This window comes from Hemicordylus capensis, chromosome 1 (assembly GCF_027244095.1).
Source record: "Hemicordylus capensis ecotype Gifberg chromosome 1, rHemCap1.1.pri, whole genome shotgun sequence".
NCBI classification, from domain to species: Eukaryota; Metazoa; Chordata; class Lepidosauria; order Squamata; family Cordylidae; genus Hemicordylus; species Hemicordylus capensis.
The window spans coordinates 418,944,397-419,016,485 of record NC_069657.1 but is presented as its reverse complement, the minus strand read 5'-3'; the positions used below and the strand labels follow the sequence as shown (position 1 = coordinate 419,016,485).

Below are 72,089 nucleotides of genomic sequence, written 5' to 3'. Positions count from 1 at the left end.
ACAAGATCAGCTCTCTTCTCCACATGTCTAACTTAGTTCGAATGCCATTACGGTTAGTAGCTGAAATACTGTGCAACATAATGTACATGGTGGCATGTTGGTGCAGTTACACAAGAGCGCTGTTGCACAAGCACAAAAATACACAAATGGAGTTGCACGACAGTGCAGCCATTATATATAATGCCCTCACTGTTGTGCAACTCTGCTTGTGCAATTTTTGTGCTTGCACAACAGTACTCTTCTGCAACTGTGTGAATGTTATGTTCCTCTGTGTGCGTAATGTTGTGCCATTTGTCAGACACTGGCTGTAACACAGAGTCCTGCATACACAGGGGCTTTGCAGTCTTCTCTGCAAAGGATCTGTTTCCATTTGGTGTGCTAAATGTTTTCATTTTCATACAAGAGAGTGGGAAGCTTTTGCATATATGGTACAGTACATACATCGTTGTTGTTGGAATGCAGCCATTAATGACTGTCAGTTGTACGCAAGGAAACACCACGGCCATTACCAACCATAATCACTCCAGGAGTAGGAGTCAGCAGCAGTCATATACTACTGATGGTATGCTTTTAGCATTACTTTTTAACATGCTTGGGGAAGTTTATATTCATTTAGCTACCACTGACTATATTATTCCACTGGTGGCACTATCTCCTACAGTGACAGCTTTTGCAGGCAGAAAAGAACTTCTGTGGCTGTGCACAATAGTATGTCAGTCTAGTAACTTTGCATGCATGCAAGTTGCACAAATGATTTTACACAAGAGTACACCCATTATTTCCAATAGGCTTACTCTTACATGAGGTCATGTATGCAATATTACTAGGCTGACATACCATATGCAGTATGTTGGCCACTGTGTTCATATTATGACCAAGAAGTAGAAGTCATAGATGCAATCCCTTTACTACTAATGGGTTGGGCAAAATATTACAGTGGTCTTACTTGTGCCTTCCCACTCTTGATCCGAAAGCTCCTGCTTTTAGTACCTTCCACCCCTAATTTTATTCGACCTTGTGACTTCTCATACTCCGATCAGTCTTTCTTCATCCTCTAACTTGATCTGCTTTGTACACATAAAGGTCTCTCTCCACAGCCCTTTGAAGATGTTCGCTGCCATTCCTCCATATGTTCAATGAATGCATCTGTTATGTGCAAGGGAACATCATGGCAGCATGCATGCATTTCCTCCAATTAATGTACATTCATTGCAGATCAGAGCAGGGCATATGCAGCTGTATCCACAGAAAGCTCTGCCCGTGTAATTGTGAACTGAGGGATCCTGATGTGTGGACAGAACCTTCTGAATGCACAGCTGTATGCTCTGCGGCTTTGCTCAGCTGTCAGGATGTGGAGAAATCTTCTCAAAAACCTCCAAAATTTCTCCTTGGGAGAAAACACTAAAATTGGGAGAGAAATTCTGTTTCTCCTTGGAAGGAAACCCTAGCCTCTCCAGGAAAGGTTGGGAGAAACCTCTGTCTGGAACCTTGGAGAGTTGCTGCCAATTAGTGTAGATCAGTGCTTCTCAACTACTGGTCTGTGGACCGGTGCCAGTCCGTGAGGAGTTGAGTGCCAGTCTGTGCTGGTCCATGAGGAATTAATCCCCCCACAAAACAATTTCGAGCCAGTGGGGGCCACCGCTGCTGGATCTGCCGAGATATAGCAGTGGGCACTGAAAAACATTCTCGAACCCCCAGGCTTGGCTTCTAGTCCAAAGACACCAGGCTTTGGCCTTGATCCAACTGTATGCACATGAACAGCCAGGCTTCATGTTGGCTACCTCCTTAGGGAATCCGTAATTTGTTACCTACTTGTTTTATAAAGAGGAGGAAAATGGGGGTAGGAAACTAATTCTAGCCCCTCCCTCTCCAAACACAGCCCTGCCAACACCACATGCAGGTCACCATTCCCAATGCTTACCTCCATGCAGTGATGAGCTGCTTCCTGTGCTGCTGAAGCCCCTTAAAGAGAAACAGAGCCCTGCCGAACCCTAGTGAAGTCTAGGAAGGTGTTCAGTGAGCACTGGGAAGTGGCGTTTTAGGAACACAAGAACATAAGATGCTACCTTATACTGAGTCAGATCCATCTAGCTCAGTATTGTCCAGCTAGCTCAGTACTGCCTACACCAGGGGTTCCCAGGCAGTGCTACTCTAGATATTGCTGGACTACAACTCCCATCATCCCCAGCTACAATTTATTGTGGTTGGGGATGATGGGAGTTGTAGTTCATCAGCATCTGGAGTACCACAAGTTGAGAAACCCTAGTCTTCACTGACTGGAAGGGTCTTTCCAAGGTTTCAGGCAGAAGCCTCTCACAGCCGTAACTGGAGGTGCGGGAAATTGAACCTGAGACCTCCTGTATGCAAAGAAGATGCTCTGCCACTGAGCTATTGCCCCCTTTCCAGTGCTTCCCCCATGGGCAGACCCACTGGCATGGGAAACAGCCCAACACTGCGTGAAGGTGAGCAATGGGAATGGTTGCCTCCACGTGATGTCATTGGAGCTGTGTGGATTATACAATTTTGGTTATTCAGAGAATCCTAGACTGGTATTCTAATCCCTACATCTTGCCCTGTACTTCAATTTAAAAGGTACAATTAAACCAGGAAAAAGACAGTATGTTTTGTAGTGTAATCCCTAACATTGTCTTTTGAACTATAAAATCAATCATTTAATTAGTACCATCAAATTCCTTGTAGCTGAACCAAAAACCAAGCCTAACATTAAAAAAATGAAAGATCTCAAATGTTAGAGTGAGTTTCCTCTTGTGCAGTTTCTGCATTCTTTGAAGGAACAGTATCTTTGTTCTAGAAAATAAAGCCATACAATCCATATACAACTACTGAAGTCTTGTATGCTCAGTGAGTAAACCTTGGAGAACAAAGCATAAACCCTTCATCTTTCATCTGTCATGGGTCCTCAGGGAAACCAATAGTTGTGTGTATTATTTTTTAAAAAATTAATTAAAGGCAGCATTTCTAAAGGGTTGCTTCGAGTACATGCCAAGCAAAATTGGGGTCATTAGAAGAAAATATAATCTCAATGAAAGCAATACGTAACTAACCTTTCCCCCCAAAATCTGCCTCATGCATGGTAAAGGTAAGTATAAGAAGATGATTGTTGGGGTAAGATGAAGATTTCATTGTAGGATAGTAGAAGGTTCATTCTTTACAGAGGGAATTGCAACACAATGGGATGGTGGTACAAGATTTCCTTGTGGTTGGAACCTGATCTGGATATTGCTGGATGCAAATTATAATATAACTAAGTATAAATAAATAATATCAAGAAAGCAACAGAATGTGATGGGAATCAACTATAAAGTTGTAATGTGCAGATCTGGAGATAGCATTTCCTTTCTATTTTCTGGTATATTTGATGCATGTCTTATATAAAATATTCATCTCTTAAGGGAGGAGGACTAGCCTGGATTTATGGAGATCCTTCGCTACTAGTTTTGTGTCTTTGATTTCGGGTTTGCCCAGCTTTACCTTAGACCATTCTTCCACAAAGTATAGACACCCTGATCCAGTGGGGGCAATGCATGCAGAGGTGCACTAACCCCTGGAACTTAGGGACCCAGTCTGGTCCTCCAAGGTCTGAGAGAGCCTCTGACAGCTAAGCCACCCCGTGCCCGCCCCACCAAAGCTCCACTTTTTTAAAAAAAGTCATATCACGGCCGAGGCGTGGCTCTGGGGGAGAGGGAGCGGAGCAGCCATTTTCCTTTCTCCCCGCTCCCTTCGGTGGTGCTGGGGTGGGAGCAGGAGAGAAACTGGCCCCATCCGTTTGGGCCAGTGTCTTTAAGCAACTGCGAGGCATGCCTGCACAGTTTTGATCATCGAAGCCTGTGATGTCACAGGCTTGTAATGATCTCTAAACTCTACAGGCACACTTCGCAGTTGCTTAAAGATACTGGCCTGAACAGATGGGGCCAGTTTCTCTCCTGCTCCCACCCCAGCACCACCGAAGGGAGCGGGGAGAAGGGAAAATGGCTGCTCTGCTCCCTCCCCCCCAGAGCCACGCCTCGGCCGTGATATGACTTTTTTTTAAAAAGTGGAGCTTTGGTGGGGCAGGCACGGGGTGGCTCAGCATCTTTCATCTGGGGTCAGTATCTTTCCTGTTCCCATCCCACCACTTCCGGGGGAGGGGGGAGAAGAGAAAAAGGCTGTTCCACTCCCCACTCCCCATGCAGCCACCCCTCAGCCATGGGAAGACTTTAAAAAAGTGGAGCTTTGGCGGGGCAGGCCCTTCAAAGGAGGTTGGGGGGGCCCTTTGTGTGTGGGTGTGGGGCTCGCGGTTGGGCAGTCTGGACACCCAAATTACTTTGGTGTGCCCCTGAATGCATGCTCAGACATGTATCCCTTTCGGTACTGGGAACTGTGTGCACAACTCAGGGCTGTTGCAGGGGTGGAGCTATAATTGAGCGGACGGGTTCAAAGAACCCAGGCCGTGCCCAATCAGGAGCTGCCATTCACAGCCCTGACATGCCCCCCACATCTGATGTCAGATGCGGGGGCGGTAGTTTAGCTCCCGAGCGGGGGCCGCATGGCCCCTTCAGGAGCTAAGGCTGGTGCTGCGTTTGCAACGCAGCCCAGAAGTGGCTCTTCCCTGCAGGGAAGAGCTGCTCCTGGGCTGTGCTGCAAATGCAGCACCAGCCTCCGTCTAACTGCCGAAGGGGCTGCGCGGCCCCTTCAGCAGTTAAGCTGCTTCTCCCGAATGGAGCCTCAAGGCTCCGTTCGGGAGCCAGACCATGCTCCCCGCGTCTGATGTCAGATGCAGGGGCGTGGCTATCCCCTGCGTCTGATGACAGACGCAGGGGGTGGGGCTATCGGGGCGCCCGCTGCAGCCGCACACAAGCCGCTGGCGGGCTAGCTACGCTCCTGGGCTGTTGTGTGCTTGTTTTATGTGTGTTTGTGTTATAGCCCAGGCCTGTTCAACTTAGGCCCCTCTAGCTATTTTTGGACTACGACTCCCATAATCTTCATCCACAGTGGCCAATAGCCAGGGATTATGGGAGCTGTAGGCCAACATCTTCAGGAGGGCCAAAGTTGAGCAACCCTACCAAGTGCTGCATGGGTGGTCCTCATTGCTAGACTGGGAAGTGTGCTCACAGGTGTGATCGGAGCCTTTGTTCAAGTAGTGGCGGTGTCTGAATCCGGTCGTGTGATCAATCTGCTACCCAAAACTGGTAGGCGAATTGTGCAAATGAAGCCAACTTGCATATCCATTTGCATGTGTAATCTTAGTGTGCATAAGTGGCAGAGGGAGGGGCTGCTTCTATTGGCTTCTTCCCAATCTTCTTTGGTAACATTTGGATCAAGCAACCAGAATTAGACCAAGGCAATGAATGTTGTTACTTACGGCTTATAGTCTCTATCCAGATGTTGTTGTTGTTGTTTATTTACGATCTTAGATCAAACATCAATATATGCAGAATATACACAGTAAAAAGAAAATAATGGAAACAAAGTCTAAAATGTCATCAAATATATAAAATCAGGAATCTTTGACAGTAACCAATTGCTGTGCTCTAGCTTCTCTATCCAGATGTTGCTACTTAACTGGTTTATTAACAGGGTTTTATAAAACTGTCTGGAAGGGCTCTTAATGTAGGCCGGCAGCAGGTTTCTCCAAAGCCATGAGAAGAGGACCTATATACATTATGCAGGAACCTAGAAGTTGGGTTGTGCTTAAGGGGACAGTGCAGTTCACTAGGCTTGTTCATACAACCAGGATTAGGGTAGGAGTCTTCTTCTACCCTAAATCGGGAGCTGAGTACTCCTGTTTGCTGATAGTCCAGACCTTAAAACAAAGGTCAGAGAGGGAGGAAGTGACCGTGTGGGAAGCAGCAGCTGGGCAGTCGAGGTTCATCCTACCCAGGAGCTGTACCCAGCTGCTAATTGACAGAAGACTAAAACTTCCAATGTCCTGGTCATGCAAACAAGCCTACTGTATCCTAAATACTGCACATTTATGTCATGACTGTCATCTAGCCAGGAGGGGAGCAGCATCTTTGCAGGGTGTGTGTGTGTGTATGTGTGTGAAGAACCATGTCACTGACCTCACCATGCTCAGAGGAACAGCATGGGAAGAAGCCACAAGGAAACAGGTCCCTGACTGCTGTTCCTAGTCACCTCCCTGATAACTAGGCAAAGAGGCACCTTTTTAACGTGGTGATTCTCTTTATTTAGCAGGGGGAGAGTAACTGGCCCTATCCACCCCCAGCACAGTACCTCCAGTGACTGTTGCTGGTGTCTGTCTTACGTTTCTGTTTAGATTGTGAGTACTTTGGGGACAGACAGCTTTCTTTCTTCTCTCTCTCTCTCTCTGTAAACCACTTTGGAAACTTTTGTTGAAAAGTGGTATATAAATATTTGTTGTTGTTGTTGTTGTTGTTCCTAATGCCTGCATTGGCTCTTACTCCTGGGCAGCGACCAGCAAGCTATTTCCTCTGCAAGTAACTTATTACAACTCCCTCTGCTTGTGTAACACTGTGGGTATCCTGTAGGGGGCAGACGTATGGATGGTAATGCTGCCTTGAGGAGGAGAGGTTAATTTGACCACCTTTTTTATCACTTTCAACTCTATGATCCTTCTGCATGAGAACAGTACTGAATGAGCTTGCCTGTAAGCTCTTTGGTTCTTACCTAATTCTATTTGCATACATGTTTTAAAGTGGAGGCGAGGCGGCGGCGGAGGGGGGCGGTTAGAAAACTTTGTGTTCAGATGAAATATACACAAGGCCGGGGCCCCACCCAGTTTTCTTATCTCTCCCTCTCTTAGGAGCTTGCTCTTTGTTATTACAAAACGTACCTAATCCTTGTGTTTGCAGAGGTACAATGAAAACAGAAAGCCAGCTGTAACTTTCTTGAATGAAGAGGCTTGGCACACTACCACAGCTTCAGAGCACACTGGGAAACTGTTGATATTAACAACCCACATGACTGTGAAAATAGTTTTGTTTCCCTGTGTGCATACTTCAGTTTAATCAGACGTTCGTAGCTGTTGAGAGGCTGCCTCTGGTTTTTCTTAGGCTGAAAATGTTAACACCCTCCCTCCTCTAAATGGAATTTATCGGTGAAATGTACTTGTAGCATATATAAATCTGATCCTCGTGTACTCTGTTCCTTAAGAACGCCTCACTTCCAATTTTGCAAATGTTGTTAACCCCCCCTTCCTTCCTGCGGTTTGGCAAATCCAAGTGACCTTGGCATGTCTTACAACTCTCAGTATCAGGAAGCTTTATAAAACTCATATCTCAGAAGTGTCTGACATTACATTACAAGAGGATCTGTAAACCTCAGCAAGATGACAAATGTCTTTTTTAAACAACAGACCAAGACTTCATTTAAATTAGTAACATGGAGATTAGAGGAGCTCTCTCGGGCTGAGCGGCAGCCACGCCGGGACTTGAGGAATATCAGTCACATGAAAGCTGTTAAATCTGAGATGGAAAATAAATCAGGGAGCCTGTAAAAACTGTCAGCGGGTCAGGGAAGTTTATGAACTCTTGCTGTATCTCGTCGTAAATCATAAGAATAAGCTAAAACTGAGAAGAAAAATGTTCTCTTTTGTAATCTAATGCTGTCTGTTAAGGCAATAAAACTCAAATGAAATGCATGCATTGCAATTTTGAGTTGATACTTTACATTATTACCAAAGTGAAGGGAAGAGTCTCAAAGTTATAAAAGTGAGACGGATGAGAGGTGGGCCTCCATCTTTCCAAGTTGCTAGACCTGAATCTCCATTAGCATATGCCTGGCAAAAGCCACATTACTAAGCATGTACTTCTGCCTTCAGGGGGGCCTGTGAGGTTTAATGCCTTTCCAAGACCACCACCACAGCCTCATCTACTGTGTGGGGTTTGTAACAGTTTAATGCTCTTTTACCCCTCCCCCATTTTTGTCTGAACTAGCATATACATTTTGCTTCCTTAGGAGGAATATCAGCGTGACTTCACTATGCCTTTCCCTGGTTCATAACCTGGAGCCTCTGGGCTTGGGGCCCTCGTCTTCACAAATCTCAGCAACCCTCTTTTATACCCTCCAGTTCTATCCTCTGGCACACCTCTTTCCCTCCCAGAGAATAATCTGAAGGCAAGCTGTATTTTTCTGTTGCTGAAGTAAATTGGTCTGGCTGGGATCATTGGCTGGATGGGAGGCCACCTGGAAACCATTTGTAAGCTGCTCTGAGCTCTTTGGAAGAAGAGTAGAGAACTAGTGTAAAAAATAAATGCATCTTGTCTGTTGAAGTAGCAAAAGTTTACTCTTCCTAAGCAGCCATGTAGTGGTGAGGACTACTTTGTAGGGATGTGCACAAAACAAATTTTGCATTTTGTTTCTAGCTCAAAACAAAATGCAGATGGCTGAAAGATTTGGTTGAAACAGCAGTTGAACTAGCTGTTTTGATGGAACAAAACTCAAAAGGTTTCAAGTGTTTTGGCCATAGGGAACAATGGGGAAACTTGAAACACCCCATTGTCCCACATGGGTAGATCCTAGGGATACCAAAGGGGGTTGGGTGGTAGGTCATGTTGGGTGCTACATGCCACCCAAGCCACAAAAGAAATAGGCAAGCAGGTGACTTTTAACAAATTTATAACCTTTTCTCCCAAAGCCTATAGGATCATATGGGGGTTTGGGGGGAAAGGTTAAAAAATTGTTTAAAATGGCCTGCTTGTCCATTGCAGTGGTTCCACTCCATTCTCGAGGCCCCTTTCCAAAAGATGGTTTTACTGTTCAAGCCCCTTGGCATTTATGCTTTGGGGTTCTACAAGGTTCCATTCTTTAAGTTTGTAAATTGTTTAAAAACAAGTTTTAAAATTGTTTTGTACTGTATTTTGTAATGTGTGTGTGTGTTTGTGCGTGTGTTGTGATCTGATGCATTTTATGTGTTTTTATTGGATATTTTAATATTGTGTTGTGAGCTGTCCAGATAATTTGTTATGGGGTGGCTAACAAATAAAGTTGTTTATCATCATCATCATCATCATCACCACCACCATCACTCTATCATCATCATCATCATCATCATCATCATCATCATGATGCCATACCACCAACTCACTTTGGTGTCCCTAGGAACTGCCCATGGGGAACAATGGGATGTTTCAAGTTTCCCTATTGCTCCCTGTGGCTGGAACAAACTGCACTCGCAGATTGCGCTACATACAAGTTTTGCATTGCAATTTACAATGCATTTTGCAACACTGCCTTGAAAAACGCTGCAGAAACACACAGTAAAAGGGAATCTATCCCTACCAGTGCGGTGTAGTGGTTAGAGTGCTAGACTAGGACCGGGGAGACCCGAGTTCAAATCCCCATTCAGCCATGATACTTGTTGGATGACTCTGGGCCACTCACTTCTCTCTCAGCCTAACCTACTTTACAGGGTTGTTGTGAGGAGAAACTTAAGTATGTAGTACACTGCTCTGGGCTTCTTGGAAGAAGAGTGGGATATAAAATGTAAAAAATAAAATAAATAAATAAATACCCACACAGAACACTCAATTCAAACTCAGTCCAAAAATGGCTAAAAAAGAATCACTGACCCAGAATCCACAGCTAAGGTGCCTCTGCTACAGTAACATCATTGGCACAATTATGACTCCTTGCTTCCTAGCACTGCGATAGTTGCCACAGCAGTACCCTTAGCAGCAAGCATAGCCATAAGCTCAATTAGAGCAGCAACATTTTGATTCAGTCAGTACACCTTGAAATGCTGATTGCAGAGCAGACTAGGGATGTGCGGAACGGTCTGGTGTTCCGGTGCGGGGGTTCGAGGTCGAAATGAACCACCACCCCTGGTTCCGTTGGACTGGAACCAGACCGCTGGGTCTGGTCTGGCCGGTCTGCGAATTTTTTTTTAAAAATCAAATTAGAAGATAAGTACCTTTAGCCCCTTCGAGGGGCTTGCTGAAGCCCTGGGGAGGGGGTCTGCGCGGGTTCCCTCTCCCCCCGTCGGCCTTCCTCATCACCACTGCGGCCGGGTAACTTGAGCATTTTCGGCCCTTTCGGGCCTCTGTAAGAGCACGCGGCCGCCATTTTGGCGGCTGCCGTGCATGCACAAATGCCCTCTGCGAGGCAGTCTTCTCTTACGAAGACCCGAAAGGGCTGAAAATGCTCAAGTTGCCCAGCCGTGGCGGGCCATGGTGGTGATGAGGAAGGCCGGCGGGGGGAGAGGGAACCCGCATGGACACCCCCCCGTGGCTTCAGCAAGCCCCCCGAAGGGGCTAAAGGTACTTATCATCTAATTTAATTTTTTTTAAAAAAAATTGCGGACTGGTCTGGGATCGGACCGGGGTGGGGGTGTTCGATGGGGGGCCGGACCGAACTGGCCCGGTTCCGTTCAAGGCCAGTCCGGCCTCAAACTGAACCAGGCCAGATGGTTCTGTGCACACTCCTAGAGCAGACCAGAGCAGTGAGTGAAGCACAAGTTAGTCTCAAGGCCAGACATAGAGCTCATCATAGCAATCACCAAGAAATAGTCCGTGCGTGTGCACGCACACACACACACACACACACACACACACACACACACACACAGAGCTGTCACTGTCCATTTCTCGCCACAACACTGTCTCACAAACAAACCAAACTGCAACTCAAGGCAGACACCCAAGTTCTACCTTTGTCAATCTGAGATCCAGCAAAACCAGATAGCTATAGCACGCGTAGTAGCACAGCAGATAATACTCAGTGCTGAGAAAAGAATACCACAAAATCAAACCTTACTTCCTCCCCTCCTGATGTATCCTCTTCAAGAAAGGCACAGTATAAGGACCCTCTCTGCCTCCCAGTCCCTTTGATACATTTTGAAATTCCACCCTCCATCTTCCTTCTCCCCAGCCAATGGGGGCACAATTGCCCATGACAACATTTGATTTGCATAACAAGCCAACCAAGAAGCAAGGAGTGTGCAGCCAATATGAAACCAGTGACAGAAAACCAATCAGCAAGGAAAAAACAGACCTCCAAAATGGCGCTTGAAACAGCGAAACGTTTTGATCGAAATGGGTTGTTTTGTTCCGAGCTTGAAACAGGATCTTTATTTAAAGGGTGTTTTGTTTCGAGCTCAAAACTCTCTAAATGGCCCATTTGGAGTCGAAACATTTCAATGTCAACATGTTTTGCACATCCCTACTACTTTGATTACTGAGACCTATTTTGATTACTACAATCAAAGCCTGTCCCCAACCTTAATCTCTGTAATTTCTACATTTGTAACTGGTGGCTGCATGTAGTCATCATGGCTTGTAGCCATTGATAGACCTATCATCCATAAATTTGTCTAAGCCCCTTTTCTAAGCAGGTGTGGCCATCACCACAGTGTGGTAGTGGATTCCATAAATAATTTATATGTTGTACTTCCCCGGTTTTGTTTCATCAAGTTATTGTTTAGCATATTTATTTTGGTTGTCCACTGCTTTGGGGTTCCCATATGTGGACAGAAAAGTGAAGTAGGTCCTCAGTGCTGGATTGTGAGCCAAAGTGAAGTGCCAGATAGCTTTGTTCAGGGAGCAAGGCTTCAGGAATTCCCATTTCAACCCTAACCAAAAGATAATTGAAGCTACCTTGTACCCAGTCAAACCATTGGTCCATCTGTCTCAGCCATGTTGACACTGACTGGCAGCAGCGCTCCAGGTTTCAGGCATGAGTCTTTCCCATCCATTACCTGGAGATGCCAGGGATGGAACCTGGGACCTTCTGTATGCTAAGCAGATGCTCCACCACCGAGCTATGGCCCTCCCCCAAACAGTATACTGTTAAAGCTGTTAGTACTTGACACCTAATTGCAGGCGCATAACTATAATAGGGCAAGGGGAGTCAGTTGTCTGGGGGCCCACTGCCTTGGGGGCCCCCCAGAGGCAATTCACATGACTGACTCCCCCAGCTGTGCCGCGCACCCACCCGGGCTTCCTTCAGTTGTATTCATCCTCCAAAATTGATGTGAGTGAGACCATGAGCTGAGCTTCGGCGGGGGGCGGGGTGCATTTTAAAATCTTGTCCCTGGGCCCACTCCAACCTTGCTATGCCCCTGCCTAACTGGTGTGTGGTCAGCCGTTCACACAAATTTCTGATTCTGATGAGCACTTCCAAATATTGCATAGAGACCCCGCAAATGCATTTCTCAGTCAATGCTCGATTCAGAAGCAACTGTTTCTATCCCGTTGGAATAAGATCACATCAGTAAATAAACAGTCCACTCATTTTAATTGTTTACATGTTTGATATTCTGAGATTTGTATATTATGAGTCACCTTGGGTCACTGAGGAAGGTGGACTAGCAATTTTGATAGTAATAAATGTGGGTTCCCCCTCCCCCCACACCCCCGAGGGAGGTCTTGATCAGAGCTGAAAAACTCCAAAATATTTACCAATTTGACTCTTTCAATACACACATGATAATAAAAATGTCAAGTTGCTAAATACTTTTGCCTATTATCTTTGCTTTTCTTACCATGGAGGTCCACAGATTTCCCCGCCTCCCACTACTCTTTTGATTATGCTAACCTTCGCCCACTTGCAAGAAATGTTCAATTTCTGAAACATTAATGCTCTTCACTTCAAAACCAGTTTCATGCCTGATTAATCTTGTATGTGAGTTGTCTGGAGAGTACTAATTACTTAGGCTTCCTTCTGCAAGTTGGAAAAACATGTTTTATACTTGCCCTCTAGACACAGACAGGACATCAGGATTGGGAAAGGCTATAAAACAGCTCTTCATCAGCTTCTCCTCATTGTTACCACAACATGACCCTAATGACATCACTTCCTTGTTGAGGCGGCCTAGGCAGGCAGGTGCATAGGTGCCCACGCTGTCCATTTCCTCTCAACTGCTCATCACAAACTCTTCCATTATGAGCCAAAACTGTTTTCAGAAACCATGCACTTCAGCTTTATTTTTATTTTTTTGACACAAGCCCTCTTGTTAAAACATTTAGCAGCCTGAAGCCTACTACACTCATGGTTCTGTAGCTTTTTCATTCAATGGACGGAAATACTTTAACCAAGTTGTCATGATATTAAAGATGAATGAAGACCATACAATATTTAAATCTCTTGTCTGTGATCCTTGTTACAGAACAGTGTGATCGCAACACATTCTTTGCTGATGAGACCGAAGCAGGAATTTTAACATTTCTAAACAGAAAAAGTCCAAAGGGCTGGTCTTATCTGGGGGGCTTGTGGGGTGCAAGGTGAAAAATGGGGCTCACAATATGTTAGTGAAAGGAAGGAAGGCTAACACTTAACGTTGCCCCTCCTCAATCTTTAATTCCTCCTTAAAAGGCTCCAAATGTGTCTAATTGCATTTGCTCATGTCCTTTAGTTGTTAGCCTTTTATCTTCCACCCTTTCATCATCCATTCCAACCTACCCTCTCTTATCTCCTCCCTCTTTAAGGGCCAAAGTAGTTGTGGTGTTCAATGCATCTCTGGCCCTGATGTGCATTAATTTTCCTTGGTAAACAGCAGGACTTCTCTGTGGATTCGTAAGAGGGGGATACGGAAGGCTTTAACCCCAACCCCTACCACAGTCCCGATCTGGTGCCTGTGGAAGCTTTCCCCCCTTGGAAAACAGTGTGAGAGTGATGATCAAAATCAGGAGTGTGGCAGGGATCTGGGTCGAATTCCTAGCCTCCCTCTTCCCCAGCACAGTGACAATCTACATGGAGGGCAAGTGGAATCATGGTTGGCCATTCCATGATGCCCCCCCCCCATGCCATTGGAGCAGCTCTTGGGAGCTCTCCGGCCCATGCAAGTTTTGGAATGAGTGCCTCTCCTCATACTGCTTGCAAAGCTTGAAAGAAGCATGAGGGGAGAAGAAGAGGCTGCTGGCAGTCTCTTTTCTGTCCCTGGTGCCACTTCCAAAGCTTGCATGGGTCTGTTTTGAAAGGAAGCTAGCCCCACCTGGGTCCTGTGGCAAAGGCAGCAGTAGGTGCTTTGCCTCAGGTGTCACCATATCCTGGGCCATCGCTGTCTGGAATGCTGTGAATACAGATTGAGTATCCCTTATCCAAACTGCTTGGGACCAGAAGTGTTCTGAATTTTGGACTTTTCTGGGTTTTGGAATATTTACATACTATAATGAGATATCTTGGGCATGAGATCCAAGTGTCTGCAGGCCTTTTTGATACTTTTGACAATACACTGTACTGTACCTTTACAAAACAGAGCAGGTGCCAAACTGAGCAGGGAGTGGAGGAGGGGGGCTTTCCCCTATCATCCAACCCTCCCTCATCCCGCTCTGTCCCTTTCCCTTCCAGTTCTCGATTTACACTTTGGCAGTGGCTGCTATTCCAGCTGCCGGCCTTGTTCTCCCCCGCTCGCCTTCGTCTCTAGCACCAAAGTGAGCTTAAGCGTATTGTTTTTTGTTTTGTTATGAGGCGCTCAGCCGCAACGGGTTGGTGCTGTGGGCGCACGCCGTGGTGGTTTCTGGATTTTGGAGCATTCAGGATTTTGGATGTCTGGATTAGGGATACTCAACCTGTACCAAAGTAAGTTAAAGCATATCAGGGCCAGTGTGACACATTTAAAATCCTAATTTCAGGGTCAAACTAGACATGAAGTCAAGTACATCTTTGCTTTATTCTTGAGAAGAGTAGCCACAAAGTCCCCCAGTTTCCTGTCTGTCTGTCCCTATGCTGCAGTTTCAATGAAAATCCCCCCTGCAAGGCTGCTGCTATTTATGCCAGCAGAGAAGCTGCCCTTTGAGCCTTTAGCAGGTTCCCTTCTGGGCATTACAGCAGCTTTGGGAGGGGGTATTTTGGTCAGGACTGCAGAGCAGTATGAAAGGGCTGAACCCCGCCTGCTCCTGCCTGGCCACGGTCTTCTTCTGTAGTAGGATGCCTCTGGCCTGTGATTAAAAAATAAAGACAAATGGAAAGATAAGGCAAGGATTCCCCTTTACAAGTAAAGAGAGGCATTCCTTATAGAAAGGCTGGGGCGGGGAGAGATAAAGGGTACTTCTTACCTTATTGGACGTGGCAGAGACATTGGAGGCAGCGGGGGTGGCTGTGGCTCTTCCAAACCCCCTACTGGCCTCTTGAAGGTCAGCCCGGACCAGCTGTGGCCTCGTTTGTGCCTCCACGGACACACAGAGGCCATTTTCATGACTTCTGTGTATTTTCGGAGGCCATTTGCCTCCGGACACAAATTGCCTCAGTGCACATGCACCTGCCCAACTCCAATGCCTCCCGATATGGTTCAAAGAACCCTTTCTCTCACCCCTCGACCTTACAATAGGTAATGCCCCTCTTTACTTGGAAAAGGGAATGCTCTCCGGATTCCCCTTTACAAATATACCCCTGAACCAGTTCAGACCGATTTGTTTAGAATCAGGGCTGGTCTGGTCCAAACTCGGATTGGCTAAACTGGGCCAGTTCGATTCAAACAATGGTTTGAATCGAGCTGGCTCACACATCCCTCGTGGAAAAGGCCTCCAACACATCCCATGCTTGATGGAGGTGGCATGCCTCTGAACAACAGGTGCTAGGGAGCACCAAGGGAGGAGGCGGCGGCCCTTCCCCCACCCCCACCCGTGGGCTTCCCAAATGCACCTGCTTGGTTGCTGTGTGAGACAGGATGCTGGACTGGATGGGCCTTGGCCTGATCCAGCAGGGCTTTTCTTATGGTCTTATGTTCATTTTCTCCCATGTATACAGCTGAGGCCTTGGGCGCTCAGACATGGATCATTTCCAACATGTTTTTAAGCCTCTGATTTAGTCTATTTAAAATATGTGCATGCCACTTTTCTATTAAACACATTCAATGCAGGGGTGTAACTATAATAGGGCAAGGGGAGACAGTTGTCTGGGGGCCCACTGCCTTGGGGGCCCCCCCAGAGGCAAGTCACATGACTGACTCCCCCAGCTGCGCACCACCCGGGCTTCCTTCAGTTGTATTCATCCTCCAAAATTGATGTGGGTGTTAAGACCTGGAGCTACCAGAACAGCATGTCTTTCTCTAGTACCATTAAATGACTTGCATAGTTCACAATTTATAAAACCTTAGACCCCATGTTAAAATCTTGTCTCTGGGCCCACTCCAACCTTGCTATGCCCCTGATTCAATGTAGTCATTTTGAAGAGTAATTCAGCAAGGGAGGAGCCATAGCTCAGTGGTTATGAGCTCCAGTCTCTGCATGATGAAGGTCTCAGGTCCAATCCCTAGCATCTCCAGGTAAGGCTAGGAAAGACTCCTGTTTGAAGTCTTAGAGACCTGTTGCCGGTCAGTGTTGACAATACTGAGCTAAATAGACCAATGGTCTGACTCAGTATAAGACAGCTTTCTATGTTCAATAGCTTTCAGCAAGTGTAAGTCAGGAGTGGAGGGTGATCAGGCAGTTATCCTTTGTGCTGGAATAGGAGTGTCCCTATTATCATCATCTATGAAATGTTGGAGGGTATGTATGCCCAGTGTTTTTTCTGCCAGTCTGAGATTCAAAGTGTTGTCAGTGATACTTTCATTATATTGATTTTAGCTGCCGTGAAAGGTTTGACCAAAAAAAATAAAAATAATCCCTATTTTTGGGATCTATCCAGGCCTCTTTTGTGATGTGTAAAAATGATTCTTTAAGATATCTCTAGTATGGATGTGCAGAACTCCAATGTGAGGAAGGATTATAATTGTTTTGAGTCTTCATGCTTCAGGGCGTAATAATGTGATCACCAGATGTGCCCAGAAGAAATTTGTCTCTTGGGAATAATAGTGCAAAATTAGGTGCTTTGTAGTGGTCTGTTTATGGCTTTCTGTGATTCGTCCAACATTGGATGGCACTGAAAGCAAAATAACGTGACAGTTTAAGAGATGGTTTGCATTTGTATCAGGAGCTGCTAAAGAGGAGATGGATTGTGGTCACTGGCCAAGGCAACAATCTAGTGCACAATTGCACAGACAGAGATCCCTTCAGTTTCTAAAATTAAAAGAGTAAAAATTGATCTAAAATTAGAGGAAAATGTAAGATAAATAAAAATGATTAAATGTACAATGAACACAAATGAGAGCTACTCTTCATCTATTTTAGTTTATAATGTCCACTGAATGTCAAATGTTCAGAGCAGGTGATATTATTTATCCCAGGGACCGCCTTGTCTCTTATGAAAGTCCCTGAAATTTGATATCATGTAATGAAGTCCTTCTGCAAGTACCAACTACTTCTCTTCAAAAAGCAGGAGCTTATTTTTAGGTCCCAGAACTCTGGAATATCCTCTGGTAGGATGTTTGCTTGCCTTCTTTTGGTCAGAGTTTTGCTAAGAGGCAAAGATGTTTTTATTTCACTACACAGAGCTAAGACTCTTTCTGCCCAGACATGAAAAACAAAGGGGATGCTGGCAGTGCACCTGGCAGTTGCACCTCAGTGCAAATGTGCAGAGAAGGATCACCCTCCCCACACGGCAATTTATGGCATTAGTCTAAAGAGGCAAATGCTGTAAGTGTGATGGGGCACCCCATCCTTCTGATCAGGCACACCCCATCCTTCTGATCAGGCACACCCCATCCTTCTGACCAGGGAAGCAATCACCATCATGATTACGGCATTTGCCTCCAAATACCATAAGCATGGAAAGTGCGGCTGTAGGAATGGGCAAGTCGGTTCACTTCGAGCTGAGCTTGACATCGAGCTGGTCCAGTTTGGGCGGTCTGAGTTTGAACTGGATTAGCCTGCAAAGCAGGGAGTACCAGTCCGAGTTCGAACTGGACCAATCTCCAGTTTGAAGAGCCAGCTTTGGCCAGCTCGGGGATTATACTTGTGAAGTGGACTACAGCGAGGATTTCCCTTTACAAGTATAGACCATCTCCTATGGTAAATGGGTGTGTGTGAGAAAAAACGTAGTATTTACCTTAAGAACATAAGAAAATCCCTGCTGAATCAGGCCCAAGGCCCATTAAGCATCCTGTTTAACACAGTGGCTCACCAGATGCTGCTGGAGGCCTACAGGCAGGAGTTGAGGGCATGCCCTCTCTCCTGCTGTTTACTCCCCTGCAACTGGTATTCAGAGGCAGCCTGCCTTTGAGGCTGGAGGTGGCCTATAACCCTCCGAGTAGTAGCCAATGACAGACCTCTCCTCCATGACATTATCCAAACCCCTCTTAAAGCCATCCAGGTTGTTGGCTGTCACCACACCTTGTGGCAGAGAATTCCACAAGTTGATGATGCGTTGTGTGAAAAAGTACTTCCGTTTCTTGGTCCTAGATTTCCTGGTAATCAATTTCATGGGATGACCCCTGGTTCTAGTGTTATGTGAGAGGGAGAAGAATTTCTCTCTATCTACTTTCTCCACACCATGCATAATTTTATAGTCCTCTAACATGTCTCCTGGCAGTCGTATTTTTTCTAAACTAAAAAGCTCCATGTGTTGTAGCCTTGCCTCATAAGGAAGGTGCTCTAGGCCCCCATCATCTGGTTGTCCTCTTCTGTACCTTTTCAACAATGTCCTTTTTTAGATGTGGTGACCAGAATTGTACGTAGTACTCCAGGTGTGGCCACACCATAGATTTGTATAAGGGCATGATAATATTAGCCGTTTTATTTTCAATCCCCTTCCTAATGATCCCTAGCATGGAATTGGCCTTTTTCACAGCTGACGCACATTGAGTTGACACTTTCAATGAACTGTCCACCACAACCTCAAGATCCTTCTCCTGGTCAGTCACTGACAACTCAGATCCCATCAGTGTATGTGTGAATCTGGGGTTTTTCGTCCCAATGTGCATCACTTTACACTTGCCAACATTGAACCACATTTGCCATTTTGTCGCCCACTCACCCAGTTTGGAGAGATCCTTTTGGAGCTCCTCACAAACCTTTTTGGATTTCACTACCCAAAAGAGTTTGGTATCATCTACAAATTTGGCCACATCGCTGCTTACCCCTCCTTCTAGATAATTTATGAATAAATTTAAAAGCACCTGTCCCAGTACAGATCCCTGGGGGACCCCACTTCTTACTTCCTTCCATTGTGAAAACTCTCCATTTATACCTACCCTCTGTTTCCTGTCCTTCAACCGGTTAGCAATCCACACATGTACTTGTTCCCTTTTCTCATGACCACTAGGTTTTCTCAGGAGTCTTTGATGAGGAACTTTGTCAAAAGCTTTTTGGAAGTCCAGGTATACTATTTCAACTGGATCACCTTGATCCACACACTTGTTGACACTCTCAAGGAACTCCAAAAGGTTTGTGAGGCAAGATTTAGCTTTGCAGAAGCCATTCTGATTCTTTCCCAGCAGGGCCTGTTCAATGTGCTTTACAATTTTGTCCTTGAGAATGCTTTCCATCAATTCCTGGAAATGACGTTAAGCTAACCAGACTGTAATTTCCCGGATTGCCCCTGGATCCCTTTTTGAAAATCGGTGTTACATTTACTACTTTCCAGTCCTCTGGTACAGAACCTGATTGCAGAAATAAGTTATATATTTTACCAAGGAGGTTGACAATTTCACATTTGAGTTCTTTGAGGACTCTTGGATGGATGCCATCTGGCCCTGTTGAACATAATCTCTTGTCACTTCTATCTGACTCAGTTCATTAGCCTCCATCCCTGAAGAGCCTGGTTCAGGAACAGGTATATGCTCAGTATCCTCTGCTGTGAAGACAAATGCAAAGAACTCATTTAGCTTCTCTGCAACCTCCATATCCTCCTTAATAATCCCTTTCACTCCCTCATTGTCTAATGGTCCAACCGTCTCCCTGGCAGGCTTCCCACTTCTGATGTATTTAAAGAAGTTTTTGTTATTCCCCTTGATGCTTTTAGCTTAACATTTCTCAAACTCTCTTTTCACCTCCCTTTGGTGAATTTAATTAATTAATTGATTAATCAATTAATTAAAAATTAAGGTGCTTGGGCGGCGGGAACAGCGAGGGCGATGGGGATGGTAGAGGCAGTGGCGGCAGCAGTGGAGACATCGGAGATAGCACCAGGGAGTAAGTCCCATGGGTCTGACTTGACCCAGGGGGAGGGCAAATGCCCCCTCTTGCCCTCCTCCATATGCCCCAACTTGCTGCTGTGCTCTCGGGATGCTGTCCATGAGTACAACATACCTTTTTAAAAATGTTTGAACAGGGCTAAGCTGGACACAGGATTTGAGAGCACAGGATGTATTATTATTATTATTATTATTATTATTATTATTATTATTATTATTATTATTATTACATTTATATCCCGCTCTTCCTCCAAGGAGCCCAGAGCAGTGTACTACATACTTAAGTTTCTCTTTCACAACAACTCTGTGAAGTAGGCTAGGCTGAGAGAGAAGTGACTGGCCCAGAGTCACCCAGCTAGTATCATGGCTGAATGGGGATTTGAACTCGGGTCTCCCCGTTTCTAGTCCAGCACTCTGACAAGTCTAACCTGGTCAGAATCACATGGATCCTCCAACCTCCCTGCTGGCCTCCCAAATGACAGCCCAGGCCAGCTATGGCCCAGTTCAGGAACCCCATGTATGCCACCTCGAGTTCTATAATGGAAGGAAGACAGGATATGGGTGTAATAAATAACTAAGCTTTCCAGAAGGTTTCCAGCTGAACGGAAGATTGGGGCTGAGAGAAAGGAGTCCCTTCCCCCTGTCACAACCCCCTGCTTTTCCCCCACTGCAGTATGAACGGCTGGCGTGGATGAACAAAGAGGAAAGGATGGAGCAAAGAGCAATTAAAGGACGCATGGCGTATAAAACATCAGGTAGACAGGGAAAGTGGACAGATTACAGAACTGAAGTTAGGTGCAATAAAATGATAAGGAAAGCAAAGGCAAAGGATGAACAGAAGATTGCACAGGCGGTGAGGGTAGATAATGGGCCAATGTTTGCAAGTACAGAAGGGGGCATGAGGTCACCGAAGACGACGGGAAGGTCTTTAAGACACAACAAAGGTAATGTGCTGACAGAAGAGGCTTCTCAAATATATTTGCAATGTATTCTGTGCCTTAGTATGATCACAAAAGGAAGACAGGGGACAGATGCCAGAGACAGACATAAATTTCCCAAGGGGTAAAGGAAAAATAATGCACGAGGGAAAGAAGTCAGGCTAGCACCAGACCACCTTTTGACCTCTTAGAACTGGCAAACAGTCTCAGAATGAGATATTAATTGAGGAAAACAATGTCTTATCATTATGCCAGCTGAACTGAAAGGCGAGGCTGGGAAAACATGTTCATTTCAGGCCATTATTAACCCAGCAAGCCGAGCATTATGCTGCCTTGCTGGCAGCTAATTGGTGCACAAACTAAGCGGTCTTTTGCCAAATTGATGTGAAAGAGAGACGCTAACTTCTGAAACTGCTGTGGGGTGTCAGTTCATATAATGCATTGCTTTCCTGCAATCCAGGAAAAGGAGAGACACTTTAACAACCACCACAGAGACACTAACAGTTACATCTGAAAATACGGGCCTAACTTAGCTTCAGGCCTGACTGTTTTCAGCCAGGAAATCTATTTTTTTTTAAATGCAAATGTATAGATCATCACAGGAGACCTTAACTGCAAATATACAACTCAGATCCATAAAACTCATTTAAAATGCTGGATAGAATCCAAAGAGCAGGGACTGGAGTTCCTCTGTTTACTCTGGGGCTTCTATTTTGTTTGTTTTGTCTCCATCCCACTCTTCCTCTGGGCAGCACTCAGGGTTCCCCCACATGGTTCTCTACAACACTGTGAGGTAGACTGAGAGAGCATGACTGTCCCAAAATCATCCAAATTTTATTTATTTCTCTTTCAATTTCTATCCTGCTCTTTCTCCAAGGAGCCCAGCGTGGGCTACATGGTTATGTTTGCCTCCAAAACAACCCTGTGAGGTAGGTTAGGTTGAGAGAGGAAGGTTAGGTTGACTGGCCCAGAGACACTCAGTGAGGCTATTCCCATGATCAGCCGAAATCGGGGTAGGGGAACCTAGCCCGATTTCGGATGATTGTGGGAGCCACTGGGCTCGCAGCCAAGCCTGGTTGCCTCCCGATGGTTAACCCACCTAAGTACCCCTCCCCTTAAACCAGGTCTGCAGAGAAAGCAAACCTGTTTTTTCTGATCGTGAGTAGCTGCGGTGAGGCTTAGCCCGCTCTCCCTGCTTCCCTTCCCAAACCTGGTCTCATTGATCATGAGACACGGCTCAGTGAATTTCATGGCCGAGTGGGGATTTGAACTTGGGTCTTCCTGGTCCTAGTCCTGCAATCTAACCACAAGACCACACTGGCTCTAATGCATGTCAAGGCTGAGTGGGGATTTGAACAAGTATCTCCTCAGTCCTAGGCCAACTAACACTGGGGTGTTAGTTCATTCCCAGTTGTAATAGTGCAGCTGGAAATGATGGAAGTTGTAGCCCAACAGCAGCTGGAAAGCCTCAGGTTGGCTCTCCCTGTTCTAACCAGTGTGGCAGCCATATTGATTGTCAAGATTGTGTGGTTGGTTCACCATCAGAAGAATCAGCCCCCAGATGGAGGGCTGGACTTAGCATGGGCCTAGCCATGTGATCTGGATGACTCACATGATTGCCTCCCCATGCATTACTGTTGTAACACAGGACTCCAGCTACATTAAAATGTTTTTTTGGTTAATATTTGGTAACATATGAAACAAGCCCAAAATTGGATTTAGTGAATCTCTGGGGGAGGAAATGGTCACTGAAAGGCAGTCACGGAGAACAACTCTCTTCATGCCCTTGTTCTAACACTATCCACAACCCTAAAGACCTAAAAGGCTTCAACCAAATAAGCAAGAAGTAGGGATGTACACATCAATTAGAATTCAAATCAAATCTGTGTGATTTGAATGATTCAATTTCAAATTGAATCATCCCATTAAAAGGGCAATTCAACTCAAAACTGAATCCAATTTTCAAGATTTGATTTGAATTCAATTTGAGAGGGGTTAGGCGCCCTTTTCAAACAATTCAGGCCCTCTGATTGGTTAAGAAAAAGGCACCAAAACAGAGTCAAATCAATTCAAATTTGATTTGAATTTGATTTGAATTTTTGAACCAGATTCAAATTCGAAATGAATTTTTAGAATTTGATCCGGATTCAAAATGAATTAAAATCTTCATTTCATGCACATCTCTATCAGGAAGGTGGGTTTCATTTCAGGGGAGGGTTCTTTCAGAACTTCCTGTCCTAACAGGATGCCAGGTTGCAAGCTTATAAGGATGCTGTTGACCAGTCTTGGAGACATTGGCTCACATACTGTGCAATGAGCCACCTGTCTGGCAGGTGAGCTTGCTGCTTCTCAGCCCCTCCAAACCTGCCAGTATGGCTTGTGAAGGTGGGGAGGCTCTGCCGCTACTAAGGAGTGTGCCCTCCCACTCTTGCTGTTACCCCCATTGGGAATAATAGGAGTAGCAGTGGGAGTGTGCGGACCCACACTCCTTAGTAGCCACAGAGCTTCTCTGGCTTTGTAAACCATGCCAGTGGGGTTTAGATGATGTGATTGCGCATGTTGCTTAAACAAGTAGCTTGTAAGCCACTGACAGCAAATGAGTGAATCCAATCAGGTGAAAGTGGCAATGTCACTGGCTGACATGATGCACAGTGTTACAACATTGTAACACAACAGCCCTGGGGTGTTACAGTGACGTAACACTGCACGTCATATCAACCTCTGAACCTCATATTTATGTAGTTTGGAGTAACCTGGAGTTAACTTAGCACACTAGAAATGTGTGCTAAATGCCTCCCTTTGTTCTTCTTGAGCTCTGATTATAGTCCAAGTTGGATAAGGACTATAGGGTGTATGGCTTGCTACTCCCTCCCTCTTCCACCCTCTTACCTGGCTCTGACAACTTTCTCTTTAGGAACATTGGAAAATGCCTTATACCGAGTCAGACCATTGGTCCATCTTGCTCAGTTTTGTCTGCACTGACTGCCCAGTGGCTCTCCAAAGATTCAGGAAAATGTCTTTCCCGCCCTGGAGAAACCTGGCACTTTCTGCATGAAAAGCACACTCTTCCACTGAGCTATGGCCCAGACCCATAAGGGGAATATCTTAAAGCAGACAGTGCTCACATGCACACAACCATTCAAATGCAAACCCAGGCAAACCCTGCTTAGAAAAAAAAGAACAATTCATGCTTGCTGCCACAAGACCAGCTTTCCACCTTCTTTCTTTCACTGCTCTCCGCTTCCACCCTCCTTAACACTCAGAACACTGGTTTTGAGGCATCAGGGGAGGGGAGACCAGGGAAGAGGCCATCCTCCCTCCCTTCCACCATCATCACTGGGTACCAACAGCTGCTGGAGTCCAGCAATCACAGCTGCCAGATAAGGGAGATGGGAGCCGATTTGGTGGGGAGGGTTGATAGCTCAATGGAGAAGCTGGGGCTCAGGGGAAATGCCCAGTATTGCTCACAGTTCAAGTTTCAAGAGTCGAATCAGATTCCTTTTCTGGCGTGAAGGATTGGGAACATGGTCCTCTCCTCCACAACTCTGGTAATGTATGCTGGGAGACTGCAACATCCAGAGGCAGCTAACGCAGCAGATCTTGAGGTAGCAGTAGGCATTCTTCCCCTCATCAATGTTCCCTGCCCGTTGCAACTGGGGATGATGGGAACTGTAGTCAATCAATCAATAGGAATCCATGTTACAGGGAACACTGGTGAGGAGAGGATTGCCTACTGCTACATCAAGATATGCTGCATTAGCTGCCTCTGGCTCTTACAGTCTCACATCAGGTAAACTGAGCAGTGAGGTGGAGCAGCCTGCCCTTAGGAAGCCAGGTCAAGGGTCTCCAGCCTGCACAGCATTCCGGGTACCAGCAGTGGATATGCTTGCCATAAAGTGGTATTTCCCCACCCAAACCGCCACCACTGGAGTAGTGCTCACTGGCCTCTGCTGAACTACAAGCTATCAAGTGTAGAATAACCACATATGACCAAATTGCATACATGCCAACTGGCCCTCCCTGATGGGCCCAGTGAGTTGTGTGGGTTGGCCTTCATCATTTGTCCCCTTGAATATATGAAGGAGAGGAGAGCTGGTCTAAGGAGAGGAGAACTGGTCTAAGGAGAGGAGAGCTGGTCTTGTGGTAGCAAGCATGACTTGTCCCCGTAGCTAAGCAGGGTCTGCCCTGGTTGCATCTGAATGGGAGACTTGATGTGTGAGCACCGCAAGATATTCCCCTCAGAGGATGAAGCCACTCTGGGAAGAGCAGAAGGTTTTAAGTTCCCTCCCTGGCTTCTCCAAGATAGGGCTGAGAGAGATTCCTGCCTGCAACCTTGGAGAAGCCGCTGCCAGTCTGTGAAGACAATACTGAGCTAGATAGACCAATGGTCTGACTCAGTATATGGCAGCTTCCTGTGTTCCTATGATAAATGTGAATACAGCCTGACTAGACAGCCAGAGCGTGTTCAGAGAGGTAGTTCTTAAGTGGTGTGAGCTTAGAGATGCTTTCTTCATCACATGTGAATTTCCCTTGTGTCTATTTTTGTATTCTGCAGCTTAGTAAAAGAGAGGGTCCTTAATTCCTAGCACTTTAATTCACCTCCACCAACTAAGCCGTGTTGTAGGTGACTTAGTCTCCATGTGATCCACCTATTATTAGAACACATTTAGTCTTCCAGTTCCCTAAAGCCCCCCTCCCTTTCTCCTAGCAGAAAAGTGGCACATGACTGCCTACCCTCAAGAAGACTTGGCACGCGTCCCTGCATCTCCAGTGGACTCTATTGCTGCATATGAGAATGAAACAAGCATTCAAAAGTCTTGCTGACACTTTCGACTTGAGACTCAAAATGCCATTAATCAGCCAGATGCATGTTTGTGTGGGGGAAATTAAATGGCTCAAATCAAGGCAAACATAAGAGATAATCTTCTTTGGACAACCTCATCAAAGAAAATGAGTTGAGATAGGTTTTGGAACTTCTGGTCATTTCAAACATTGACTGCGTTCACACAATCATGGTGATCCTGGTTAAATAGTTAACCAGGATTGCTGAGCCCCGTAGAGCTGCTTGTGAGAACTTAAAAGTTCCAGGCAATCCTGGTCAAACCACTGCGGTTACATTGCATTTTATCTATCACAGTTAAAGGTGGTTTAACAACAGTGGTTTGACCAGGATTGGTACAGAGGCACAAATCTATAATTATCTTCAGTGATGTCGGGCAGAGCATTTTCCTGTTCAACGTTTTTCTGTGGAAAATGTTCCGCCCCACATCACTGTGTTGAACTCAGACTAGTAAAGTAGCAGATAAGTTAACAACATATCTTGGACAGGCTAGGAAAAAAGTGGGCTACATGATGCAGTCTTCCGTTGATGCGAAGAGGGTGCCAAGTGATGCTACACACCACAGGTTCAAAGGCAGCCCCAACAGTGTAGTGATGGGGCTGTAGCACAATTACTTGAAAGCATTTCTGGGCAGCAGTGCCGCGCTCCTTTCCTCTGGAAACATGGCAACGTAGAAGCACTTTAAGCCCATTGGACAGCAGCTCCATTGCTACACCGACGGGGCTGCCTTTGAAGTTGTGTAGCTGCCACAGCACATCTGTAGCATCACTGGGCAATTGCGCATCATGTAGCCCACTTTTTTCAGTGCCTTGCTTATTTTCTCTATACATAATTGCTTACTTTTTTTTATGCTGCTGAGTTGCCATGTTAAGGTGTTTACAATACAATTAATTCCCAGGTCAACTTTCAATTTGTCAAAATAGAAAAGTTTAAACCACATTAAGTGTGGTTTATTATTGACCCCACCCCACCCCCCGCCATCAAATATTTTCATTCAGCTATTTGGCTACTTTAACAAAACTTTGATATATTTACTCTCTCTCTCTCTCTCTGGTGCATATATATCTATATCTCTAAAACTGCTTGGGCCTCACTCACTCACCCACTCACCCACTGACATGAATTTCCCAGAATGTATGAACTGGCTAGAAATCGCTGGTTTGGTTTGAAGGCTCACCCTTGAGCTGAACGGGGGTGGGGGGCTCGATCCAAGGGCGAGTCGAGCCAAGACCCTGCCTTGCAAGCCGGCTGGACAGTATTCTGTTGAAGGATTCCTGTCAAGGATTCCCCTTTACAAGTAAAGGGCTGCAGTGTGTGTGTGTGAGAGAGAGAGAGAGAGAGAAAGAGAGAGAGAGAGAGAGAGAGAGAGGGTCTCAGGCTGTCATTTACGTCAAAAATCAAGGTAGTCACAGCAGCCGCGGGGATGGCAGTGGAGGCGGTGGTGGGGGCTCCTTGCAGCCTTCCACCATCCTCCCAAATTTATTTGTTTGTTTATATCCCACTCTTCCTCCAAGGAGCTCCGAGTACATGCTTATTTTTATCCTCACAACAACCCTGTGAGGTAGGTTAGGCTGAGAGATATGTGACTGTCCCAGAGTCAACCAATGAGTTTCATGGTTGAATGGGGATTCGAACTCAGGTCTTCCCGGTCCTAGTCCAACACTTTAACCACTACACTATGCCATTTTGGAAGTCTCTGCACATTCTAGCCCGTGCTGGCAGCCCCTGTGGAAGCCTTAGGCTTGGAAGCAAATGTCCATTATCTGCCCAATCCCCGTGCACAGGCCAAGATGGAGACGAAAGTTTGGGCGGTATAGAAGTTTAACAAACAAACAAACAAACAAAATAAAATCATCATCAAAATCCAGAGCTCCCAGAGAGGTGTGTCCCATGAAAGGGCAGGGTCTAGTGCTGACCTCATTCTAAAATTCTCATCATAGCACCTCCAAGTGGTCCCCTGCAAAATCCAGGTACTTAACTAGTGAGGGGCGCCTAGAGGGCTGTACCTGAAGTATAACTCCTATATAGATGTTAAAACCTGCCAGCCAGTTCTTCCAAGTGCGCTCCATGGGCTCCCCCTTTGCTACCTCATGCTTCCTTCCCTTGCCCCCCTCGGTAGGCTTAACATCTGGCTCCCTAAAAAGTAAGTTGAAGTGGCCCACGTATTTTCCCCTCAAGATCTTTTATTTGGTTGCCGTAAGGAGGTGGTAGCCCAAGGGCAACATGACAGCCCCATAAGGAGTGTGTTGAAGGGAAGGGGTGACCCCCATAGAATAAACCCCTGTGACACCACCCACTCCATGGCTCCCCAGAGGAAGTGAGGTCCCTTGCCCCACTTGGCCACATGCCCCATATGGGGGAACAAGCGACCTGTGAAAGCCAGGTGTACCACCGCCATGCCATGCCTGAGCAGTAGCAGCAGGCCCCACCTGTCCATATCCCATAAGTGGGGATAGGTGGTGTATGTACAGAATAAAGGGGCCACACCCCAACTCCTTCAGTGGATGGTGTATGTGGGTCATCACCTGTTCCACCCGGCACTGGAGAACCCAAAGGCAGTAATAGGGCCACTGGCACCTGTCCTGTCATGTCTGGATCCTCATCACCTTGTCCTTGCGCTTCACGTTCCATGCGTCCCAATCTGTCTGATAGAGAATGCAACAGCTGAGCCCTGGCAGCACCTCCAGTACACTTCTTACCCACCTTGGTCACTCCAGAAGGACCCACCCCATCCTTCTTGTAGCCTCGCTCTTTGGCTTTTTCTAATGCCTCCATCCTGGCAATGAGCACGAAAATCCCCCAAATCCTCCTCCTCCTCAGATGAGGAGAGATGTGGTACAGCAGGCCTCCTAGGCAGCTGATTAGGGTGCCCGCTGCTCTTCCCCTTTGCCTTCTTAGGAAGCATGGTGTTCAAAGGGACCATGGGGCGGGAGAGGCTGTTTTAAACAAGGTTTTAAATAAGGAACTGAACTGGGGTCTCCCCGTTCTCAGTTCAACACTCTAACCGGTACCCCACACTGGATTCCCTAGGAAAGGGAAGGGAAGGGAAGGGAAGGGGTGGGGGTTACTAAGCCCAAACCAATAACAATCCCCAAATCAGGCAGAAACCATTGATATCTGTAATTAAATTATCATTGCCTCCAGCACCAATTGTGCTGATAAACCCAAATTTAAAATATGCCCTACAAGTAAAGCCAGGCAACTCTCCAATATAGCCCCTAACCCCAAACCCCACAGAGCAAGAGGGAAAAGGAGGTGGACCTTGGAAGTAGGAGCAGCCTCCCCACCCAGTCCCCTGGCAATGAACCGGGGCGAGAATGGCGGGGGGGATTCCCTCCAAAACTGCAGCCACGAGCACACAGCCTAGCCCGGCCTGTTCTGCCCTCTCTGCCTGTCCCAGGTCATGCCACTGCTCCCACTCCCCGCAGCCAAACCTGAGACCAAGCCCGAAAAAAACGGGACCACCGCACTATACCATGCCGAAAAGGCCGCCAAACTGCCTCTGTCACCACTGCTGCTGAAATGCTGCCCAAACGCAGCTGCTGCTCACCCAATGCCACAGAATAATGCCACCACTGCCCTGCAAGGCCAAGCCCCAGGAGTTCTCACAGGAGTTCTCACTGAAAGCTCCTCTCCTGAAGCTTGCAAAAACAGGACAGACTCTGGGAGGGTCTGTGCTGGGCAAACAGCCCATGAAACTCCCCCCCCGCCCCGATCCCAGAAGGACCCAACCACAGGCGGCCACCGTGCTGCCTGCTCTGGGGATAGAACAAAGCACCACACCCTAGTGTGGCCTCAATTAGGGATGTGCAAACAGGTTCAATCCCGGTCCCGTGCACACCCCTAGCCTCAATGTCACCTAAAACAAGTAGAAACTGAAGGGGAGATCCAAGATTAGGAATACGTTCAACACACAACAGAGTGGCACAAAACTAAATACAGTTAGGAGGTATAGATTGTTTTGTTATATTTTAGACTGTGAACCCTTTGGGGTCAGAGAACCATCTTATTTCTTTTTCTCAGTAAACAGTTTTGAGCATGATTTGTTGAGAAGCAGTATATAAATTATTTGTAATAATTGTTTATTTTTTAAAAAAAATGCTAACAAAATATGGAAGGAGTTATGTTCATGAAGCATAATGTTTCTTACTCCAAAAGCATTTAAAATTGTGGGCTGAACTGGAGCTGGAATAGGCTGTCTCTCTGCAGCTAGTTCAAACAGATTGCTAATTTATTTGCTAAATTTATATTCCAACTTTTCACTCAGAAAGGAAACCTCAACACAGCACTTACAAAACAAACAAAAACACCAATACATAAAATCAAAGAACCATGAATAGCAAAGCACATCAGATAGGAATTTATTAAATGTCTATCCTGCCTATATACACATTTATATACATTTCAAACCACTTTGATATTCTTTCCTGGGAACAAGAAGATGATCTTGGTATTGTGGTCATTCTGTGTAAATGCTTATCGGTTCTTGAGGAAATGATTCATAAATCCTCCAGGCTAATATAGCAGAAAGACTATTGTTTCTAAACATCAGGTCTGTGTCATATACAGATCCTCTTTCTTTTATTTGACTTGATGGTATTTCTCCACTACTTTACGAGCATAGCCTCAGAGGGAAGTTCCTCTGAAACAAGAAGCCACTAGAGGCCTCCTGATTACCTTAATTGATTTCATTTCCAGGAAGACTGGAGTTTCCTAAAAAGTGGATAGATCGAGCTTGCAGAACAATTCACAGTTTGCAGTGCCAGATTGACGCAGAGCCCAGTAAGAATGACTGAAATAAAGAATAGGTGTGCATTCGGAATTTTAGAACTTAAAATACAATTGTCAGAGGGTTGGGTGAGCAGAAGCCAGGGTGAATTTATATTTGTCTTTAGAGAGTATTTGCTGCAACATGACTCAAGAAAGTAGACCCCTTTCATACTTGCCAACATGTACCTATTTTCCCATTCAGGTGCATGGGAAAATAGGGACATGTTGGCAGGTATGCCCTTTACTCTGACATAACGCCAATATTCATGTTCGTCAATTGGAGCAAAATAAAAAAGAAAGAGAATGAAATGGGTTCTTTAAATAATTAAGTCACAACCATGTTTTGTGTTTATGCTTTTTTTTTTTTTTGCCATTTTCCCCTCCAAATAAATCCTGTTCCTTTTAGAGAAATATTGAGGTGGACTTCCTTTGAATAGATGCCTTCTGTCCTGTATCCCCTGTAATAGGGATTCCAAGCTGTTGTTGATGACTACATCATCCCCACTACAATGGCCTTTGGCTGAGGATTATGGGAGTTCTGATCACTAAAGATGCTCAGATGCCATTTCCTGCTGGAAACAGGGAGCTTCCTGTTTCTAAGCAAATGCAGCCAGGCAAACAGAGAGCCCAGCTGTTTAGTACAAACAGCGCCTCTCTGTGGCAGCAGGGGGTCAGTGAAGGTGTAACGGAGGGGCAGGTAAGACCTGCCTTCCTCTTTTTAAACTGCCCCCTCATCCCAGCTGAAACGATTCGGCTGGGGAAGCTCGAAGCATTCCGGCTCTAGGAAATAGAGGTGCTGGAATGCTTCAAGCACACCCCTACTATAGAACAGGCTTGAACCAGTTACCACTGTTTGTATTTCAGGACGTGGTTCAAGTTCAAGACAAGCAAGAGATTTTAGGTCCGGGTTCAATTCTGCTTCACTGAAAAATGTGCTATGAACTCTGAACCAGTTTCTAGGTTCAGTTTGACACCCTACACATGTTCTGTGGCTGCAACCTGGTTGGCCTGTGCTTCATGTGCCTACAAGGTGCAATCCGTTAGAGCAGGGTGTTCCCAACCTTTTCAGAAATGCAACCCTTCTGTCACAAACTTTCAGCTCAGGTACCCCATACAGACTGTGTATTACACACAAATTTAATATTATAGTTATGAGACAGGCTACTCCAGTCACTGGCTTATATCCAAATTAAGTTACTCATGAGTATTCCTACTGAAATTAACAGGATCAGTAAATTTGTCCAATTTCTCAACAAAAAGACCTTTTATTATGCAAAAAGGAAAAACTAAAAGCTAGTAAACATAAAAACATAAGATGTTTTGGTGTAACGCACCATCTTCAGTTAAATAAACAAATGAGGACAGATGAAAACCTCCTCCGTTCCCCAGCTGTTAAATTCCTCAGACCGATAACACTCTGTTCCATGACTGGCGGAGAGATAATGAGCGAAGGGCAGGGGAGAAAAAAGGGGAATCATCCGATTCTTCTCAGAAGCTAATAAACTTTATGGCATCAGCCAATGCCTCCCACGCATTAATGTCAGGTCTCAGTTTCTCTATAAATAATGCTTCCTTGATTTTCCTTCTATGTAGGTTCCTCTCAATCCCCCAAATAGATATTATAGTAGGCACCATTTGGTCTTCTTGCTTAATCCTCATGTGCAATGACCAGGGTTTCATTCTCCGTGTACAATGCCTCATATCTGCTAGATGTTCTTTATATCTGTCTTTCAATGATCTACTCCAGATTCCCCAATATAGAATGAAGTGAAACCTAAACAATGAATTTTATATATTGCACCTTTCTTTCCACAGTTTCCTTCCCCCATTCACATATCAACTTATACTTGTCCCATTAATTTCAGTAAGACTGCTTATGCATAATTTAAGCCAGTGAGTGGAGTAGCCTGTGTCATAACGGCAGTCCTTAACTGTGTGTGTATGTGTATGTATACGCACACATACATAAAATACTTAAATACAAATTTAAGTATAAAAGTTAGGGGTACAGGATAATACCATCACTGGCTCACATCCACATTAAGTTACTCATAAGCAATCTTATTGAAAATAATGGGACAAGTTTATTGTCCCATTAATTTCAATGGGAGTACTCAGTGGCCAAATTCAGATATAACAGGAAACCAGATGACCCTTCACCTCCAGTTTCCACACCCACATGGTCAAATTTGGGGAAATGGATTTTGTGGTGGGAAGGAACCTGTCATTTCCCTCCCCAAACTCCACTCTGAACCTTGGGTCAGAGTAGAGTTTCTGTGGCGCCCATGCTACATCCAAACTCTGGAACTGCAGTTTTGGCCCCATGGAACCGAAGTTGAGGGAGGAAGCTCTTCCCTCACTTTGGCCCAATTGGCTGTGCAGGCTTTCTGTCAAGAAGGAAGCCCCCACACAGCCAGTTCCTCCACCTCTCTGCAGTCTCACTGACTGCAGAGAGGCATCTCTCCTGAACATCCAAATGTCAGGGGGAGGGGGGCATGGAACTCGCGGCGGTGGTGGGAAGCTCGCAGCCACGGCACGGGAGGAGGCTCGTGGCCATGGGGGGCCCTCACAGTGGCAGGGGGGCCTCATGGTGTGTGTGGTGCCAAAATTATCTATGTGTGCCACTGGTTACAGCCAACAGAACTTGTGTGCAGGGAGTCAAACTGAGCCCAGCAACTGGTCCAAAGTTCTAGTTCAACGTATTCGAACCTGTTAGCGAATGATATTTTGAAGTATGGAACTGAACTAAAGTGTTAAAAAAATATTGAAAGTGAACACAAATTGTTAATGTTTTGGCTTTCTGCATGTATGTACCTTTAAACTTGCTGATAAAGGGGAAGATGAGATGGTTGTAGCTTGCCCTGCCTATTCCTACCTGCTCCCTCCTGTGCCTTTCTCCTCCACATGCACATTCCACATCAGGAATTTAAATTCCACACCAGGAATTTAAATGTACATGCACATCCCCCAGTTTCATCAGGCACCCTTACTCATAACCTGTGGCAATCTCTGTGCATTGGTCACCACAGACAGGATTCAGCTTCTGGCATGGTACCACTAATGTCAGGGATTTGTAGGGATGTGCCAAAAGCTGAATCTTCCATGTGGCATGACCTACTTGCCACTGGCTAGGAGCCACCATGACTGGGCTCATCCAGGCCTTTCCCATCAAGCCCTCCATAGTCATATGAGGAGGCCTTGAGCCTGTCACTTTAAGAAAAGTTCTGGCAGTCCAGCTATTCCTCTCTTACCTCACTGAGCTCGTAAGTTCAACTTATTTTTTATTCTCCCACCCCCCCTTTCCCTCCTGTCCCCTTTTTTTGTTTAGTTCGACCTTGGTCACACTGATGACAAGGCTGCTTTCCCTGCCAAACCAATCAATAAGCTAAACAGAGAGAAGATGAGTATTTAGAATATGGGAAGCCAAACTCAAACACAGATAGGTTATCAGCCTAGCCCAGAGCAGACTTCTAAGCAAATATTTCATTAACAAATTTTTCATGGCAACTTGCATGTTAAAAAAAAAATGGCAACGACACAGGCAAGAGAGAGAGAGAGAGAGAAAGGGAGCGAGAGAAAACAGCAAAAGGATAAAGTGAAAAAAGCCTGGCCTGGAGTCTTAGTTGTGGCACAACTGGCTTTGGCTACTTGCACTTTGGCTACCGGCCACAGATACTGTGGCTCTCTGTGACCAAATACTTAGCAATCTGGGGCAGAGGACTCTGCACAAACAAAGCTTTGAAATCCAGCTCTTTTGCAAAGCACCTTACTCGTCATTCATGATGGGAAAGAAAAGAAAGAGGGTTCAGGGCTGGCCTCATAGTGAATTAGTGAATGAGGTGTAGTAAGTGGCTGCCTCAAGCAGCAGATTGGCAGAGGTATTAGAGGGTGCCCCATGCTTGCCAGCTAGGAACCGAGGAAGCTGCCTTATACTGAGTCAGACCCTTGGTCCAACTAGCTCAGTATTGTCTACACAGACTGGCAGCAGCTTTTCCAACAGGAGTCTCTCTGAGCCCTATCTGGAGATGCCAGGGAGGGAACTTGGAACCTTCTGCATGCAAGCATGCAGATGCTCTTCCCAGAGTCACCCCACCCCCTAAGGGGAAGATTTTACAGGGCTCACATGTAGTCTCCTGTTCAAATGCAGACCAGGGTGGACCCTGCTTAGCAAAAAGGACAATTCATGATTGCTACCACAAGACCAGCTCTCCTCCAGCTACTACCGTACCACACCTGGCCATCCCGGCAACCCCCTTTTACCTGCCACTGCTTTCTCCTCCTACTCCCAGCCCACCTCCACACCACTTCCTTCTGCTCCCTGTTTTCTGCTCGGCCTTTTCAAGAGCCAGGGAGTGGGAGGAGGAGGCAGAGCGTTGGCAGCAGCTGAAGGTCAGGTAGAGGAAAGGAAGAGGAGCGAGAAGCAGGAGGGCACACCATTGCAAGCTGTACATTGGGTTCTAATCAAGGGTGCCTCACTAATGAGGCAAGGTTTTGAGGTGGTTTCTGTAGGGGAGCATTTGAGTCAACCTCTTATTTAGCAGAGAAGCCCAGTTTGATGAGAACAGAGCTCACAGAAGATATCTGGAGTAGGGATAAGCACCAATTCTTTGCAAACTGAATAGATTCTTTGGTCATCATTCATTTTGCACCAAAGAATCCACTCAGAACACTTCAGAAACTGAAAATAAGAACAAAGCCCAGTACCTCACGGGCTTGTGGTTTTGGGGGTAGCTGGCACCCAATGTGCACTACACCACAACCCACTTTGGGCCACTCTGGCACCACCCACGGGGAATAATGGGGCTGCTTGGAATCCCCATTATTCTCTATAGAGGAAAATAATCCCACTTCAACTTCTTTTAAAATTCCTTTAAAAATCACCCCTTTGCCTGATTCCTCTGTGAGTTAGGTGGTAGCTGCTACCCATTGGGCACTACCACCCAACCCATTGTGGCACTCCTAGGGGCCCTATCTCCCCATAGACAAGGCAGACCGTGATTTCTCTCTCAGCAGCAGGAAAGGGGGTGAAAAAAGATCTTATTTTTTCAATAAAGGGGGAGCAAAAGCAGTAGAATCCAATGTAGCCTTAAGTACAACTGAAAGTCCCTCCATCTGCCCCCCCACCTTGTCCCTCCCCCCCTAGCCAATGCTGGCACAGTTACCCCTGGCAACATACAGAGGTGTATTATTATTATTATTATTACATTTATATCCCGCTCTTCCTCCAAGGAGCCCAGAGCAGTGTACTACATACTTGAGTTTTTCTTTCACAACAACCCTGTGAAGTAGGTTAGGCTGAGAGAGAAGTGACTGGCCCAGAGTCACCCAGCTAGTTACATGGCTGAATGGGGATTTGAACTCAGGTCTCCCCGGTCCTAGTCCAGCACTCTAACCACTACACCACGCTGGCATATCTAGGGAAAATAGCGCCTAGGGCAAGCACCGAAATAGCGCCCCCTGTCCAAACATCTGACACCCATCTTAAAGATAACTTTACCATAATATCAGCTCAAAAATACAAGTCAAGCTTGTTAATCTTTTAATATTTCAAAAACTATTTAGCAGTGGACGTAGCCAGACCAAAAAATCCTGGAAAACTACAAATCTCAGTATGCTGGGGCTCATGAAATACTCAAATACTATGTGGAGGTGTACTTGGGAAACTAAACAGAAATGCCTGTCTAATTCTCTACTATGCATTGTAGCATCACTATTACATAAGTTTTAAAAACAAATGGAGAATTTGACTTTTCCCAGATACTCGGTAAATAATTAAAGGATATGCAGAGTAAACTGTGTCACTGCTTGGAATATATTCTAGTATTTCAGAAAGACACTTAAAATGAGAGAAAGAGAGCAAGAAACTCCCAGTGGACCTTAATACTAAGGATTTCACACTGATTCAAAGACAAACTCACCATTAATAGCCATATTATTAAGACATCACATTTAACTCACTTCTCACAAGAAGCAAAGTAAGAGCAAATGAACATAATCCTAGCTCATAAGCTTCAGCTCAGTATTCACAAGCCCTGATTCTCTGTACATAGTGCCAATCTGAATATGTGTACAGTGACTTATATTATATTAATTTTTAAAGAAATTTTTTTAACCTGTAGCCCCTTTGAGGGGCTTCCTAAAGGCCATGAGGGGAGTCTGCAAAGGTCCCCCCACTCTGGCCTCTAGGGCCTAGTAGGGATCATTTGAGTATGTGCGGTGGCCATTTTTTAAAAATAATTTTTTAAAAAAAAATGGCCGCTGAAAACAAAATGCCCACCGTGCATGCTCATATAGCCTCTGTGAGGCCTGGCCTGGCCTATGGCCTCACGGAGGCTATTTGAGCATGCACGGTCGCAATTTTGTTTTTGGCGGCCATTTAAAAAATAATAATTTTTAAAAATGGCGCCCCCCTTCAAATGGCGCCCAGGGCACGTGCCCTGCCTGCCCTACCATAGGTACGCCCTTGGCAACACAAGATTTGAATGGAAACAAGCCAACCAAGAACCAAGGGAGATTCTTCAGCCAATCATTTTACACTTGTAAGCCACCAATCTGTAGCTTGGAGGGTGTGATTTTCAAGATTCTTTGCAGAGACACAAAATGGAAAGCAAGGGATCTCAAAATGGAGATCTGATTCAACAAATCTATTTGGGTCCGAATCAGATTGATTTGATTTGGTCCTGGATCCAGCCACTGGACCCCAGGGGTGATTTGTTGCCAAATCACCCAAATCAGTTAGATTGATTTGTACCCAAATCGATCCGCACATCCCTAATCTGGAGACAATGGCTTAAAATAATATTTTTTTAAAGCAATTAAAGGTTTATTTTTAAGAACTTACAAACTTGAATAGAAAGCCTGCACCATGTTTTAGCTACCTCCTGGTGGATGGAAGAAGGGACAGAAAAAGCACAGACGGGGTGTCCTAAGAGTCTCAGCCAATCACAAGAGACCCAGAGTAGAGATACATGAGCAAAGAGAGAACAAGTGGACAGTCCTAAACTCCAGTCTCTACCTCCACTCCTAATGTCCCTAGTGAACAATAGGAAATAAAGGTGGTCTTATGGATTCACTTCTCCAACAGTCACAAGGTTGTGATGTGACACCTTGGCAGAGGTGGCAAACTGGATGTCCCTGCAACCCTACTGCTGCCTGCTAGCCCCAACCTACTACTGCTGCCACCCCAAATATGTTTTTCTTGTGGGGTTATAGCCGCCACCCTTGCCCTTCTCTCCTGCTCCTTCCTCCCATGCCTTTCTACTCCCAGGTCCAGCACAGGCAGAGGGTAGGAGGGGCCAGTGAGGATGAGGAATGGCTGTGGTTATTGCTGCAATGATCAGGTAGGGGGAAGCCTGCCCTGGTAAGCATCTAGAAAGGCACCATATGGGGATGGATGGTTGCCAGCAGCCTTCTCTTCTCCTCACATGGTGCTCTTTCTGAGTCTTGCAAGGCTCAGACCTGGAACTAGGGATGTGCATGGAACTGATTCCAGCAGTTCGGTTAGAGTTTGAGCTGAAATCGAACCGGACCACCAGAATGCAAGCCAGTTCAAGTTGAACCAGCCTCCAGTTCAGTCCAAGTTTCGAACCAGGCCGAACTGGTTCGGAAACAGTTGGGCAGTTCAAGGAGGCATGCTTGTAGTGACAATTCCCCTTTACAAGCAAAGGGTGTGTGTGTCCCTGCCTATCTTTAAACAAACAACAACAACAACAAAAAACCCTAATGGGACAGTGAGAGGGCACCTGTACTGGAACTGGCAGCAGCAGGCTCCTCCTAATTCTTTGAACTGGTTCTAGCCTCCATGCATGCACAGAGGCCATTTGTGAGACTTCTGTACATGCGCGGAGGCCAGAACCAGGCTGTGCTGGTCCCAGCTTGGAGAATTTGGAAGTACCCGCCACTGCCAGTTCCAGTACAGGTGCCCTCTCACGGCCCCATTATAGATTTTTTTAAAAGTAGGCAGGGTCCCCTGGGAACCCTCACTGGATTTCCCTTTACAAGCATGTCCCTTCAAACCACTGAACCAATTCTAAATTGGTTCATTAGAACCGGGGCCAGTTCGGCTCGAACTTGGACCAGCATCCTTTTTTTTTTTTTAGTGTGGTTTGGTGTGAGTCTGAACTGGGCCAGTTCTGTTCGAACCAGGTTTGAATAGAAATGGTTCTGCACACCCCTACCTGGAACTTCCCTTCTGAGTCTTGCAAAGCGTTTGCAAAGGCATTCTGTAAGGGTGGCCAGCACCACCCCCTCCTTGCAGGGTGCCTTTACAGAGCGTTGCAACAGTCAGGTGAGGACGCTCCCACCCAGCCTTTGCAAAAACCTTTGGAGGGACTCCTTGTAGACAGAGAAGGCTGCTGGCAGCTTTCCCTCCTTGTGCGATGAAAGGGGCTCTGAAACTTCCAAGCCATCTTCAGACATTATGCTGGATGAGTGTACAGATGTCTGTACACTCGTACATGCTTTTGTTTGAATGACTGTGTTGGAGATGTGACTTTATAGGCATCGACCCAACACCATAGAGAGTTTCAGAGGCCCCCTTGTTTCTCTCTGTACTCTTGTCAGTCTCTGCTGTAAGTCTGTCCTGATTGTTAGACTGTAAACTGAAACTCTTGAGACACTCCCTTCTTCTTTGTTCTCTTCCTTCCTTCCACCATGAGCTAGCTAGTTCAGGGTGCGGGCTTTTCTATCTAAGTTTTTAATTTCTTTAAATAAACCTGAACTTGTTTTAGACTTTAAGCAGTTGTCTCCAGTTCTCCTACGTGAGTTCTGTTCTCATCAGACTGGGTTTCTCTGCTAAATAAGGAGTTGATTCAAATTCTCCCCTACAGACTGTACCTGCATTAATTTAAAAAGTGAACCTTGGAACAGGCCCCTCAAATACACGCTATAGATACGAAGTGTACTGCTGTGCTTGTGGTTCAGCATAACTTGTGAGTAACTATGCCCATGTACAGATCTGTACCTGTGTACAATGGATACTCATTGTATGAGTGTTGAACATAAGGTGTGAACAGAGCTCCAGAAGCTCCTCAGACTGAAAATACTCATTATTTACAGGCTTCCACAACAACAAGGTGATTAATAATAAAGAATAAGGATGGGGTTACGGTGGCAGATTCAAAAAGAGGCAAGCTGAATCAAAAAAAGAAATGTGTGACAGGTGGAGAAAAAAAGGGGGGGGGAGTTGGCCATGGAACAGTCACTACAAAAAAGGTTAGGTTCACTGTCTAAATTCTTCAAGCAAACAGATGATATTTCATCTAGAAAAGAAAGTGAAGTTTGAGGCCAAGAGTGTGGACCCACCATCTGATCACTGATTAAATTAATCACTGATAATCTGTACTTTCATCATCTGGAATACCTACAGTATATTGTTTTCAAATGTAATAAATGGGGGTTTGGGGGAGGTAAAATTAAAGTTACTCCTTATGTATATATCTGCATGTTTTGTCCCTAAAGGGAGCCATGCAATGGGCCTTTATTGAGGTCCCCAGATCTGTTGCCAATAAGCTATGTTTGGGGGTAGTGCTGTAAAGCACCCCTGTATTAGATGCCTCAGCAGCACTGGATCATGGGATCATGGTCTTTGTGAACTTTTCACCCTTCCTAGTCAAAATGATTTGGCTCAAAGCAGGTCAATAGCAAAGGCTGTGCTGGCAGCCCACCTTTGGGTCAAGCTATCAACAAGACCAAAATAGGATGCACCCGCCCCTTGCTAGCAAGGTATAGCCAAACTATATAGACCCCCATCAAAGGTAAATCACTCAGAGAAGGAATCCTCCTGCCTATGAGATAACAGCTAAATGCTCTCAAGGAGAAGTAAGTGCTCAGATAAAGGGCAAATACCCCAGCTTGTTCATGTTCAGTTCAGGAGAGGAGAGCTGGTCTAAGGAGAGGAGATGTGTGAGCACTGTAAGATATTCCCCTTAGGGGATGGAGCCACTCTGGGAAGAGCAGAAGGTTCCAAGTTCCCTCCCTGGCATCTCCAAGATAGGGCTGAGAGAGACTCCTGCCTGCAACCTTGGAGAAGCCGCTGCCAGTCTGTGTAGACAATACTGTGCAAGATGGACCTTCAGTCTGACTCAGTATTATATTATTATTATTTCTTGTTTACACAGTCAGACAAGTGTTATTGACTGGTTTGTTTTATCCAAACATTGAGTCCGTCCCAAGGACCTGAGATGGCTGAATTTTATTATCAGTGTTGTTGCTGTTATTATAGATATCGTCGCAGAATATAGGCTGTTCCCAGTGAAGTTGCTTTTTGTAATTGGCCGATGGTGGCGGTGGTGATGATGATGATGATTTCCATTTATAATCCGCCCCATCCAGAGCTTCTGGGTGGTGTACAACAGCTTTTAAAAGACATAAAAACACACAATTGAAAACATAATGCTAAAAACAATTAAAACTATTAAAAACCATTTAAAATACTTTTAAAAAACAACAACACTTTACAAACCTTGGAAGGCCAGGCCAAACAAATACGTTTTTAGGGCTCTCTTGTGCATTCCATAGACCAGGAGCAGCTACAGAAAAGGCCCAGTTCCAAGTTGCCACCAGATATACTGGTGGTAACTGGAGACAGACCTCTCCAGATGACCTCAATGAGCGATGGGGATCATAACGAAGAAGGCGCTCTCTAAGGTAACCCAGACCTAAGCCATTCAGGGCTTTAAAGATAATAACCAGCACTTTGTATTTTGCCTAGAAACACATAGTGCAACAGTTTTAAAACAGGCATAATATGATCTCTCTGGGTTACCCCAGAGACCAGTCTGGCTGCCGCATTTTGAAGTTTCCGAACTATGTACAAAGGCAGCCCCACACAGAGTGCATTGCAATAGTCAAGGCCAGAGGTTACCAGCTGATGCACCACTGTTTTGAGATCGTTTTCTTCAAGGAATGGACGCAGCTGTCGAATCAGTAGAAGCTGATGGAAAGCACTCCTGGCCATAGCCTCCACCTGAGATACCATGGTGAGGCCTGGATCCAAGAGTACTCCCAAGCTGCATACCTGTTCCTTCTGGGGGAGTGTAACCCCATCCAGCACAGGAAGATTTAACTCATGGAAGCTTCCTATGTTTTTATGTTAATGAACTTACTAGTGAAGACCAGGGAGGAGCCACTCATTATAGAGTGTATCTCTGCACCTGGAGACCTCACAATCTCTGAGACAGGTAAACAAACACAGCCCCTATTTGCCTCATACAGCCACATTTGCATAGCTTGCTCTCACCTTTTGTCCCGGTGAACACTCCTAGATCACCTAGCCATGGATCCTGTTGTCTTGCATGGAACAACTCTCCCTGCAGGAAGGAGAAGCCACCTGATCAAGACAATAGCTGCCCCAAGTCACATTTTTAGATATAAATACCCCAGCCAGGCCACCATGGCCTCAGATTCTGTTTGGATTTGACTTGGACTCTACAGATTCTCAAAAGAGAGCTCTGGCTGCTGGTGCCTTACTCTCCCTCCCTGCTTCTACCCCACACGTTACTCTACAGGAGGCACATTTGCCTGGCCATCGCACACCCAAAGCGTCCAAGAAAGATAGGTAAAACTAAATTCTCACCTCTCCCTAAGATTTCTTGCCACCTCTCCTTCCTTCCCTGCTCTCCAGGCACTTTTTACAGCAATCCTCAAAGTAGGCTCCTATTCAGAACTCTATCCAAATTGCTACAAGCCTTTTACCAGGACTCTCATTCAGAACCTAAACTAAATTATTAAATCGCCTGACTAATCTCTCTTATTGCCTTCTATTAGCCCAGTTTTTACCCTTTAAAAAGCCTTTGAACCACACCTACATCTCCTCCTTCTTTCCACATTTATCAAACTTGCTTAAATTGATACTGGAACTGAACTGCCCCCCAATCCAAGTTAATTTGGATTAATCCAAGTTAACAGCTTGGGCCCTGGGTATTTAAGAGAACGTCTTCTTCGTTATGAACCCCACCGCCCATTGAGATAATCAGGAGAGGTCTGTCTGCATTTGCCACTGGCTCCTCTGGTGGCTACTCAGGGCCTTCTCCGTTGCTGCTCCGAGGCTTTGGAATGCACTCCCTAGTGAAATAAGAGCCTCCCTATCTCTGACAATTTTTAAAAAGTCTTTAAAGACACATCTGTTCACCCAGGCTTTTAACTGATATTGTTTTGATTGTTTTAATGTTGTTTTTGGAATATTGTTTTAAAATTGTAAATTGTGTTTTAAATTTCTTGCTTTTAAATATTTTTGTTTTTGTTTTTAATTAATGTTTTACTCTTTAATCTTGTTGTAAACCACCCAGAGACGTAAGTTTTGGGTGGTATAAAAATATGTTAAATAAATAAATAATATGATAAATAAATTTCCCCACTTGAGCCAAAAACATAGCTGGAGCGCCCTAGCCAATCGCTCTGGGGCAGTTTTGGTAACAGATGACTTAAATCCACCACTGTATATAATGTTATGTCCCGTGACTCATTTTCACATGTAATTTGGCCCTTTGCAACTCAGTCCATATGATCATCCCAAAGTGTGAAGGGGACAAGGAGTTTTAATAGATTTCCGAGGGCCTTCCTCTCAATGATGCTAGACCATATACATGCAAGACACGTCCATTTCCGTTTCCTTCAGAGCAGCTCCATGGCAGCACTGGTGATGGTGTTGGGGTGAGAACAGCTCTGCCTTACTGAGCCATAATCTCGCTGGCAAGAACTGCTGTCTCTGATCCAACTAAAGTTAGTCATGACTATCTCCAGCCCTGTGGGTTTCAATAGGATTTAAAGGTGACTAACGATAATTGAATTAGGGTCACTGTAGATTATCCCTTTGCTTCCCTTTCAATGTGGGGAGCACGTGGCGCTGGTAGGGATTATGATAGGAAGGTGCAGCAGTTTGGGCATTCAGGAGCAGAGAAGAAGGGCCTACCCTCTTCCCTCACCTTCTGCAGTGGACACATTGCTGTGAATGCATCGGCTTCAAGCTGGCAAACCTCAGATGGAGGATAGCATGGCTGCAGTGTGAGGTGGTAGCGGGGAGGGCTCCGAGTATCGCCTGGGAGGCCTGCAGGTATCCCTAGGCTACTAGTAGCCCTTGTTGCAGCCACAGCTAGTGCCAACGCCACCGGGAGGGGCAGCGGGAGCACCTTTAACTCTAAACTAACTCTCTGCCCACCACACCTGAAAGCTGTTGTGAGCAGCGGCGCGAAGCCCAGCACCTGCTGTGGCGGAGGATAGGCTCTGCCACTCAGCTGGCGGAGGCCATTTGTGTGGCCGGCAAATGTCCTCCATGCATGAGCGGAGGCCAGCTTTGTGGTAGAACCGACCTTCCATCGCAGTGAGTGCTGGGCAGTGCTCCGCTGCTCACAACAGCTTTCAGGTGTGGTGGGAGGAGAGGTAAGCACCTAGTATTTTGCAGTTAAATGTTCCTCCTGCCCCCCACCCCCGGCAGTGCCTGCACCAGCCGCCTCCACCTTATTGGGAACCTCTGTGAGAGCAAGGTGGTCAATTATGTCCTAACTCCAGCTGCTGTTGGAGTTCCCTTGTGTTGCTTTGAGTTGCAGAAAACGGCCTTTGGTCTTTCCATTCAAATGCCTGGACCACAGGTCTATCCAGTTACAGCCAACAGAACTTGGACTAGATGTTGGACTAGATCGGTCTTGGGCCTGATTCAGCAGGGCTTTTCTTATGTTCTTAAGTTCTTAACACCTTTGCACTAGTGCACTGTTAGTTGGAATGCTAGTCACAGCTCCTGGCTAGTTCTGACAAGCAAACCACCTCAGTAGCTGTTACTGGGAAGAGTATGGACCTCCAGCTTCAACGAAGCCCAATGTTTCCCTCAGGGAGCCTTTCCTGATTATATTTCCTTGTTCTACATTCCATCACTGTTTGGCTATAGGCCTGCCAATACCACCCATTTAAACCCACAAACACAAATAGTGCACAGTGTTCAGATTAGCATCTATTATGGTGTTAGATTCAGAAAGAAGATTAATGATTTTCTCTTCATTTTCATTTCACACAGGGATATAAATTCTGCATTAGAAACCTCATATCATTGAGAAATATTTTTCAGTGCTGACTACATAAGGTGAAAAACTTGCCAAGCAACTTTGCCAATAATGCAAAGGAGGAAAAACATAATGTATATATAGGTCAGCAAGCAATGAACTCAATTCAAGACAAACAGATCCTTCTGGCTAAGGAAGCCTCTGAATCGTTGTCCACCTTTTACTAAAATGAAACCAAAATCCAAATCCAACATAGAGCATTACAGCTTTAAGTACTGAAAATATTTATTATTTTTATACCAGTAATCCAATAGCATAATCTCAAGAACATCAATGCTCTAGGAATGTCTAGAAATACAATGGATTTGCCTTTATTCCTTTATCCAGATGTTTGTATAAAATACTCTGGATACCAGGAATCTGCAAGGGAATTAAAGATTTATTTTTTAATACTTGAAGAACTTGAATTTCTAATAACCATGATCCTTTAAAATGTTTTAACTGCAGATGTACCATTTCAATTTTGTTGTCAATTCCCCTATATTTTTCTCTTTCCAATTCCAAAATTTGGGATGAAAAAGTGTCAGCTGGTAGCTGTCGTGGACATAGAAGGCTCTTACATTTTAGTTTAGCAGACACATGTAGGAATAAAACTAAAGGATGACTGACACCATCTAATTTTGTTGATTCAAATGGCCCTGTCATGGAAGCAATATCTCTTTGAGTATGTTTAGGTTTTTAGTCCTTGGGGTGCTCATAAATATATTGCTGCGTTTTTGCTACAGGCATCAATGGGTATTTTGTTATTTGGTTTATCAAATCCATTATTTCATTATTGTTGTTTTTTTTCCACATAAACAGCAGATAAAGGAAGTGGGGAGGGGAGACAAAGACAGTGCCCATTTGGTGCCAGGATGTGGGGGGCACAACTTAATACTTGAGTCTGGGGAGATGGCAGATTATGTTACCCCCTACTTTGCCCTAGAATGCTGCTCAATTACTTCATCCTAGACCATTTGTAGGCACTGAGGATCAGGTTGACCCTAGGGATATGTGAGCCAGCTCTCTTTGAGCCGGGCTGGACATTGAGCCGGCCCGGTTCGGGAAGTCCGGGTTCAAACTGGACCGACCCCCAGTCAAGGAGCCAGCTCAGAGGGTATATTTGTAAAAGGGAATCCAGCAAGGATTCCCCTTTACAGGTACAGAGGAATCCCCTAACCTGGGGAATCCCCTAAGTGACATTCAGGATACAGGGGAATCCCCTAAGTGACGATCGCGCATGTGCAGATGCCATTTGCGTCACCACACAAAACTTGTCATTTGGGAGGACAGTGAGGGACTTGGAGCAGCCCCCACTGATATCACCTCTGCGGCCACCTCCTATAATTGCCCCCACCGCCTATAATTTAAAGGTAAAAAGGACCATTTCCTCTCGCCCTCCTCTCTTCAGTTAGGAAACCCCTCTGTACTTGTAAAGGGGAATCTTTGCTGGATTCCCTTTTACAAGTATACCCCTTGAGCTGGCCTGAGCACTGGTTCAGACCAGTTTGATAGCTGAATTGAACCGGACCCAGTTCAGGTGAGCCTGATCCTGGACTGCGCCGCATCCGTTTGAATCTGGTCCAGATTCAAACTGAACTGGTCTCACGGCCGCTCACAATCCCTAGTTGACACCTTTCTCTGCATAAACTTACCCATTCTGTCTCTTGATCACATTAGCATATGGCAAAGAGACTGAACTCTGCCTATATATAAATGAATATATAAAAAACAGTTTGAACTGCTGATATATCTCTATCAATCAGTGAAACATTATTATTGATTATCAAACAGAATGTCTGAGACGTTTCAGCTCCCACTTTCTTCCGTTGCTCTGATGCTATATGAAAGGTACAGTAGCTGCAGTAGGACTTATAGAACGTCCGTGATGGAGAGAGGGGGGAGGGGGGGAGAGAGCAAGGGAGAGAGAGAGTGAGGGAGAGAGAGAGGGGGAGAGAGGGGGGAGGGGAGAGAGAGGGAGGGGGAGAGAGGGGGAGAGAGAAAGAGGGAGGGGGAGAGAGGGGGGAGAGAGGGAGAGAGAAAGAGGGAGGGGGGAGAGAGGGAGAGCGGGAGAAAGAGGAAGAGAGGGGGGAGAGAGGGGGGAGAGGAGGGAGAAAAAGAGAGAGAAAGGGGGGGAGAGAGAGAGAGTGTATATGGTTTGCACAGGGGATAGGATTGTAGCTCAGTAAAACACATGCTTTACAAAAGCATGTAGGAAGTCTCCAGTTCAGTTCTTGGTATTGCCAGGTAGGAAAGGTCTGAAACCCTAGACAGCCATTGCCACTCAGTGTAGACAATGCCAACCTTGATACACCAATGACTCAGTAGAAATCAGCCTCCACTTTGGGAATGGGCAATAATTGTGCAGTAGAGCATTTGCTTTGCATGCAGAAAGTCTCAGGTTCATCTCCAGGTAAGTCTGGGAATACGTCTATCTGAAGCAGCAGAGAGCTGCTGCCAGTCAGTGTAGACAATGCTGCGCTACACAGACCAGTGGTCTGACTCTGGATAAGGCAGCTTCCTTTGTACATGGATTCCTTTGCATGCTGTATACAAAATGTCCAATTCAGAAGCACTTAAAAAAACCAAAAACCCATCGAGTGGATTAGCAATGCTTGCAAAGTATCACTATCTTGATCATATTTTACACGATGTAACCAAAAGCAATAGCTAAAGGAAAATGCTGTGAGGCATTCGTTTCGTTGCTGGTGCCCTGAGGGCTTAACTCTAAACTTTGTGAACAAAAACGGAATAGCTAGGGGACAAAATGGGAAATCCTTCTTGCTAGGAAGGCTGTAAAACTTGCAATGCTGATTGCTTTCTTCCAGCAGTAGGTATAAAACTGATCTCCCCACCCTTGAAGGCATGTTTAGTTGCACTCCCCCCCCCCAAGAACTGGACATTATGCATATTATGTGTACACATCTTCACTTTTGATCATGCTTCTTTGTGATGGGACTGGCAACTTCTTTAGCTTTGAGGACCTACAGTAGCTATTTAGATATGAACATATACATCTGCCTTTATGGTGATTGAGATTTAAAGTCAGCATTGTCATTTAATTTAAATTAAAGTCAGCATTGTCAATTCTGGCTAGCAGTAGCTCTCTAGGGCCTCAGTGGGGATCAGCCTTTGGTACCTGGGATCCTTTTGACTGGAGATGCCAGGGAGTGAACCTGTGACCCTGTGTATGCAGAGCAAATTAAAAGGAAAATACGGGAGGACTGGTGGAAAAGTTATAGAGTGGTGAAGAAAAGTGATGAGAGGCATTCAGAATCTACATTAATAGATGCCCAAAGGTCATTTTACATGCTGCTTGGTACATAATTCTACAGCATGGATGGACAAGCTGAAAACTAATCAGGAGTTTAAAAAGGACACATGTGCGAGTTATTAAAAACAGGTATAGCTGAGCACTTGAAAGATTACTGAATGAAGTTAAGAGAGTATAAAAATGATAAGAAGAGCAAAGCCAGAGAGCATGAGAGAATGAAAAGGAGATTGCAGAGGAGGTTATGATAAATATTAAGAATATTTTTTTTCAAGTACATAACAAGGAAAAGGAGGTCAATGCCAGGGATTGTGAAGCTGGGAAGACCTGGCTGAGATAATTTGTCAAAAGAATAGGTAGGCACTGCTGAAAATAATAAAAGAATTTTTGCCTCGTTGCTCTCCAAAGAGGATGGTTGAGGACAGATGTTAGAGAAAGGCACATGTTTCTCTAGGGAGGAAAAGGAAAGAGAAATGCTGTAGGAAATCAGGAATGTGCCTGAACAAGTGATAAGAAGTTAAAATATCCAAGGATGTTACCAACCTCTAATCAGATTGGATACAAAATGGCCATTGAGGCCATAATTCCATGTTTTCATGGAAGATGGCAAGACTTGGAAAGATAATATTTTGGGCTTTTAAAAAGTTAAAAAAGTTGTTCTCCCTACAACAACATAAGGTCTTTCTGCAGCTTTCGATACTATAGACCATGGTATCCTTCTGGATCGTTTGAGGGATTTGGGAATAGGTGGTCCTGTTTTGTGGTGGTTCTGTTCCTATCTCTCAGGTAGATTCCCAGGCACAGAGGGAGCCAAGTGGCACTCCGGGTACTGCTGCCGCTGAGCCCCCCCTCCAGCCCTGCATCTGACATATGACGCAGGGCACATTTAACCACACCCCCTGCATCATACATCAGACGCAGGGGGCGTGGCTTCACTCCCAAACGGAGCTGCGTGGACCCGTTCAGGAGCAAAATCGGCCAGTGCTGCATTTGCAGTGTGGCCAAAGCAACTCTCCCTGCCTTTTAAAGGCAGGGAGAACCATTCCGGCCACACTGCAAAAGCAGCACTGGCCGATCTAACTTCCGAACAGCGCTGTGCAGCACCGTTTGGAAGCAAAATCGGTCAGTGCTGCGTTTAAAGCCTGGCCAGGAGCGGTTCTCCCTGCCTTTAAAATGGCAATGCTGATTGGCGGTGGCCTGGGTTCTTTGAACCCATTCGCCCAATAGTGGCTCTGCCCCTGTAGGTCCCAGATGGTGCCACTAGGAGATAGTTGCTCTCCGAAACAAGAGCAACTATCCATCAGGGATATCTCTGAATGTTTTTTAACATCTACATGAAACCATTTGGTGAGATCATCAGGAGATTTGGAGCAGGGTGTTATCAATATGCTGCTGTCTCCCAAATCTATTTCTCCATGACACCATCATCAGGAAATGGCATAACCCCACTAAATGCCTGACTACAGGCTGTAATAGACTGGAGGAGGGATAATTAATTGAAACTGAATCCAAACAAGATGGAGATACTCATGGTAAAGGAGAATACTTTAGGGATGTGATAGATCTTCTTGTTCTGGATGGGGTTGCACTCTCCCTGAAGGAACAGGTATGTAGCTTGGGAATGCTTCTGGACCTAGGCCTCACTCTGGTTTTTCAGGTTGAGGCTATGGTCTGGAGCACCTTCTATCGACTTTGGTTGATATGACAGTTGCATCCATTCCTTGAAGATAATGATCTCAGAATTGTGGTGTACTCTCTGGTAACCTCTGGGCTTGACTACTGCAATGCACTCTATGTGGGGCTGCCTTTGTATGTTGTTTGGAAACTACATACATTTGGGCCAAAATGCAGCAGCTAGATTGGTCCAGGGGCATATCTAGGGTGGGGCAGGCAGGGCACATGTCTTAATAATATGACTTTTAATGGTGAGTTTGTTTTTGAATCAGTGTGAAATCCTTAGTATTAAGGCCCACTGGGAGTTTCTTGCTCTCTTTATCTCATTTTAACTGTCTTTCTGAAATACTAGACTATATTCCAAGCAGTGACACAGTTTACTCTGCATATCTGTTAATTATTTTCAGACTATCTGGGAAAAGTCAAATTCTCCATTTGTTTTTAAAACTTATGTAATAGCTATGCTACAATGCATAGTAGAGAATTAGACAGGCACTTCTGTTTAGTTTTCCAAGTACACTTCCACATAGTATTTGGGTATTTCATGAGCCCCAGCATACTGAAATGTGTAGTTTTCCAGCATTTTTTGGTCTAGCTTTGTCCATTGCTAAATAGTTTTTGAAATATTAAAAGATTAACGAACTTGACTTGTATTTTTGAGCTGATATTATGGTAAAGTTATCTGAAAGATGGGTGTCAGATGTTTGGACAGGGGGCGCAATTTCAGTGCTTGCCCTAGGCGCTATTTTCCCTAGATATGCCTCTGGAATGGTCTCTGGGTTTTTTTGGAGAGACCATATTATGCCTGTTTTAAAACAATTGCATTGGCTGCCAATAGGTTTCTGGGAAAAATACAAAGTGCTGGTTATTGCCTTTAAAGCGCTAAATGTCTTAGGACCAGGCTACCTGGGAAAGCACCTTCTTCTGCATGATTCCCACCACAAAGGTAATCAAGACAGGCTCGTCTCTGGATGCTGCCCACTCGTTGTTGGCAACTGCAGAGCGGACCTACTCTGTAGTCACTCCTGGGATGTGGAATGTGCTTCTCCTTATTGATATTCAAGGCTTAACATCTTTATCAGTCTTTAAAAGAGTCTTTAAGATGCTTTTTGGGGGGCCCCTTGGCTTTTAGTAAACTTTGAATGTTTTAAATTGTTTTAAATTGTCATTTTAATAGTTTGTTTTATTGTGTTTTTATTGTCCACCTAGAGCCTTGGAATCAGGTGGTAAATCATCATCATCATCATCATCTTCATCTGGAAATCTGAAAGACTTCAGTTCTGCAGTAAGGATGAAGTGGATTATTTAGTATAAATTACAGTAATTGGGACAAAATAAAATGTATGGGCTTCTCCTACAGTTAAAAGTAAAGTCAAATCCTCATTCTATATCATATGTAGAGACATCCTGAGAGATGCAATATACATTCTCCATTGAAAAAAGTGAGAGCTGGGAAAGAATACAGGCCTTAATCAGTGAAGATCGATCTACAGCAAGAAACCATGTTATAGTTGTCCAGAAAATGAACCTTTCGCTACACAGGAAAGACTGGAGACACACATTGTATGCAGAGGGAATCAAACACTCATTGGAAACTGAATGGGAGGAGTAAAAGCAGTAGACACTTCACACTTAATGAAAGACACTGACTGTATCTTCACAGAGGAGGCCGAGCCTAACAAACCTGCAGGAACTTTTTTTTTCAAAAGTTAAGTAAAAGGTTGAAAGGGGATAGCCATGGATATCATTTCTCTGGACCTTGAGAAACTGTTTGATACAATCTCACACAAAAGATGATTTCCTAAGGTCAGCAGGAATGGTATAGGGCTGAGCCACCTCAGTAGATATAAAGAACTGGCTTGGATATCAAAGCCATCAAGAATTCATCAGTGGAGGCTGCAGGTCAAAATGGAAGAGGTGGAAGAGTGTCGTTGCACATGGATCCGTGTTCGGTTTGATTTTGTTCGCTTTACATAGTCATGAAAGGCTTTGATGAAGAAGTGTGTAGGAATATACTGATGATATAAAGCTTGCTGGGGTACAAAGGGGTTGAGCTAATAGAAAGGAAGTGGGAGTGGTGGAGGTCAGATGGGGTCAATGAACCAACCAACCCCAACTGTGCCAGTCAGTAGGGAAGGGAGAACCTGGAGATGATGTGATTCAAGGCAAACCTTTGAAAAGGCTTTATGAAGAATACTGTTCACAGAATTCAGATAGCACAATAGCCACCTCCTCCTCTTCTAGCCCTGTAGCCTCTCTCAGGCTTTTAGAAACAGAGACTGGTTTCCATCAGAAACATCATCACTGAATGCCAAGCCTCATAAAGTAAGACCTTCTCACTAGCCTGCCTCCCCATTGTTTTCACCAAGATAATGAAGGACATTGCCAAATAAGTGGAATTGAATGCCTATATCCTGAATCCATATCACCAGTAATGAATTCTCAGTAAGAAGGTGACAGATAGATAGATAGATAGATAGATAGATAGATAGATAGATAGATAGATAGATATTTAAAAGAATGGTCATTTCGATGCCTTGCTATTTGTAATAATATGTAACTGGATGCCAGCAAACATGATTACACACAATGCAACCATATTCTTCTGAATGGAATGTATGCCAATTTCCTCTTCATGTAATTTCTCCCATGGTACAGATTTTTTTTTTTTAAATCAAACATATTAAATAAAATCTCAATAATTAACTCATATTACAGCATAATAAACCAAGGGAACCCAACATAGCAGCAGAAACAGTAAAATCTGTTGATTAAAATAGTACCCATCTTCTCCCATAGACATGCCAAACTAAAAATGTCTTAAGTCATCTTTGGAAGATAAAGATATGGCCAGCCTTGTGCATCTCCCTGGTCAGAGAGTTTTAACGGAGAGTACTACTCTTGAGAAAACCCATTGTAACTACACGACTCCCCCCATCTCCCTAGTAGCTTTTAATTAAAGAAAACATAAACATCATCAATCTTGGAGTTCCTTTGTCTGACTTGACTTCCTTGGCTGCTGCTTGTGGAGGGTGGGTAAACACCAGGTGTGATGACACCATGTCATATTTACATGTTGTAATGATTGCTGTAATTTTGGGATAGTCCCTGATACAGAACTACAGGGAAGGTGGAGCCTATTCCACTTAGAATGAGGTTGTGCAGGCTGTACTCAGTTTAATTTTAATCTGTCTGCAATAAAGAAGTGTTCTTTTCTTGTTCATGTTCCTGTCCTTGTGTGGAACCCAAATTATTACATGGTGTCAGAAGTGGTGAAGAAGAAAAGCACAGCAGCAGTCTTTATTTTCTACCACTCTGCAGAACACTGGGAACAGAAAGCCCCAAGAGACCTTCAAAAGGCCTGAGGCCTGTTTACAAGACTCTCTGAGTGGAAAGGTAAACATGGAGCTCTTGCAACCTCCCCTTTCTCTTCAAATGTCTGGAAATCTTCCAGAATTTGCAGATGCTTGCTTCTTCAGTAAATTGGATGCATCATCTGGATTTTGGCAACTGAAACTCACAGAAAACAGTTCAAAATACTGCACCTTCAACACTCCCTTTGGTCAGTACAGTTTTTTAAGGCTCCTGTTTGGCTTTGCCTCAGCTCCTGAAGTGTACCATAAAACAATCCATGGGATTATGAACATATTGATGGAGTTGACACTTCAATGGATGACATCCTTATTTGGGCACAACCAGGGCAGAACACAACCAGGGACTTCAGGAGGTCCTGGAGGTAACTAGAGTTGAAAATTTGAAATTAAATAAAGACAAATGTGTGTTTGGAGTGACTAAACTCACATTTTTGGGCGACGTCATCTCTAGTGCAAGGGTGAAACCAGATGAGAAGAAAACTGAGGCCATTGACACCACAGCCTCAGTCAAAGAAAGATGTGCAAAGATTTTTGGGTATTGCAAATTATCTGGGAAAATTCATACCCAACTTGCCTACTAAAGCTGATTTGCTGTGGGCCCTGCTTGAAAGGGGGAAAAAAGAATGGTGTTGAGTTCCCATATACAGCAGGAGGAAGCATGGACTGCCTTGAAACAAGAGTTGAAGGTGGCTGCTGTGTTAAAGTTCCATACCCTAGGGAAGTCAATAAATTTCCAGCAGATGCCTCACGGTTTGGGCTTGGTGCAGTGCTTCTACAGAATCATGATGATCTATGGCTACCAGTAGCTTATACATCTAAAGTGATGACAGATGCTATGGCCAGGTATGCACAAATTGAAAATGAATTGTTAGGAGTTCTGTTTGCTTGACAAAGATTTCAACAGTTTATTTGTGGGCAAACAATATATGTGGAAACTGACCACAAGTCACTGATTGCACTGTTTGGGAATCCGCTGAATGACTGTATCTTTCTCACTCAAAGAATGATGCTTAAGCTGAAAAAATACCACTTTCAGGTGTCCTAAACACCAGGTAAATAATAGGGATGTGCACAAAACCACCTGGCCTGGTTAAAGTTCGAACTAAACTCGAACAGAACTGGGCAAGTTTGGTTTTGGCCCCATTCGAACCCCCCCCCCAGTTAAGTTTTGTCCCGGGGGGAGGGTTCGGCGAGCAATTTTTTTTACATTTTTTAAACTTACCCTCTTCAGGGGCTTCACCTTGGTGGGGGGGGGTGTCCATGGAGGTTCCCCCTCCCTCTGCTGGCCTCCTGGGGAGTTAAAACTTGCCCGGTTTGGGCGTCTTTGGCCCTTTGTGGGCCTATTCCCTGGCGAGGTAGCCATTTTGGAGGCTGCCACACCTGCACAGTGGGACCCTGCATGGCCTACCCAGGCCTGCCCACCAAAAAAGATATATATTTTAAATTGCTCACCGAAACCTGGGCGGGGGGCAGTTTGGTTCGGTGTTGAGCCGAAGGGGGGGGGGGAGTTTCGGCTCAACCCCAAACCTTTGTACTGAACCAGTTCGACACAACCCTAGTAAACAATGTTCATGGCAGATGCACTCTCAAGGGCCAAAAACCTATATATGAAGCATAAGGAAACCACACAGACTGAGATGCAATCCTATGTGACATGATGGTGCAGTCACTCCCTATAGTAGATAGGAAATTGCAACAAATCAAACATGAAACAGATGTTGATGGATCAGTGCGATTACTGCCCTGAGCCACTTTAGGAAGGGTGGCATATAAATCAAATACATACATACATACATACATACATACATACATACATACTGCGAGAACAGATTATCAAGGGCTGGCCAGAAAACTGTAGCAACTGTGATTGCACCATAAGAGGCTACTGGAACTGAGACATGAGCTCTTAGTAATTGATGGGGTTGTTTTCAAAGGCAGCAAATTGGAGATTCCATGGAGTCTCCAACATGACATGCTTCGGAAGGTTCATGAAGGCCATTTAGGGGTTGGGGAGTGTTAAAAAAAGAGCACGGGGTGTCATGTTTTAGCCAAGGATCAATCAAGATATTGTCAATAGTGTAGAAAACTGCTCCACCCGTTTGTTTGAAGTATTAACAATACCAGCAGCTTGAGCCCCTGAACCCACACCCCATGCCACAGATGGCATAAGAGAAAGTTGGTACCAATCTGTTCACATGGAACTCAACTACATATCTGATCATTAGATATTATTATTCCTTATGTCCTGAGTTTTGCATTTTGTGCAGTATTAGCAGCACATCAGTGACTGCCAGCTTAAAAGCAGTGTTTGTAAGGCATGCAATTCTTAATGATGTTATTAGTGACAATAGACCCCAATATTCAAGTTTAGAGTTCAAATAGTTTACTAGGGAGTGGGACCTTTATCATACAACCCCAAGTTCACATTAACCCCCATCTAAAGGTCTTGTGGAAAGATCAATTCAAACAGTTAAAAAAAAAATGCTGAGAAAAAATGGTGGTGGAGGAGACATTTTTCAAGCACTTTTGGCTTAGCACGGTACACCTCTAGGCAGTGGCTACTCCCTAGCATAGGAACATAGGCAACCACCATAATCTGAGTCAGACCATTGGTCTATCTAGCTTAGTATTGTCTTCACAGACTGGCAGCGGCTTCTCCAAGGTTGCAGGCAGGAATATCTCCCAGCCCTATCTTGGAGAAGCCAGGGAGGGAACTTTGAAACCTTCTGCTCTTCCCAGAGCAGCTTCATCCCCTGAGGGGAATATCTTGCAGTGCTCACACATCCAGTCTCCCAATGATATGCAACCAGGGCAAACCCTGCTTAGCTATGGGGACAAGTCACACTTGCTACCACAAGACCAGCTCTCCTCTCCTTTAGTTGCATAGTTGCTGATGGGCAGGAGGATATGCTCCACACTGCCCATAGAGGATGCCTTATTGATGGGTAATGATGAGGTATAAGAGAGAGAAACAACATCAGAAACGTTTATTTGACAGGAGGGTCCGGGACCTTCTAGGGTTGAAACCAGGAAACTGTATTTGTATGAGGAACCATAACTCCAGTGTTTGGGACCAGCAGGGCACTATTAATCAGCTAGTGTTACCATGATCTTATTAGATTCAGACAGACCAAGAGAAACTTTATCAGCATAACTGAAAAGATCCTCAAAGGCTTCTTTGTGGTTCTGAAAATGAACCTCAAAATTGCTCTCCATTAACTGGCTTGCCTGCAGTTCCAGAACAGGCAGAACAACACCTGGAACATCCACAAGAGACCACTGATGATGACAATGGAGAGCAGACACCCTGGCGATCCCAGCAGAAGGTGAAGGCCCTAGCAGGATTCAGAAAGCTGCTAAAAGGTTTGACATAGGGCAGAGCTGCGGGTGGTAAAGACCACTCCAGAGTGAAGTGCTGGTAGCCTCTCCTCTGTAGTAGTACTTATGGCAGACAGCTGTCCTGTTGTCGTTGTTGTTTGTTAAGGGGAAAGATGTAATTATTGTTGTAATTTTGAGATAGTCCCTGACACAGAGGGGAAGGGAAGGTGGAGCCTATTTCACTTAGAACCAGTTTGTGCAGGCTGTACTCAGCACAGTTTAGTTTTATTCTCTCTACAAAAAAGAAATTTTCTGTTCCTGTGACCCGCCATATCCGCCTACAGAGGTAGACCAGGCCTCCGCGCCTCTTTCTGGCTGCAGGGAGAGACCCTGTTTCTTTCTCCTCCTGACGCCCCACCACCCCTCCTGGGACTTAATGCACCACTTTCCCTGACTCAGCCCCCCCCCCCACGCACACATGCACACATATCCAGCCTTAATCCTCCACATTCCCCTTCCCAGGCTTAATGCTCCGCTTGCTTACCCCGGCCCAGACAGCCCCTGCCTGCCCTCTATCCAGTCACTCCATGGCCACTTCTAGTGCAGGGGTGGGGGGCGGCTGAGACAAGAAAAACTACCAGGACCCAGTCCAGGACAGAGGCCTGGTCTATCTGCCATGAACTGCTGTGGAGGTAGACCAGACCTCCACCTTTGGGAGGAGGCCCGGTCTACCTGCCATATCCACCCTTGGAAGTAGACCAGGCCTCCGCGCCTCTTGCTGGCCGCATGGGGAGACCCTGTTTCTTTCTCCTCCTGCAACCCCCACCCCTCTTCCTAGGACCTAATGTGCCTCTTTCCGTGGGTCAAGCCCCACCCCCCCAGCACACACACACCCCTCCTGGGCTTAATCCTCCATGTCCCCCCTCTTGCCCCAGTGCCCTTCACGGGCTTAATGCTCCACTTGCCCCGGCCCGGACGGCCCCAACCTGCCCTCTGTCCAGTCACTCCACAGCCACCTCTAGTGCAGGCAGCAGGGGAGGGTGGGGGAGGTAGGGAGGCAGGCAGGCAGGTGGGGGGGGGGAACAATACCACCATCAACCATGACAAAAGGACCGAGTCTGGAACGGAGGCCTGGTCTAACTGCCGCAGATGACTATGGAGGTAGACCAGGCCTCCGCCCTTCGGAGACCTGCTCTACCCTCCATAGCTGGCTACGGAGGTAGACCAGGCCTCCTCACCCTTCGCTGGCCACACTGGGAAACCACAATTCTTTTTTCAGTTGCCCTCCCCTCCCCTCATGGACCGGCACCCTTCCCGGGCTTAATGCTCCACTTTCCTAAGCCGAGACACCCCCAGCCCCCCCTTTCCCGGGCTTAATGCTCCGGTGTCCCTGGCGGAGACGGCCCCAGCCTGCCCTCTGCCCACTCACCCCATGGCTGCCTCTAGTGGAGGCAGGCAGGGTGGTGGGGATACCACCATACACACACACAAACCCAAATAAAAATTAAAAGGCCAAGTCAGGAGCGGAGGCCTGGACTAGGGATGACCACGAACCGGTCCAGAGGACATGTTGGAGGCCTCCGGACCGGTTCAGAGCCGGACCGGTCCGGCGGTCCGGCACCGAGGGGGGGGTCTACCTTTAAGGGCGGGGGGGTAGAATTTACCCCTCCCGCTGCTCTTCCTCCTCCGGCGCTGTAGTCTATAGCGAAGTTTTTGGGGCGGCAGCGTTCCTCGCTGCCGCCCCTGCCCCCGTCGTTGCCTGGAAGCCTTTGTGATAGCAGCACGCATGCGCGCGTAGCGGCGCGCACGCACCTGTCGCCGCAGTGCGCGTGCGCGCCGCCTACGTCACACACATGCTGCCTACGTCACACACACACCGCCACGCGCACATGTGTGCTGCTATTACAAAGGCTTCCAGGTGACGACGGGGACGGGTGGCAGCGAGGAACGCTGCCGCCCCAAAAACTTCACTATAAACTATAGCGCCGGAGGGGGAAGAGCGGCGGGAGGGGTAAGTTCTACCCCCCCCTTAAAGGTAGACCCCCCCTCGGTGCTGGTCCGGACCGGTCCGGACCATGCACATCCCTAGCCTGGACTACCCGCCGTAGCCGTGTAGGGCAGGCAGACCAGGTCTCCGACTCCTGCAGCCCCCCAAATGGCAAAGTGCAGAGTGGAGGCCCGGTCTACCCACCGTGGATTGCTATGGAGGGAGACCAGGCCTCCGCGCTATGGAGATGTAGTCTACCAGGCCAAGCTGTCTCTGGAGGTAGACCAGGCTTCCACATGCCTGGTAGACCATGCCTCCAAGCCCTTTTTTGGCCGTGCTGGGAGACTCTGTTCCTTCCTCCCCTGGAGCCCCCTCCCCGGACTTAATTTTCCACTTTTCTGGGTGAGCCCCCCTCCCCGGGCTTAATGCTCCGCTTTTGCAGGTGAACCCTCCCTCCCCGGGCTTAATGCTCTGCATTCCCTGGCCGAGCCTTTTGCCGCCTCTATCTCGGCTGGCCGCTCTTCCCTCAGCCACCCCCTGGCTCTGCTCCATGGAAGACCTGGGCGGAGGGCCCATCTCCCCGTATAGTCCGCTCTCCCACACGGAAGCGTGCGCACACTGCCCCCGGGGCACTCGACGTCCGTGCCATGGCTCCCCCTGTCCCCCAAGGGCTCGCCACCCATCTCGCGAAGACACAGCCATCCGATAGGCACCCGTGGGGTGGGGAGGGAGGGAGGAAGCCTGTGCCCAAGTAAGGGAGGGAGGGAGGGAGGAAGGGTCTCCCCACCACCAGCTGTCGCTCTCTGCCTCTGGGACCCTCTGAGGATAGAATGTACTGGGGGGCTTCAACGGGAAGAGTCGAAGCCTTCGGGAAGCCCCAGGAGGCCAGGCCGAAGAGATCTTCAGGTCGGAAGGGTTCTCCCGAAAGCTGACCACCAAGGTCGATCAGGCCGGGAGCTGGCGGGACCTCACTCCTCCCGCAGGCAGGCAGGCATGCCAGTGGTGGCCAGGCTTTACTGTTTCCAACCATGGTGACATCACAGTACAGCAGGCAGGGCCGCTGGCTGCTGCTGCCGCCACCACCGCCAGATGCCTGCCTGCCTGCCTGGAGCATGGAACCATCGGAGGCTGGCCGGCTGAGCAGAGAGGCACCAGGTCCAGGGGACGGAGGCCCGGTCTACCCACCTCCCCAAAATGCAAGCAGTCTGTCTCATAGAGTAGTACGCGGGGGAAAGCAAAAGGAGGAGAGGGCAGGAGGGGGAACCGATTAATGGTCTGCGGAAGCTGAAATGCTAATCATATAGACCTCTATCATGTCTCCTCTCCTCAGTCGTCTTTTTTTCCTAAACTTAAGAGCTCCAGGTGTCCCTCGCCTCCTAAGAAAGGTGCTCCAGGCCCCTGATCCTCTCAGTCAGCCTCTTCCGCACCTTTCTCCCAGTTCTACCACGTCCTTCTTAAGAGAAGGTGACCAGGACTGCACTCAGTGCTGCGGATGTGGCTGCTTAATAAAGGCATCGCTGCCCTTTTGCCTCCCACCTGAGACTCTCATGTTTGCTGCCTGCCCGGGACAGTTAAAATGGGGTCACCTTAGGCACCAAGCGAAGAAATGATCCTCAGTTTGCCTTCAGCACAGGGTGCGGGATCAAGGCCTCCCGGAGACATGGGAGGGAAGAACAGCAGGCAGGCACCCTCCTGCAAGGCAACTCACGGATCTCAGCCGGCACCCCGGGCTGCAATTCTCCCAGAGAGTCGTGGGCCCGGTCCAAGTGCCATAGTCGCCAGCGGTGGCGGGGGCAATGTTGGGTAGACCGGACCTCCAAGCCCCGGAGCCCCAAACTCGGATTTGCCTATTGTTGTGTGGAACTCAAATTATTACATATGTTAACTGGAAAGATACAATTAAACAGGAGTGCTTTGCTGGTTGCACAAAAGTCAGTCTTATAATCAGGAAATGTGGCCAACACACAAGGGAATTAGTTTGGGGGAGCAAAGGAGTGGCAAAGAATGTCATTACAGGAGCAAGGAACTAGTTTATTTACCTATTATATACCTACTAGCTAGGCCAGGCGCAGAGCATCTATGCCTCTGCTGCCCGGCTGACCCCTTCTCCCCACCCAGCCTGCTTCTCTCCCCCCACACCTGTGGCTTCTGGCTCCTGGGCTGGCCCACTTCTTCTCAACCCCCCACATGGCACTTTCTGGCTGGTGGGCTGGCCGGAAAGCTGGCCCGCCACATCCTCCTCCCATCCACCAATTCCTGGCGGCTGGGCTGGCCCGCTTCCACTGCCTGTTCCCGGCGGCCGGGTAGCCTGCCCCCTCCTGCTGTTCCTGGTGGTCGGGTAGCCCTCCACCATTGTCTGCTATTCCCGGCGGCTGGCCAGCTGGCTAGCCACCACCTGTTGTTCCTGGCGGCCGGCCCGCTGCCACCGCCTGCTGCTCCCAGCATCCCTATTTTATTGCTAGTCCGGCAGCTGCTTCTGAACTCTCGCAAGAGCTGCCACGCATGGGATTAGCAACGGGAACATTTAAGATAATTAAATATTTACAAGATTATTAATGGAGCTTGCGTGACATTTTCAAACTTATTCAGCAAATGGGACAAGTTGCTGTAAGAAAATACTGGCTTTTGGAATTAGGCAAAGGAACATAAGAACAACCCTGCTGGATCACTCCCCAAAGCGTATCTAGTCCAGCATCTTGTGTCACACAGAGGCCCACCAGATCACTTCTTCCGGTCTGCTTTCCAGGCTAGTTTTCTCTTCCTATCCCTGATCAAGTGGCAGGAAAGACTGGGGTGGGGAGAGAGGTCAGTGCAGGCCAGCTGAAATCCGCATCGGGGAGGATTCTGCTTCCCCCTGCACATATGGTCTCATCCAGCCCAGCTCCAGGCCAGGAAAGAAACTAAGGGGTTGAGCTGGCTCCTCAGAGGCTGGAGGGGTCTCCTACCTACCTGGTTGCACTGACTTCTGCTTCTTGTTTGGGATAGAGGAGTGAGTGACCGAGGCTTCTTTAAACCATTGAGATGATAATAAACTATGCCTATATTGACTAACAACCACCTAATGGCGCAGCAAGGAAGCAACCTGCCTAGAGAGCAGGAGGCTGTTGGTTCGCTTCCCCACTGGTATGTTTCCCAGAATTTGGGAAACTCCTATATTGGGCAGCAGTGATATAGGAGGGTGCTGAAAGGCAGCATCTCATACTGCACGGGAGATGACAATGGTAAACCCCTCCTGTATTCTACCAAGAAAACCACATGGCTCTGTGGTCGCCGGAAGTCGACACCGACTTGATGGCACAACCTTTCCTTTCTTTTATATTGACTGACACTTTGCTGTAAGTTCCAGTCTGGTGGGTGGAGGAGTGGGAAATATTTACACAGACAGGCACGTATGTTCCTATTCATTAGACACTTTCCCTAGATTTCATTCAAGTGGTCAGGCTGTGATCTGCATGAAGAAATCAGCATAGGCGAAACCTCAGTGTCTCTTCCTGATAGTAATTTGTCAATTTGCTTTTCAATTTTATTCGGAATCATGATGCAAATAGTTTTACTCCTTGGAGATAAGAATACCAAATACACTTCTTATTCCTGGAAAGGAATATTTCAACATTTTATTATCATTTTATTGAAAGATCCCAACTGGCCCCTGCCCCTCTTGTTATCTTCTGAAGTTTGAAAGAGTGGGGATTAGATCCCTCTCCCCCAGTGCAAACCAATTTAATGTCATCAGTTGAATTTCAGTGGAGATGAGATCTACTGGTTTCCAATGCTGATTTATACTAGCTGGGGATCACAGCCATTCACTTGATATTCATTTGTAGCATGGGAGTTATATCTGTCTATCTATAATACTTTATCCAGTACAAAAACCATGAGGAAGCAGTCTGCTGTTACTTCCTCTATTCAATGAAAAGTTCCTTATGAAAACTCATTTTCATCTTATGTTGTTTTTTAAAAAATGATGGCTTGAGGCAGCATAGAACATATTACAATTCACACAGATTTCATAGAACACACATACATATAACACAGAGATATGTTTACTAGGGATGTGCTAATTGATTCGGGTACAAATCAATTTGTACCCGGATCTAGCTGATTCGGGTGATTCGGAGACAAAACAAATCACCCCTGTGGTCCATTGGCTAGATTCAGGTACAAATCGAATCACGCCTGATTCGATTCGAATCAATTAGAGTTTCGGATCCCAAAAAGGGATATATTTACAACCCTTCATGAAGATAAGGAGGAAAGTATTCAAATATTTGTCATCGATAGGCTGTGTAGCTACAACAGAAAAGCCCCTGCTTCTAGCTCTGGCTGTTGTTCCTGTCTCACACAATGAAAGCATGGGACATGAAGCTGTACCCTAGGTTACAATCTTAAATGGTGGGGAAGAGGTGTACAGATGGATAGCACGATTGACCCCGATAGGGTATATTCAACAATGATACCCAAAGCACCTTTGAGAGTCTCTCAGAGCAGGGGATCAACCCCTGGTACAAAGAACTGGCTTGTGGACCAGCTCAGGTATACTTGTAAAGGGGAATCCTTGAGTATTATCCCTAATCCTAATGGTAAAGGTGGGGGGTGGGGGTAGTGAAAGAAAGCCACCTCCATACATTTAGAGGAGGCAGTGGCAGCACAGAAGCAGCAAAGAAGCTGTGGAGGTGGTGGGGGCAGCAGCGGGGGCTCCTCCAAGCCCCCTGCCAGCCCCCCAAATGACAGCCTGGGCCAGCTGTGACCGGTTTGGGCCTCTGCACATGCATGGAGGCCATTTTCATGATCTCGGTGCATGTGCAGAGGTCAAATTGTGTGGGGATGCAAATGGCCTCTGTGCATGTGTGGAGGTCACGAAACCTTTTGTAACCACTTTGGGAACTTTTGTTGAAAAGCGTTATATAAATATCTATCATATCCATATTCATAAAGCCAGAGCAGAAAAAATGAGGAAGAAGAAGTCTGTGATTTTATGATGTCTTTTTTTAAAATCTCAAACTAAATGAAAGGGGAACATAGGAAAATTTAGTATATCTGACATTGGACCCTTAGAGCTATAATACAAAAGTGCAAGCAGATATTTTCACACAGCATATTCTTTTTGGGAGAGGTATTTTAAAAAAGAAGCTACCAAAGAAAAGTGATGAGCAAGGCAGCGATGCTGGGAGAATTGCCTATGGCAGGGGTTCTCAAATGTTTTGATACTAGGATGCCCTAAAATAATACATAAAGCTACATGAAACCGCCCCCCCCCCCCAATGATTAAAGCTACTGCCTGAGATCCTGACAAATGAAGTATAGATTGGAAACGTCATCAGGGACAACATGTTTCCAGTGTAGCAGAGCACTTCTGGAGTGCGGGAAAGCTCCAAAAAGTATTTGCGCTCTTGCACAAGAGTGGAAGAGCACTCGTGCATCATATGATGTTTGTCTAAACATAAGCAAGGAATAGTGTGATACTAATCTTTTAAAATGTAGTATTGACATGAAGAGGGGTTCTGTGTTCTGTAAGAGGATGTGGATCTACAACACCAGCTCTTTAGAATATTTCTAAGACAGGCAAAAACGAAATGCTGTTGACATATGTGGGAAGGGGCCAGTCTCCCACAGTAGAACACATTTTGCATGGGGAAAGACCCCTGTTTGAAACCCTGGAAAGCTATTGCCAGTCAGTGTAGACAATGAGGAGATTCTCACGATCAGCAAAAAGTGGGCTAAGGGAGCCCACTTTTTGCTGATCGTCTGCTGCCATGGGAGCTGCGTGGCTCCCGGCAGCAAACCCTCCAAATTCCCCCTCCCCTTAGCCAAGGTTAGGGGAACGAGTGCACCACCAACCCGGGTTTTGTGCTCGTGTGTTGCCATGGCACAGCTCTGTGCCACAGCAGCACACGAGGACACCCCCGCTGGGGGGCTGAAACAAGCCTCCCGGCCCTGGGGGTCTCTCCAGGTTGCCCCGTGCGCTTGCATGGGGAATCCTGAAACTTCTGGGGGCCGTGCGGCTCCTGATCCCCGCAGCCCCCGCCGGCTCCATGGCGGAGCTGGAAGTCATGATGGAGCTGGCAGGCTAAGCCCACTCTCCCCGCAAACCCGCTTTTGGCGAGTCTCACTGATCGTGAGACTCGCCTCATTATTGAGGGAAATGGGGCAATAGCTGTACTAGGCAGCTTCATATGTCCATATCTATGCTTTTCAGGGCTGTCTCCTCATGATCAATGGTGCAATCAACTATGAAGTTCTCTTGGTCAATTACACACACTCCTTTCATTTTAATGGGGAGAACTTCCCAGTGAATTAGTAGGAAAACTTCCTGATGAATTGCGCCCACATTTCTGTGATAATCTGGTATTTTTCATCGAAACGTAGCTTGAGAAATAGACTGTTTGTAAGGTTCTTATGTTATCTATTTCCACTCCCAGCAAGGTTTTGAAATGAGACTTGAACACATGCTTCGAAAGAGTTTTAAAATCTCACCATTTTACACAGTTATTAAGTGCCTAAATCTAGCAGGGCTCTAGCACAGTTTTAAACAGAGAAAAAGAGTTATTCTGAAACAGGGAAATAAAACAGAAGATAGCTAGACTCTCTTTTGATATAAAATTTGCAACTGTGGCACAACAAAAAGATGTCATCAACAGACTGCTACCCCCCTTCCTGGGGATCCAAATGAAAAAGGCACTGTTTGGTAGAGTAGATCTTACGAGCAGAATGGAAAATTGTGTCTGCGTGTGGAGTGGAAAGGATAAACACAGGAGGTGGAGCTAGATAAGGAAAAACGATTAAGTTCTTGCGTGAAAGTCGTTAAGCTGTTGTCTTAAGCTCACTTTATCAGAGTTATTGCTGCTTATTCATAATAGCGCTAAGCAACAGATGTTCACCTGGCCAAACAAGGCTCTTGAAAGAAAAGGATCCATATGCTGTAGGGAGTGCGGCGTGATCTGATTCTTAGAAAGAAAGGGGGGAAAGGAAGGAAGGAAGGTTCTTGTTTCCTTGTGTTTGCTGAAGCTTAATAAAAGTGGGTGGAAGGGGGGTTATAATGAAAGAAGGAGGGAATGGAGGGAAACGAAAGAGAGCAAAGGAGTGAAGATAAACAACTAAGAGCCAAAATGAAATTACAAATGTTTGGAATCGATTCAAGGACCTTTCCTAGAGCGCAGCAGTAAACAAATACAAGAGATGTACAAAAGAGAAAAATGAACTTTAAAAACATACAAAATTGTACTAGGAATGGTTTAGCTATTGCAGGGATGTAGCTGCATTGCAGACAAGCTGATTTCATAGTAATTCTCTCTTCCCAGGGAATATTTGGAACTGTAGTTTGCGGGAGGGGGGGCATTATCTTAAATAGAGAGGTCTCAGCCTCCTTCATCAATCTGCAATTCCCTGAGAGAACCTGTGGGCTAGTTTGGACAAGACTTTGCCTATCTGGCCTGCTGCAAGCAGTTAAGATCCGAGTGCACCATAAGCATACACATCTTTCCTCTGCTGTGCATTCCATAACTGTATCGGGAGGGGTTTGTCTGAACCGTACTTCTACATGTACTTCAAATACTACTTTAAAGAAAATTTTGGAGCATGTGTATAGGGGTGATTCAGAATTTTAAAATGACCAGGGCCTAAAAATGTTTGGGAGGAGACTGAGAGGAAAATTGAGTGATCTGGGGCAACAGTGGAGAGAAGGTACTACCAGCCGTTTGGTCTCGAGCACCAACCATTCCGCAGTAGGTCACCTCCAGATACGAAAGATACTGAGGTCTGAAAACTGAAGAATAATCTGAAATACCTGCTTCTTTGTCCATCCGTGGATTATCAATTGGTGTGGCTTTCCTGACCCCAGCAATCATTGGCCAACCCAGGATTTCAACTGAAGAAGAGGTATGGGTGGACACAGGAGTTCTGGGTGAGATTTAGCTCTCGGACAGTTCTGATGAAAAAGCCAGGAGGACCAACAAATGGAAGTACTTTTTCACACAATGCATAATCAGCTTGTGGAATTCTCTGCCACAAGGTATGGTGACAGCCAACAACCTGGATGGGTTTGGATAACTTCATGGAGGAGAGGTCTATTATCGGCTACTAGTTGGTGGGCTATAGGCCACCTCCAGCCTCGAAGGCAGGATGCCTCTGAGTAACAGTTGCAGGGGAGTAACAGCAGGAAAGAGGGCATGCCTTCAACTCCTGCCTGTGGCTTCCAGCGGCATCTGGTGGGCCACTGTGTGAAACAGGATGCTGGACTAGATGGGCCTTGGGCCTGATCCAGCAGGGCTGTTCTTATGTTCTTAAGGGGTTCAGGACCTCAGACAGCTCTAAGCAGGAGAGGGTTTTTTTGTACAATAACATCAGAGCAGGTATGGTGTCCCCTCCACCCCCACCCCACAAAGGTTTGGAGTCTACTGCAAGCTTAGATAAGTTGCTAGCTAGTTAGAGTGGTTATTGCTGCTCTCTCTCTCTCTGGAGAAACCTTTGTAGCTTAAAGGGACGTTGCCCAGTTTTGCAGCCCTGATTCTGCTGGCACTGGGGCCTTCTCCAAAACAAAGGATGAGGACACAGACATCTCCTTTGGCCATAGAGGGAGTGCTAGAATCAGCACCCCTGGCTCCTGTGGTGTAAGGGGTTCCAGCAGAGAAATGGTTTCAAGGGTCTAGGCCATGGGGGCTTCTCTTTTTTACTTACCCTTGACTATTCTACTCATTTCCAGATTTGGAAATGTTGACTCTGGGGACATGCTAGTGACTCCTTCTGCTTGTCTGAATGTGTAAAAGGAAACAAAAAAGGTGAAAAGATTCACCTTTGAAATTTATAGTTATTTGTAGGATCGTTCCTCATGCTTCTATCATTTTTGTTTCCTTGTTAAATGAATCCTATGTACTGTTTTACCCTTATTTTAAGCTGCATTTGAGTGATCTGTACCCAGGTCCACTTTTAAAATGAATGCATGTACAGTCATTTATACAAAAACCTATACTTGTGTATAGACACCTGAATGTACATACAGCAGCATAAGGTCATCCACACAAACAAAAACTGAGTATAACCAGTGTCCTACCGAGGTCTAGAAGCTATGTGAGCTTCCAATTTTCACTTGTGTGTGAGAAAACAACTAGGTAGGTGGAGGGCGGAATGATTGTACATGTGGCAGGAACTAAGTAAGACAGATTTTCCTCCTACCTTGGTAAATAGCAATAGCACTTACATTTATATATCGCTCTATAGCCGGAGCTCTCTAAGCAGTTTACAATGATTTAGCATATTGCCCCCAACATTCTGGGTACTCATTTTACCGACCTCGGAAGGATGGAAGGCTGAGTCAACCTTGAGCCCCTGGTCAGGATCGAACTGGTAACCTTCTGGTTACAGGGCGGCAGTTTTACCACTGCGCCACCAGGGGTAAAATGCTGGGTATGAATGCTGAGTAGGACAGCACTGAGTAGGACAGCACCGTGTCCTGCCTCACACACAATCACTCTCTGGGCCGGCGGGGGGGGATTACGACACACAGAGGCCCTAAGCTTGCTTAAAAGGCCCCATAGTGTTACCAACAATATTTTTCTAACCATTAAAATAGAAATAATGACTCAGGTCATGCAGAGGCCACTTGTGTAGTGTGGGAGCCTCTAAAATGGCCTGGATGGGCTGAAGAGCCAGCCGGCCGGCTGGTATGGGTATCAAGGGAGGGCAGTGGTGTGGAGGGGGAACCTCTTTGGACCCACCACCGCCTCCAACAACTCCCCCGGAGGGGGTAAGTAAAAATAAAATAAAATAATAAATTAAAAGATCTGTGAACCCCCCAAATGGTTTGGGGGTGTTTGGTTCAGGGTTGGACCAAACAGGGGGTGGTTCAGTTCAATCCCGAATAGTCAAACCAAACAGTCAATGTCAAACCTGTTTGCACATCCCTATTAAAGCCTACTCCAAGCCCCACACCCTCCCTGGTCTCATTTCCTGCTTCCTGCCACTCCCAACATGGCAGCTACACTGGAACTGTTCCCTGCAGCTCTCCCTGCCTCACCTCCTTGCTCCATCCCACCAGGACCTGACCAGCCTAGAACCATCTCACCTCTGCTCCCTTCGGGGGAAGACAGAAGCCCCAAAGGAGGGATGCCGTGCTCCTCACACTTCCCGCTAGACTTTACAGGGCCATATGGGCAACCAGGTAATGCAGCATTGCCACAAAAGCCTTCTTTTTACATGGCAAAGATGAAACAAAAAACTAATATGCTAACAAAAACAGTTGTTTTGCAATAAGCCTATTTGCATTTAAAAATACCTTTAAATGAAAATCCATTGGAGCTTGTCTCGCAATCAGTGAGAAGGGTTCCGGGAAGGTCTGCATGGAGAGTGGGTTTCATTTACCCTCCCCGCAGACAATCAGCTTCCCTTCCCTGGGCAGGTGGATTGCCCACCCAGACGATTGGCTGAGCTCCTGGCAGCTCCAGGGGTCAAGATGCCGGGACGTGCCACTGCATGTCGTCCCATCACCACGCATTGCCCTGCCCCCCCCCCCGAGGTCCGATATTGCACCATGTGAGTGTGTGGTGCATTATGGGAATCCCCCTCCCCAGGCTCCCTACAGTGTGGCACTGTAAGCAGCCACTGCCGCCACACGACCAGAAAAATGAACACTCGCTCCCTTAACCTATTTTAAGAGGGTGGCTACTTAGGCGGGTTTGCTGCTGTGTAGCCGCCAGGATCAGGCCAAATCCTGGCAGTTCACATGTGCGTGCAAATCTGGGCTGGGCTCCCTTAGCCCCGGTTTTGCACACACGTGTAAATAGACTCATTATGTATAACTTGCAATGTAGTAATTTTTTTTCCATTCAGAGGCCCTTCATAATGTGAGGACCTAAGCTGTAGCTTCCTTAGCTTGTGCCTAAATTTGGCACTGCACTCCCCCTTCCTCCTATCTAGTTGTTTGCTCACAGACAAGCAAAAATTGGGAGCTCACACAGCTCCCAAACATGGGTAGGACACTTGTCCTACCCAGTTTTTGATTGTTTGAATGGCCTTCATGTCTGAAGAGGACTAAAATATTTGTACTGAGTTCTCTGTATGCAATAATGTGCTGTAGTTTTAACATGTAGATTTTTGTACATTTTTCACCCGCAACCCAATTATGTGTTTTATTCTTTTAGAAAGCCATCATCCAGCCAAGTCTTTCCTGAGCAAGCCAGACAAAGGGCTCAAAGACAGTAAATGCCCTTCCTGATGATTTTTGCAAACTGTACAAGGAGACTACAGATAGAAAGCAATTTGAAGCATATTTGCAAGACAGATGTTATCCAGACTAAGCGAATCCCAGCATCAATCTAATACTTATCGCATGTACCAAAATATATTCTCTTAGCCTTAATAGTGATATTTATGAATATCCGTTGCACAGAGGGGTATGGAGTGTATTTCCTGCAAGTGAGTGAGGTAATTCACACAAGCAAAAACTGTGTTCTCCCAGGTTTGGGAGTTGTGTGTGCATGCTCAATTTTCAATTGTGTGGGTGCAAACAAATAGGTAGGAGGAGTGAGAAGTGATTGTGTGGAAGCAAGGTAGGAGGAAAACCTGGGTAGCTTTTCCTCCCACTTTGCTTCCACACAATCCCTTCTCCCTCTCCCTACCTAGTTGCTTGCACGCACACAACTGAAATTTGGGAGCATACACAGTTCCCAAACCTGTTTTTGCTTGTGAATGACCTCATAATCCTTTATAAGGCCCAGCACCATGTAATGGTCAGAATGTAAGGCACTGAGGAGTTTTGATTGTTTTGTTCTGATTGTTTTAATGTTGTTTTTAGAATATTGTTTTAAAATTTTAAATTGTGTTTTAAATTTCTTGCTTTTAATTTTGTTTGTTTTTAATTAATGTTTTACTTTTTAATCTTGTTGTAAACCGCCCAGAGATGTAAGTTTTGGGCGGTATAAAAATATGTTAAATAAATAAATAAATAAATAAATCCTACTGCCTGGTTTTATCTTGGCCACTACTACTTTCTTTCCTCAATTTCCCATCTGAAAGACAAGTAATAATGACCTCCTTTTGGTAACTGGAAGAACCCTTGGAGGTCATTCACACAATCAAAAACTGTGTTCTATTCGGGTTTGGGTGCTGTAAGTACTCCCAGGTTTTGATTGTGTGGAAGCAAGGGAAGCGGAAAACCTGGGTAGAGGTGATTGTTTGGAAGCAAGGTAGGAGGAAAAGCTACCCGATGTGCGCATGTGCACAGGCTACTTCTGGTCTGAGGAGGGGACGGGGCAGCAGGGAAATACAATGCCGCCCTACCGGACCGGTTTTTAAGCGAGCACCGGTGGGGGAAACATGGCTGGGGGTGGGGTAAGTGTACCCTCCCCCACCCTTAAAGTTATCCCCTCCTGCCTTCTAACTGGCCCCCACTGATTCCGTGCACATCCCAACAAGAGGTATGTCATCCCATGTATGTAAAAACAGCAGGCATTATCTGTCTAGGTCGTTAACTATTCCTTATAGAGCTCTGAAATCTCTCAGCTCCTATGCACCCCAAAGTGTCATTTGAAGGACTATGGCCTGTAGACAACATGAAGCTGAGCTGTGACATCAGAGCTGTCAGGATGATCACATAATAATTACAACTGTGTGAGTATTTAGGGGGAAATGATTCTATATTAATCAAAGCATTATCACATGGATCCAGATAATCATGGTGATTAGCTTGTGATGGCAGACTATCCATCCACCCAATCAGGCAGATCACCTGTGCACAGATGAGGGAGAAGAGAAATGACTGCTAACAGCAATAAGGAAAGCCCTCACACCAAGAAGAAGCAGAAGCAAGTGATCTTTCATGTCTACACAGAACTGGCAGGACTTCATTTTGTACAAACAGTATAGAGCTCCATTTATCTCCTGGAAGGATAAAGAGCTGAGCAAACCCTGCTGGGATTTGAACCTGTGATCCTAAGGAGTTTAGAACCTCAGTTTAGAAAGGTTTGGTTAGACTACTAAGCCTCAAAACTGGGACAATGTTTTAAGGGAAGGAATTGAAGAGGTGTGCCTTGGAGGGCGGGTGGGTTATTTTTAAAAAAGTGATACTCAAACAGTGCTTTCATGCCTCTGTGGTCAAATTTTTCCAAGTAGGGAGAATAATATTACTTAGGATTTAAATACCTTTTGAGTGATTAGAGCGCTTCTCATAAACTCTTTCAATATTCCTTTCAGCTGCCTGTGTCATGGAAAGCAATGTTGCATCTCACCTAAAAAGATGGCAATCGTTATTGAAAAACCCTACCTAGATCTCACAGTACTGGCCAGTTATTGGCCAGTTTCAATCTTCCATTTTTGGAAAAGGTCCTCTAATGTGGCCCAATTCTAGAAATTCCTAGACAAAACTATTTATCTTGACCCATTTCAATATGGCTTCCAGCCCGCAATTTGTTACAAAGAGAGCCTGTTTGGGGGCTTCCCTGTGGAGCACCCCTCTATATTTGGAATTACAAGCCTGTAGTTACCATTGATTGCACTCTGGATGCCATGGGACTGTGAGATCTCCATTTTGTTTTGCCTGTAGCTAACTCAAAGGGCATCTCACTTTGGCATGTAGCCTGGGAGAAATAAGTCAGGTGCAAAGGCCCAGGACTGTAGAAGTTCCCCATGCTGCCAATCCCCTGAATACTTACAGGTGGGAGGCTGGAGTAGATGTGATTTAATCAAGAGCTATTCTTTAAAGAATAAGTATTCTCCCTATATTGGCACAGCGGATCAGGTCAAGATAGCACCTCCTCAGGAAAGAGTGATAAGAAAGCAACAGGTCATCGCCTTTGTTAATGAGTATGTTAATAGCTGACTCAAGGTGAAGGAAGCCAGCTTGTTTACATTTTAGCCGCCTCCAGATATTCCAAAAGACACGAGAGATAATCTTTGATGCGTCCATTTCACTTCTTCCTACTAGGGATGTGCAAACAGGTTCAAGTTCAAACCAGTTTGAATTTGAACTGGT

The 72,089-nt window shown here is 46.0% G+C and overlaps 1 long non-coding RNA gene across 1 annotated transcript; it reads right to left on the bottom strand.

Annotated features, from left to right (window-relative positions):
- Positions 1-12,872: 12,872 nt before the first annotated feature.
- Positions 12,873-19,579, bottom strand: LOC128350865 (uncharacterized). Its single transcript, XR_008319482.1, has 2 exons — positions 18,986-19,579; positions 12,873-14,855 (listed from the first exon to the last, which is right to left on the bottom strand). It is a non-coding gene; the product is annotated as an uncharacterized LOC128350865 (long non-coding RNA).
- Positions 19,580-72,089: the final 52,510 nt, after the last annotated feature.